The sequence below is a fragment of the Cannabis sativa genome, chromosome 2 (assembly GCF_029168945.1).
Source record: "Cannabis sativa cultivar Pink pepper isolate KNU-18-1 chromosome 2, ASM2916894v1, whole genome shotgun sequence".
NCBI classification, from domain to species: Eukaryota; Viridiplantae; Streptophyta; class Magnoliopsida; order Rosales; family Cannabaceae; genus Cannabis; species Cannabis sativa.
This window is the reverse complement of record NC_083602.1, coordinates 59,584,227-59,654,906: the sequence shown is the minus strand read 5'-3', so window position 1 is coordinate 59,654,906 and position 70,680 is coordinate 59,584,227. Positions and strand designations below refer to the sequence as shown.

The 70,680-nt window shown below is 34.2% G+C and overlaps 7 protein-coding genes and 1 long non-coding RNA gene across 12 annotated transcripts; 2 read left to right on the top strand and 6 right to left on the bottom strand.

Moving 5' to 3' along the window:
* Nucleotides 1–12,611: 12,611 nt before the first annotated feature.
* Nucleotides 12,612–13,295, top strand: LOC133034408 (secreted RxLR effector protein 161-like). The gene is made up of 2 exons (XM_061109490.1): nt 12,612–12,774; nt 12,853–13,295. Exons 1-2 carry the CDS (start codon nt 12,612–12,614, stop codon nt 13,293–13,295), a joined length of 606 nt encoding a protein of 201 aa, XP_060965473.1.
* A 1,250-nt stretch (nt 13,296–14,545) lies between these two features.
* On the bottom strand, nt 14,546–20,899 carry LOC115718920 (alpha-glucan phosphorylase, H isozyme). 2 transcript variants are annotated; one of them, XM_030647739.2, is made up of 16 exons: nt 20,433–20,899; nt 20,112–20,345; nt 19,852–20,031; nt 19,484–19,660; nt 19,313–19,398; nt 18,919–19,108; nt 18,629–18,721; nt 18,300–18,484; nt 18,039–18,156; nt 17,829–17,957; nt 16,934–17,152; nt 16,649–16,852; nt 16,169–16,327; nt 15,559–15,822; nt 15,256–15,446; nt 14,546–15,054 (listed from the first exon to the last, which is right to left on the bottom strand). In XM_030647739.2, exons 2-16 carry the CDS (start codon nt 20,331–20,333, stop codon nt 14,928–14,930), a joined length of 2,544 nt encoding a protein of 847 aa, XP_030503599.2. In that variant the 5' UTR covers nt 20,334–20,345; nt 20,433–20,899; the 3' UTR covers nt 14,546–14,927. The 2 variants fall into 2 exon arrangements, with proteins under 2 accessions (XP_030503599.2, XP_030503600.2); XM_030647740.2 differs by having other exon boundaries at nt 20,462–20,845.
* A 3,999-nt stretch (nt 20,900–24,898) lies between these two features.
* Nucleotides 24,899–28,133, bottom strand: LOC115720635 (calmodulin-binding receptor-like cytoplasmic kinase 2). Its single transcript, XM_030649801.2, has 6 exons — nt 27,707–28,133; nt 27,249–27,499; nt 26,930–27,098; nt 26,575–26,664; nt 26,150–26,451; nt 24,899–25,384 (listed from the first exon to the last, which is right to left on the bottom strand). Exons 1-6 carry the CDS (start codon nt 27,945–27,947, stop codon nt 25,061–25,063), a joined length of 1,377 nt encoding a protein of 458 aa, XP_030505661.2. The 5' UTR covers nt 27,948–28,133; the 3' UTR covers nt 24,899–25,060.
* Nucleotides 28,134–32,202: 4,069 nt separating this feature from the next.
* Nucleotides 32,203–33,701, bottom strand: LOC115721437 (uncharacterized). Its single transcript, XM_030650732.2, has 3 exons — nt 33,320–33,701; nt 33,006–33,146; nt 32,203–32,588 (listed from the first exon to the last, which is right to left on the bottom strand). Exons 1-3 carry the CDS (start codon nt 33,608–33,610, stop codon nt 32,445–32,447), a joined length of 576 nt encoding a protein of 191 aa, XP_030506592.1. The 5' UTR covers nt 33,611–33,701; the 3' UTR covers nt 32,203–32,444.
* Nucleotides 33,702–58,009: 24,308 nt separating this feature from the next.
* On the bottom strand, nt 58,010–59,640 carry LOC115721374 (uncharacterized). Its single transcript, XM_030650658.2, has 3 exons — nt 59,127–59,640; nt 58,813–58,953; nt 58,010–58,395 (listed from the first exon to the last, which is right to left on the bottom strand). Exons 1-3 carry the CDS (start codon nt 59,415–59,417, stop codon nt 58,252–58,254), a joined length of 576 nt encoding a protein of 191 aa, XP_030506518.2. The 5' UTR covers nt 59,418–59,640; the 3' UTR covers nt 58,010–58,251.
* Nucleotides 59,641–62,843: 3,203 nt separating this feature from the next.
* LOC115719424 (uncharacterized) lies at nt 62,844–64,731 on the bottom strand. 2 transcript variants are annotated; one of them, XM_030648472.2, is made up of 3 exons: nt 64,589–64,731; nt 63,819–63,931; nt 62,844–63,614 (listed from the first exon to the last, which is right to left on the bottom strand). In XM_030648472.2, exons 2-3 carry the CDS (start codon nt 63,850–63,852, stop codon nt 63,160–63,162), a joined length of 489 nt encoding a protein of 162 aa, XP_030504332.1. In that variant the 5' UTR covers nt 63,853–63,931; nt 64,589–64,731; the 3' UTR covers nt 62,844–63,159. The 2 variants fall into 2 exon arrangements, with proteins under 2 accessions (XP_030504332.1, XP_060966662.1); XM_061110679.1 differs by lacking the exon at nt 64,589–64,731 and adding an exon at nt 64,224–64,421 and having other exon boundaries at nt 63,819–63,979.
* Nucleotides 63,457–65,133, top strand: LOC115719425 (uncharacterized). The gene is made up of 2 exons (XR_004012162.2): nt 63,457–63,543; nt 64,390–65,133. It is a non-coding gene; the product is annotated as an uncharacterized LOC115719425 (long non-coding RNA).
* Nucleotides 65,134–65,335: 202 nt separating this feature from the next.
* Nucleotides 65,336–68,577, bottom strand: LOC115719423 (protein NRT1/ PTR FAMILY 8.1). 3 transcript variants are annotated; one of them, XM_030648468.2, is made up of 5 exons: nt 68,391–68,577; nt 67,960–68,156; nt 67,259–67,476; nt 66,459–67,012; nt 65,336–66,270 (listed from the first exon to the last, which is right to left on the bottom strand). In XM_030648468.2, the coding sequence occupies exons 2-5, from the start codon at nt 68,066–68,068 to the stop codon at nt 65,436–65,438; spliced, it is 1,716 nt and encodes a 571-aa protein (XP_030504328.2). In that variant the 5' UTR covers nt 68,069–68,156; nt 68,391–68,577; the 3' UTR covers nt 65,336–65,435. The 3 variants fall into 3 exon arrangements, with proteins under 3 accessions (XP_030504328.2, XP_030504329.2, XP_030504330.2); XM_030648469.2 differs by having other exon boundaries at nt 67,960–68,086; XM_030648470.2 differs by having other exon boundaries at nt 67,960–68,091; nt 68,391–68,567.
* Nucleotides 68,578–70,680: the final 2,103 nt, after the last annotated feature.

The following is a 70,680-nucleotide window of genomic DNA, read 5'->3' as shown; positions in this document are numbered from 1 at the left end:
AACTCCCAGCTCAAAGGCCTCGGCTGATGGATCAGCCCATAACATTCACGGAAGAAGACGCCAAGACGGTGCGCTTCCCTCACCATGATCCGTTGGTCATCGAGACCCCCATTGAAAATAAAGTGGTGGCCAGAGTCTTGATTGACAACGGAAGTTCCGTGAACTTACTCTTCAAGGAGGCCTTCACTGCAATAGGCCTAAAGGACCGAGACCTCTCACCCAGTGGTTCCCAACTCACAGGGTTTAACGGGACGACGCTCATCCCAACGGGAAAAGTAAGACTTCCTGTCACCTTGTGCCCGGACACCCCCAAAGCACGTTCAAATACTGCACTTTTGTGGTGGTGGACTGCCCAACCGCTTACAACGCGATCCTCGGCCGACCGGCCCTGGTAGATTTTGGCGCAGTCACATCCATTTGGCACCTGTGCTTAAAGTTCCCTACCCAGGAAGCTGGAATAGGGACGGTGAGAGGAAATCAGGGGGAGGCAAGGCAATGTTACAATGTTGCAACCCACCTGCCCGTACTGATGGTCCGGGAAACCACTAAGCCAGAAATGGCTGAAGAAGATGAGTTGGATCCCCGAGTGGGGTCCGAAAAAATTGTAGAACCAATGGAGGATGTCGAGGAAATATTAGTGTGCGATCTCGACTCCACCAAAGTACTCCGGCTGGGAAAGAGCCTAGATCTGGAGGAAAAAGAAAAAATAATAAAAATACTGAAGGGCGCCATCGACATTTTTGCGTGGCGCCAAGAGGACATGACCGGCATAAGTCCCCACATCATCACCCACGTCCTCAACGTCTACCTGGACATGCCGCCAGTCCAACAAAAGCGACGCCCCCTCGATTCAGTAAAGGCCGAGGCCCTAGAGAAAGAGGTGGACAAGCTTCTGACAAACGACATGATCCGCGACGTATACTATCCGGAATGGCTAGCCAATCCGGTCCTGGTGCCCAAGCCAAACAGGACTTGGCGAGTTTGTATAGATTTCACCGATCTAAACAAAGCTTGTCCGAAGGACTGTTTCCCGCTGCCCAGGATCGACCAGATGGTAGATGCCACTTCCAGATTCAAACTACTGTCCTTCATGGACGCCTACGCCGGGTATAACCAAATAAAGATGCACACGACGGATCAAGAGTGCACTAGCTTCAGAACCGATAAGGGGGTATACTGTTACCTGCTCATGCCTTTCGGATTGAAGAACGGCGGAGCAACTTACCAAAGAATGGTCAACTGGATGTTCAAAGGCCTCTTGGGGCAAAACATGGAGGTATATGTGGACGATGTGCTCGTCAAGTCCAAAGCATGAAATAGCCATGCAGACGACTTAGAAGAGTGTTTTAAGGTAGTACGTAGATACGGCATGAAGCTCAACCCAAAGAAATGCACCTTTGGGGTCAAATCTGGAAAGTTCCTGGGCTTCATCGTCAGCCAGAGGGGGATTGAGGCAAACCTAGAAAAAATCCAAGCTCTCCTGAGCATGCCATCCCCCAAGAAGCATAAAGACGTGCAGAGCCTAACCGAAAAGGTTGCTGCCGTGAGCCGTTTTATCTCCCAGTCTACAGACAAGTGCATCCCCTTCTTCAACATATTGAAGAAGTGCCAAAAGTTTGAATGGTCGGACGAGTGCGAGGAGGCATTCAAAAAGTTGAAAGAACATATGGCCAAGCCTCTGATCCTATCAAAACCCGTTCTCGGAGAGGATCTATTCCTATATTTAGCCGTCTCCGAGCACGCGGTCAGCGCTGCCCTAGTCCGGGAAGAAGAGAAAACTCAGCATCCCGTGTACTATGTCAGCAAGCGCATGATAGGAGTGGAGACGCGGTACCCCATCATCGAAAAACTGGTCTTCTGCCTCCTGATGGCCTCAAGAAAATTAAGGCCATATTTCCAAGCACACTCGATCAAAGTACTGACCAACCACCCACTCCAGCAAGTCCTACAAAAACCAGAAGCATCCGGAAGGCTCCTCAAATGGGCAATGGAGTTAAGTCAGTTCGACTTACACTACGTTCCCCACATCTCCATAAAAGGCCAAGCCTTGGCAGACTTCATCACCGAATGCAACGAAGTCGAGGCAACAACAAATGCGCCAACACCATCGATCCCCACATGGAGAGTATTTGTGGACGGAGCCTCCAATGAAAATGGATCCGGAGCGGGGGTGGCAATGATATCCCCGATCGGACTTCGACTCCAAGCAGCCCTACGGTTCGACTTCTCAGCTTCAAACAATGAGGCTGAATATGAGGCCTTGATAGCCGGGCTGAGACTAGCGAAGGCCGTAGGGGCCAAAAGAGTAGAAGTCTACAGCGACTCCCAACTGGTCGTAAATCAGATATCGGGAGAGTACCAAACACGCGGCGAGCGAATGGCCGCGTATGTAACAATAGTCCGGGAGCTGTTCCATGAGTTCACAGACTACAAAGTAGAAAGAATCCCCTGGGAAAAGAACGCTCACGCGGACTGTCTGGCTAAGTTAGCTTTAGATAGTGAAATCGAATGGCTGGGGGTAGTACCAGTGGAACGCTTGGCAGAGCCAATCATCAAAGTAAAAGAGGCCACAATAACGGTTGGGCAAGAACCGAGCTGGGTGGTCCCCATCATAGACTACATAACGAAAGGTGAGTTGCCCCAAGAAAGGGCACTGTCTCGAAAGATTCAGTATCAGGCTCATCGTTATGTAATGATGGATCAAATTCTTTACCGAAGAGGACTCAGCATGCCTTATTTAAGGTGTGTATCGGACCCTCAAGCTAGACAAATTATGGTAGAGGTCCACGAAAGGTTCTGTGGAGATCATACAGGAGGACCCAGTCTCTCAAAGAAAATATTGAGATAGGGATACTTCTGGCCAACAATGAAAAACGATTGTATAGACTACGTCCAAAAGTGTGATTCGTGCCAAAGGTTTGCGAACATACCGAGAGCTCCTCCCAATGAAATTACCCTGATGACTAGTCCCTGGTCCTTGGCGGTTTGGGGAATAGATCTTATTGGGTCCCTGCCAACAGGAAAGGGAGGATTAAAGTATGCAATAGTAGCAGTAGACTACTTGACCAAATGGACGGAGCTGAGCCCATGAAGACTATAACTGCTAAAAAAGCACTAGACTTTGTTATAAAAAACATAGTGTGTCGATATGGCTTGCCCCAAAAAATAGTCTCTGACAATGGAAAGCAATTTGATTGCGAAGAGTTTACTGACTTCTGCAACCAACACGGAGTAGTGAAAATCTTCTCCGCGGTGGCAAGGCCGCAAACAAACGGACAAGCAGAATCAGTCAACAAAATCCTAAAGGTTACCCTAAAGAAAAAGCTGCTGGCCTGCAAAAACAATTGGCCCAAAGAGTTGCCAAGAGTGTTATGGGCCTACCGGACGACCCCCAGAACCACGACCAGCCACTCGCCTTTTTCAATGGCGTACGGTTGTGAAGCGATGGTCCCGGTAGAAACGTTATTCCCGTCCCATAGGAGAACGACTTACGATCTAGTTACAAATCAGGCTTTACTTCAAGAAGCCCTGGATCAAGTTGAAGAGCTCCGGGACGAGTCTCAAATACAGATGGCAGCTTATCAAAAGAACGTGACCAAATATTTTAACTCCAAAGTTAAAAACAAAAAATTTGCTATTGGGGATATGGTCTTAAGAAGAGTCTTCCCAGCCACCCAAGAACCCGGAGTGGGGGTACTTGGGCCAAATTGGGAAGGACCATATGAAATCGAGGACGAAATCGGTTCAGGCACTTATAAGCTAAAAAGGATGGACGGAACCATTGTGCCAAGGGCTTGGAACGCCGATCACCTCAGAAAATATTACCAATAGTCCAAAATGTAACTTAGGCTTTGTTTAAAGAGTTTGTACCATCTAAAGTGTATGTAGCCTCCGTATGATAAATAAAACTGAGTGCCTTAAAAACAAAGTTTCTATGCCACTCAGGGGGGTACTAAGGCACACCACACGGACAGACAAAAAACAGGCCAAGTAAAACATCCTGACCCAAAGGGCAGGTCCAAAAGAAAGATATGTGCATCAAATAAGATCATATATACATAAAAAATCCTAGCCCTAAGGGCAGGTCAAAAAAAATTATAAATATATACAAAGGGCCCGGGGACAGGCCTTAACCAATGTTTCCCCTTAGAAAATAAAACAGCTATATAAATAAAAATTGTCTTAAATGTAAGAGAATTGGATGTAAATAATAAAAAAAAAAGAGATAACGAAAATCTTGGTTGAACTCATAACGACCTAGTCAATTCGAGGAGGAAGGCGAGGACCAATGCGCGCCTCCAGCATGGCGTCAAGCTTCTTCTTCTTCTCCCGAAACTTAGCAATCATCTCCGCGGGTTTGGGGTAGAAGTCGACCTTGATATTCTGGCCATTTGTTGACCAGCCCATGTAAACACCATCGTCGAAGCGCTTGATGCACCGGCTGCAAGAGACGGGAGAAAGGAGCTCATCTTTTTTAGCCTTTTTCAAGGCTTGGTCTTTGAAGTCCTTGAGCTCCTTCAGCTCCACGGCCAAGTTGGCCCTAGACTCCAAGTCCGCCTGGTGCACTTCCTCTAGGGACTTCACCTTGGCAACCATTTCATCTAAGGCTTCCCTAGCCTCTCGGAGCTCGCGTCTAGCCTTGGCAACAGCCTCACCCTCCCCCCTCAGCTCCTCCTGGTGCTTGGCCTCCAGCCTGTCCCTCCGAAGGGCCTCCTCCCAAATTATCGCCTCTGCTTGGGCTTCCCTCCGCCTGGCCTCTTCCTCGAACTTGGCCTTGGCAAGGGCCTCCCGTCGCTCAGCATCCTCCTGGTACATCCGCCTTTCAGCAGTCAGATCCTCCAGGGTCTTCATGACTTCGTCCATGCCCCCAAATTCGGACAAGACGAAGCCATGATTGATTAGATTCTTGGAAAGGCGGCCGGCCTTTGCAGCAAGCTGGAAAAGGATGCAAGAGTGAGTAAAGTCCTTAAGAAAAATAATGAGGAAAAAAGTAAACTTCGAAACACTTACCACAGTCAAGGAGTGGCTGAGATCCTGAACTTGAAAGATGGAGTTTAAGGATGCACAAGCAGCGAACCGCTTGGGCGCACACCGGGTTAGCTGAGACACAAATTCGCCGGTCAGCTCCGCGACAAAGGAAGCCAAGGAGGGCCCGAGGAAACGATTGAACCAATCCGACAGGGGATCCAAGTTTAGATCCCACAGGATTCGGTAGTTCTGATCGTTAAGGGTATTTTGCATCTCATCTCACAAAACCCTCCTCAAAGCCTCCACATCGGTATGCCTTCGGGAGTACTCGTCCATGGCGTAGTTATGCTTGGCTACCCGGAGCTCCTGCCTCGCCTCATCTCCAAGAAGCAGAGTCAGCACTACGTTGGGAGGCACTGTATATTCCTCCGCCTCGGAAGGGATCCCGGAATCAGGGGCAGGGGCCGGAGTGTCCGCTCTCCGCTGCTGTTTGGGCATCTCCTCGGCTATCATCTTGCCCTTGCGCTTGCGAATTAGAGCAACTTCTTGCTCTTCTTCACCTTCTTCAACTTCCTCAGGAAGAGCCCATTGCTCTTCTTGACCTTCTTTAGCTCCCTCAGGAAGCACCTCCTCCTCATCCACTAAGTCAATAGTGTCTGGAGGGGCACTGGAAGAAGCTTTCATAAAAGTGGCCACTTGGGAAGAAGTTAAAGGAAGGGGACCGTCGGGAGTGTGAGCTCCGGCAAGGGTGGCCAAAATGGCATCCATGGAATTAGCTGCTACAACAAAAGAAAAGAGTCAAGAGTTTGAATATCTGTAAAAGCAGTGAAATGCTCAAAAAAGCAATCAAGCTAGTCCTACCCTGACTCTCTAATTTGGCCCTAGCAAAGTTCCGAATCTTAATGCTGGCTGCATCATCCCCGAGATAGCTGTCCGAGGGCCGGAACCAGCTAGAAGAAAGATAGGCCGAAGGGTCCAAGGGAACGGGCTCCGGAGGTCCAGAACCCATCCGGGATCGACCTAGGAAATCTCCTAAGTTGGAAAAATAGTAATCCTTGGCATGATCTCCCCACCGGGTCGAGGGCATCCTAAACCTAAGGAGACGTTCATCGAACCCTACGGGCCTAAGGCTGGCATACTCGCTAACAGAAGGAACGTAATGTACTGCTAAAGGAGACTTACCGGAATTGGAAGTACTGGCGTCAGGAGCCCCTGTATTCGGCACCTGAACAGAAGGCTTTGGCCTGGGAGCCCTCCTCTCAGCCGGGTTCCCAATGCGAAGGGACTTCCCGGCGATCGTTTGGCTTCTCCTCTCGACCGGGCTCCCCACGCGAAGGGGCCTCCCGGAAGTCGCCTGGGCCTTGGTATATGCCTTCTCCTGGGCCTTCCGGTAAAGATACTCCTAGTACTTCTTCTCCGCGGTGGCAATAAGCTCATCTCGAAAGGTCTTCTCCGCGGCAGGAACCCTCACGTTCGGACAAATAACCTTAGAAAGGTTAGAGTCCTCCGCTGACTGGTGCGGCAGGATCAGCTTAGCCTTCCGGAAGTTCTCCGTCGTGACCAAGCCCCGACGTCGAGATCAGCACGGTCGTAAGTCGCAAAGACCTGAGCCCGCTGAAGAAAGATCTGAGTAAGCGCGGTCCGCTCGTACGGAGGAATCCTGACCCACTCCGTGAGAAGCTACGGGTGTTCCACAGCTCGAAACCCGGAGGAGAAGAAAAAGCGATGGCGATATTCCTTGACGTGGGTTTGCCGATTGTAAAGGACCATGCCATCATTTGAAGGGTGGGCCCGGAAACCATAAAAACCGTCTTTAAGTTTGTCCCCCTTTTTGGGGACGGAAACAAGTTCATAAAAGTACAAAATCTCCGCCGGACTGGGAGAACCCCATCCCCGGGCGGAGTAAAAAATAAATAAGCCTGAAAGCAGGCGGTAAGCTTGGGGAATTAGTTGGTATGGCGCAAGGCCGACAAATACAAGAAAGTTGACAAAATAATCTTGAAGGGGAAGCATGGCCCCGCACATCAGATGCGTCTGGTTCCAAGCCCCGAAGCCTTCGTAGTTGTGGTTAGGCGTCTCCGCATCTCGGGGCAGCCGATGGTACGTCCCGGACGTCGCGGGCTTGATTCCAGCCACCTCCACAATGTTCTCCAACTGGTGAGGGCAAGTTAGAGTGGAGTGAAGCTCGGCCGCTTCCCATCCCGTAGCACGAGGTTTGTACCCCTCCTGGGCAACGGGACCCAGCATGACGTCTTCTAGGGTAGCCAAACGCTTACCCCCCTTCTTGGAAGATTTTGAGCTGGATGCAGACATTTTTTCTGAAAAAGAGTTAAAATTCCAGCAATTAGGCCCCATACCAAACCCTAAATCAAAAAAGGGAATGGGGGTCCCCTAACCGCTGGAAAGAGGCCCCCTCCGGACATCTGTCGACAAGAAAGCCTTAGAAGGATTTCCTGGACAAAAGTCGGGTGCAAAAATCTCACAGATGGTGACATTGCGCATGAAAGAAAAAGAAAGAAGGGCAGAAAATCGAGAAAAACGAAGTCTTCTCTATGCCCTTGAAGACCACCACACGAAGAGTGTATGGTCCTTTACAAAATATAACAACAATGCGTAACAAGAGTAACCCTAACACCAGAGAAGGTAAATCTAGACCTATTACGTGAAAAACCCAAGGGAACACATTCCCAGAAACTTCAAACACAAACCCAGAAAAACAAACAGATAGTAAAGCATGCCATAAACACGAACAGTAAAGTGAGGGATGCGAGAAACTTACAATGAAGTGTTATAACTGGGGGTCTGTTGTTGATCAAACAAAGAAATGAAGACTGACAGTGACGAGCGAAGAATATCAAAGAAATTGGTAAAGTGTTTGAAGGGTTTTTGGTCTGAGGATGTCTTTCTATCTGGAAAACTCGAAGAAAGTTGGCGAAAAATGGAAAGTAACCAAATGAAGGAAAGGTGGTGGCTTTTATAGGCCAAAGTGCATGAGGAACAGGCACGATCACCTACCAATCGAACGGCTGGGGAGGTGCACGATTCGAATTCCCAAGAATCAACGGTTGGATTGGTTCGTAATAAAGGCGGTGGAAACGTTTGAGTATCTGTCTGACACCATTAATGCGTCGTATCAATCAATGGGCATGAAACGAATCAACGTCTACAAAAAGTGAATCATTGCATTAATGGCGATCATTAAATGCATCTTCACGCGCCCAAAGCACGTGCCAGGAAACCGAAGAGTCAACCGGAGGCACTTAAACAAGCCTTGTTTTATTTTTTAAATAAACAAGGCTTGGGGGGTAAATGTTGTCCCTGATTTTGCCCAATATACGTGGATCAACCGAACAGGGACACGTGGATCAAACATCCTAAATACTTGAATTATTTGCTAAGTCTTTATGTAATAAGGCAGCATCCGGGACATGCCTCCCGGAGAGAGCATACGGAGCCCCCTATGCTCCCGGAAGCCTAAATAACATTAAAGCGTCTCCGCGAGGTGTCAGGCTTCCCCTGAGCAGTCATTTCGCATTTAATGCCGCATGGGAGGAAATGTGTTGGGACTACTACACGCAATAAAGTCTGACGGCACAATCCCCAATCCGCACCTGCAAAGTAATGATCATTTAAGTCTATTGACGACTACACTGTGAAAAGTCACGTCAGTCAAAAGACAATAAGGACATTCCACATAAAAGTCCTACAACACCTAGGGATTTGACCATGCATTACTCATGGTATATTCATTGGGAATACCCATCTTTATGGACATTGACAGAGACACATGTACAATAATCCTGGGGATCACCCCACCAAAAACACTATAAATACCCCCTCAAAGCTCATTAAATGGGGTCGAGAATTTCGGGTTGCATAAGTGCAAGAAGAGTAAATACTCACCAAGAACATTCTCTGTATTCAATACATCCATAAATACATAGACTCGTGGACTGAGGCTCATTAACGCCCCAACCACGTAAAAATCCTTCTCTAATTTTCTTACAGTTCTCTAATCTTATATTATTTTATTGGTTGCCGAAAACCTCGGTCAATAATAGTAAATTAATGTATTTGATTATAATATTTAATAGAATATTCTTACCTGTGTATGAGTTTTACTTTATTAATTTTTCAAAGAACTCTAGCATACATGATGATCGTTTGTTATTTTGCGATCATTTATTTATGAGAAAAAGAGCACAAATGACATGATTTTGTTATAACATGCATTTAATAGTTATTGCTCTTGTTTCTCATTCAGCATTAAGCATTCCAAGAACCTCTGCCATGTTGACACTGAATGGAACCAACCATAAACAGTGGGTAGAATCTCTCATGTTGAATTTGACTCTTATGAGAGTGGATTTGGCCTTGAGAATGGATGCACCGCTTAAACCTGCTGATGATGCCACTGAAAAGGATAAGAAATCCTATGAGGATTGGGAGCATTCCAATCACTATTATTTGATGCTTATGAGGTATAACATGGATGAATCCATTCGTGATAGCATTCATCAGATTGAAAATGCAAAGGATTTTCTTGTTGCCATTAAGGAAAAGTACAAGAAGTTCTCAAAGAATGAGAAAATGAGTGCTTAACTTTGTTCCATCACACTAATTATGCTGATACGAGTGATATTAGAGCCCACATTGACAAGCTCATGGGTTGTTACCAAAAGCTCAAGGGCATGGGATTGGATCTTGGTGAGGATTACATGGTGTGGTTTGTGATGGAAACCATTCCTTCTCAATTTGATTCGATCAGATCAAGCTATAATGCTCAAAAGGAGCAGTGGACCATTGAGGAGATGACTGTTATTCTTGCCAAAGAAGAAGAGGACATGAAAAAGGGGAGAGCAAGAAGTATCTCCATGGTGACCAATCCAAATAATTTTCAAAAGAGAAAGTTCACTCCTAACAACTCTAGTGACTAAAGGTTTCATAAGAAGAAAGCCACCAATCCTAAGGGAGTTGGACAAGCAATCTCTTCTTCAACTGTTCATAAGAATGAGTTTTTCAAAGGAAAGTACAACTTTTGTCAATGTTTCGGGCATAAGAAAGCTGATTATCGAAAGCTCAAAGCTCACTTAGAGAAGAAAGATAATTGTCTTGTGATGGTTTGTTTAGAATCTAATATTATTTATGTGCCCTCAAACACTTGGTGGTTAGATACTGGTGCTACAATTCATGTTACGAATTCTTTGCAAGCAGTGACAAGTCGAAGAAGGCCGAGTAGGTTGGAGGAGGATGTGTACATGGGAGACGATACTAAAGTCAGAATTGAATTTTTTGGGAGTGTTAAACTGCAGCTGAATACTGGCATTTTTTGGAGTTGCATGATGTTGCTTATTTATCCTCTATTAGGAGGAATTTGATCTCTGTATCTATTTTTGATAGACTAGCAGGTTATAGTCTTCTTTTTGGAACTGGAAAATTGACTTTGTATCGTGACTCTATGTTGATTGGAAATGGATTGTGGAAACTTATATAAGCTTGATTTACATGATGTTGTTCCTGTTACTCCCCCTTCTTGTTCTTTTTCTTCTTCTCTTAATGTTGTTGTTGGTTCTAAACATGCAAGATCAAATTTGAAATCTTCCATGCTTTGGCACAAACATTTGGGCCATATTTCAAGAGATAGAATGGAGAGATTGGTGAAAGATGGTGTGCTTCAGGATCTTGATTTCTCTGATTTTACTGCCTGTGTTGATTGTATAAAAGGAAAGTTGACTGCCAAGGTTAGAAAGAGTAAGTCAAACAGATGCGCAGATGTGTTAGAGCTTATTCATAATGATATTTGTGGGCCTTTTGTTCCACCTTCTATGGGTGGTTATAAATACTTCATCACCTTCATTGATGATTTTTCCCGATATGGCTATGTTGAGCTCATTCGTGAAAAATATGAATCTTTAGATGCCTTTAAGATTTTCAAGACCAATGTTAAGCTTCAAAAGGGAAAGAAGATTAAAGCTGTCAATTCTGATAAAGATGGAGAGTATTTTGGGCGTTACGATGAAACTAGAAGGAGCCCCGGGCCTTTTGCCATATACTTGCTGGAATGTGGTATTGATGCAAGATATACAATGCCAGGGACACCCCGACAAAATGGAATTGCTGAAAAGAGGAATCGTACACTTCTTGACATGGATGTTGTATGCTGATTCATTCTAGCTTGCCAAAATTTTTATGGGGTGAGGAATTAAGGATTGTTGCGTATATCTTGAATCAAGTGCCTAGCAAGTCTGCCCTAAAGATACCATACGAGTTGTGGTCGGGCAAGAAACTGAGTTTGCGTCATTTTCATGTTTGGGGATGAAAAGCTGAAGTAAGGCCCTATAACCCACAATCTAAGAAGCTTGATCTGAAGACTATTAGTGGCTATTTTGTAGGCTACACTATTGGTTCGAGGGGTTATAGATTCTATTATCCTTCTCACACCACCAGGGTGATAGAATCAGATAGAGTTGTCTATTTTGAAGATGAATTTGGTTCAAGTTAAGGGTCAATAGAAATTGTATTTAGGGAATAACGTATTTATGTCCCTGTACTTGTTGCTTCCGCTTCCGCTCCTACTAATGATCCTGTGATTGAACAAATTCCAGCAGAAGCTCATGATGAACCTCAAAATTATATGCAAGATGAACATTCTGATATTGAGGGTGGTGAAGTTGTGTTGAGAATATTAGAGAGAGCTCGCAAACCTGCTATTCATGATGACTACCTTGTCTATTTGCAAGAATATGATTATGATGTGGGAGACGCTTCTGAGCCAGTTTCTTATCAAGAAGCCACGACGAGTCCTCAATCTAAGCTATGGTTGAATGCAATGACAGATGAGTCAAGTTCCATGTCACGAAACAAAGTTTAAAATTTAGTTGACCTACTGAAAGGTTGCAAACTCATTGTGTGCAAATGGGTTTACAAGATCAAACGTGACTCAAGTGGGCAAATAGTAAGGTATAAGGCTAGACTTGTTGCTAAAAGGGTACAACTAGAGAGAAGGTATTGATTTCAAAGAAACATTCTCACCTGTCTCTACCAAAGATTCTTTGTGAATCATCATGGCTATGATTGCTCATTTTGATTTGGAACTTGAACAAATGGATGTGAAAACTGCTTTTTCTAAATGGAGATTTGTATGAAGATGTCTACATGACTTAACCTGTTGGTTTTGAGGAGCTTGGAAAGGAGCATATGGGTTGCAAGCTCAATAAGTCTATTTATGGACTTAAACAAGCATTAAGACAGTGGTATTTCAAGTTTGATGCAGTTGTCATTGCAAATGGTTTCATAGAGAATAAAGTTGATCAATGTATATATATGAAGGTTAGTGGGAACAACTTCATTTTCTTAGTACTGTATGTTGATGATATTTTGCTTGCTTCTAATGATAAAAATCTGTTATATGAGACAAATAAATTATTATCTGACCATTTTGATATGAAAGACCTTAGTGAGGCTTCATATGTACTTGGGATACAGATCCTCTGGGATAGAACTAAAGGTATCCTTTGGTTGTCTCAGAGAACTTACATTGATCGGATATTGAAAAGATTCAATATGCATGCTTGTTCACCTGGAAAGGCACCAATAGTAAAAGGTGACAAATTCTCAAAGGGCCCATGTCCACAAGAGATGAAATGAAAGTGGTTCCTTATGCATCACTTGTGGGTAGCCTGATGTATGCTCAAGTATGCACACGCCCTGATATTACTTTTGTTGTTGGCGTGTTAGGTAGATACTTGAGTGATCCTATACTTAGCCATTGGAAAGGATCTAAGAAAGTCATGCGGTATCTTCAAGGTACCAAGGATCATATGTTGACTTATCGGTGAGCTGACACTCTTGATATAGTTGAGTTTAGTGATGCCGATTATGTAGGATGCGTGGTTGATAAGAAATCCACATCATGCTACATTTTTATGATGGCTAGAGGAGTTGTTTCGTGGAAAAGTGTCAAACAGACACTCACAACATCCTCAACAATGGAGGCAGAGTACATGACATGTTGTGAGGCTACATGTCAAGTAATATGGCTGCGGGACTTCATTTCAGCATTGGGTCTTATGAACTCTATCTCGAGCCCGCTGAAATTGTATTGCAATAATTCCGTAGCAGTAGCTTTCTCTAAAAATGTTAGAAGTACTTCCCGCTCTAAACACATTGACATAAAATACTATTTTGTTAAAGAGAAAGTTACAAAGTCTCTTATTTCTATTGAATACACGCCTAGCACTGGCATGTTAGCTGACCCACTAACGAAAGGCTTACCCATATGTATATTTTTGGAGCATGTTGCTCGAATGGGATTGTTAGGAGCCTAACTTGTTGAGTTCAGTGAGCGTTTTATTATTATGTATCGAACATGCTAGTATCTTATATGGAATGCTTATGACATGTATTTTGAACATTCATAATGATATTATAGTCACTTCTAGTTATTGTTGACATATGCATGCATGTATGTGTTGTTTATAAAAGTGACAGGTACAGAAGGAGATGAATACGCATAGTCTCAATTTTGTTGTACCTCATGCATGTTTGGTTTGATTGTTAATGATTGTTATTAGATTAAATGTCTTCAAAGTCAATTCATACATAATATATGTATCCAGTCGATATGATATTATGTACGTTTTAATTGATTATGTGGTAGATAATGTTATGGTAGTTGATTATATTTTCCAAGTGGGAGAATGTTAGAATTATTATTGTGGACTAATATAATCATAAGTTTAATACCATAAACACAATCATTAACTATGTGCCCAATATTTGTCAACAACCATAATGGGATGGTTAATAATTATTTATTATGTTAGAGGAACATGAGAGCACCTTCATAACTATAATTGGTCCATTAAATTATAGTATACCATTATTGAACCACTTAAGCCCAATTAGTAAATAACCCATTAGGATTAGAGGGGTGTGACACATATTTATATATATATATATATATATATATATTTATATATTTATGTCTTAAATGAAAAGGATTAATGGTAATAGGAAGAGAAGAGGGGATAGCTCCATATTGCGTTCTTTTCCAATTTTGAGTTTGTGTTGTTTTAGTGGTGATTTTTGTATTCAAATGACTCACATGAATGGCTCAATGGGAGGAATGTGTACATTATTTGGGATGTTCTAAATAAAGTATTGATCTTGAATTTAATGATTATGAATAATGATGATTAATGTTTAATGTGTATATGGATAGCTCATAATTTATGTGATAGTTTAATACTTGCACCTCGTGTGCCACGTCACGCATAGACCACCAATATGGTAGTAACACTAGTCCAGCCAATTTAGTAGAAAACATTTTCTATTTTAGGTCTTACTTTTAAATTCATTATTTTTTGATGTCGTGATGGTATAATTGTAAATAGAATGTTATGAACAATGCTATTAGTATTAGTGGTGTCCAACACTATGGAGTGACACTATAAATAATTAGCAATTTTTAATAATAATTACTAAATTTAAATATGTGAGATTTAATTTGAATTACACAATAGATGCAAAGCATGGCACATATTTAATAGACACAATATTAAGATTTGATATTGAATTAGACAAAAACTTCATAGCACGACACCTTTATTTAATTGGTTTTAAACACCAATAGTGCCATTACAAGTAAATTTTATAATTAAAATGAAAATACCTACATAAAATATAAATTTCTCAATATGAAAATAAGAAGATACGATAGCATAGACTAACACTGTAAATTTTATGAGAAAAATAATACAAGCAAATACAGAGACTTAAACAATACATATCATTGGCCAAAAAATAATAAAAACAAAGAACAAAGCATATGAAAAGCCAATTATTTATTCCGTCTAGGAAGACACCCTTCACAGCAAATTATTTTAAATCTTCATTCTTTTTTCAATCCTTTTTCTTTTTATTTCTTGCTCTTTCATTGGAATTGTACGGATGGATTTTTATGGTACACGACATTCCTGGATATTCCAGATTTCCTTCGCGTATTGTGCTATTGTTCGGTCACTGCTGAACTTTCCACTCCCTGCAGTGCTTAGTATGGACATCTTCAGCCATCTTTTCCTGTCCCTGTAGTCAAAAGAATAATTCTATTAGTCAATTATAACCAAGATTTTGTTTCTTGATTTTATGGGGTTGAATCTAGATTGCATTGTCAAAGTTAGCTCGAAAATAAAACAAACTGAGAAGTTAAATCCATTTGAGGTTTGATTGAATAAGTTGGTGAGTTATCATGCTCTTGTAAATTCTGATTGAGTGCTATTATCTTACTTGTATGCTTCATCAACTTTTTCTTGAGCATCCATGTAGCTTGGGAAATCATAGCCAACAAGGAAATAATCTCCACGACCGAAACCGGAGTTTCCCTCAAGGGAGTCAAGAAGTGGGTTGTAGTCATAGCTGCCAAATACTCCACTCCTTATAAAATCCTTGGCCTCTTCAAATCGGGGATCAGGCTTAAACTGAGTTTTTAAAAAAGTAACCACACACACAAAAGGAAATCCTATAAGAACAAGCAGTAGTTTACAAGATTATTACTAATAATAAAAATAATATTTCCCTGAAAAATCATACCAGTCCATTTTCTCTTTCCTTCCGCAGTTTGGGAACTTCGTCAGCCGTAGCACCGAACAAGAAGAAGTTGTCCTCTCCAACTTCCTCCCTGATTTCTACGTTTGCCCCATCAAGTGTTCCAATTATGAGACAACCATTGAGTGCAAATTTCATGTTACTTGTTCCACTTGCCTCCATGCCTGCAGTGCTAATATGCTGTGATAGCTCACTTCCTGGAATGAGCATTTCCGCAACAGACACGTTGTAATTTGGAACAAAAATAACCTGAATGATTTTGACAGTTAAAACAGGTAAGTCTAAAGAAACTGTACACAATGTAGCATTTATAAGAAGAGGGAGGAAAGTAGTAAGTTAGTAACTAATAGTCTGTAAATTTAAAGTATCATAATTCATTATCATTTGAAATTAGTAAGTCTTGAACCTTGTAGGGCTCCTAATTGGCCACCAACCTAAACTACATTATATAATTAACAAGCATTCTAAAAGGTCTTTTCTGACTGAGAATCAACCTAAGGAGTGAGGACCCATATCTGTAGTTTCATTTTCTGCTAATTCATTTTCTGCTAATGAATTTTTCAAGTGAGCTCAGAATGGACCGAAAACAACTAACCTTTAAAAGGCTGTTGACTTCAGGATCATTGTTGACCACTGCACCTACATCAGTCACCAACTTAACAATTCTTTTAGCATTCGTGTAGGTAGCAAATGCCTTTCCTCCAATCATGATGGTGCGTGGAGTTGTTTTCTTTCGTTCTTCGGGGCTAAGCTCCTGTCAAATTTAAATTTTGAGCTGGTTACAAAGATGTACATAACATTCTTTGACTTTCCATTGGTAAGCAACTGAAAAATCTTTATCAGTTTTCACTGAGAAGAAAAATTAATATAATTTAAAGAATATTGAAGTATAGACCAAGACCAAGACCATACAATATGGACATGAAAAAGGTCATCATTATGATAACAATGACAAACAAGAGAAAGGTAATGGGAAAATTCTGAAGTGCGGTCTTCTACATAGTACATTAGAAGTAAGTCGCAGCAATGCCTTTTTACAATAGAAAGGAAAGCAACAATAAGAAGTATGATGTACCTTCAACTTCTTATATCTATATATTGCACCCAGAATGTTCAGCAGCTGCCTCTTGTATTCATGGATACGCTTCACTTGTATGTCAAACATAGTATTTGGGTCGATACTCACACCAGTCACACGTTCTATGTACTGAGCGAGACGCTGTTTATTAGCCATCTTGGCTGATGCCCATTCAGCTTGTAATTTCTCATCATCTGCAAACTGTTAGAGATTATTGGTGTAAGTAATAAGATTAAATAAATAAGACAGCCTTACTAAGAAAATTTTATCAGTTATACGAACTTTTCGAAGACCGACTAGCAGGTCAAGGTTAGTGACCCATTCATCAGTTTTTAACCATTTAGTGATTATGTTACTGAGTTCAGGACTGCAAAACCGAAGCCATCGGCGGGGAGTAATGCCATTGGTTTTGTTTTGGAACTTTGTTGGCCAAATAGAGACATAATCTTCAAATAACTCAGCCTTTAATATATCACTGTGCAATTGGGCAACACCATTGACCTACAAAAAGTTGGAGTATCAACGAGTCCATATTAATTTGAAATGTAATTAAATAAACAGCTAATAAATGAAGAGTTAAATGACTGAACATGGCTGGTAAAAATGAACAGAGAAGCCAGACAAAAAACATAATTATTTTACAGAAATTGTATTCAGTTGGTTATGTTTGGTTTGGCGCAAGGGTAATCGGATTGGAATCACCGTTACAATTGTATTATTTGGTATTGAAAGTTTTGTAATATCGTTACAAATGTAATCACCATTACACCATTTTTATATGAATGAACATTACAGATCTATACCTATGCAATGACTTTGTTATACAATTTATTTAGAAACAAAATGACCATTATACCCTTCCTTTACCAAAAGAATTTAAAGTAGTATATGTTTTTCAATAAACAAAACATCTTAACACCATTACTATTACCATTACCATTACCATTACCATTACCATTACCATTACCATTACCATTACCATTACCATTATGTTACACTAAACTAAATGTCATCTAATAGCAAAAGATATTTTCATGATTTTGAAAATATTCAATCAACCAAATGTTGCAGAAAGATGATTTTGTTTAATACATAGATGCAATCAGCTCTGCTGTGACAAACATCATGCCAGTTAAAGAAGATAATCCAAATTTTCAAACACATTTTAATGTCTTACCGTATGAGCAGAGACCACACACAAATTTGCCATCCGCACGACAGGCTTTTGGGGATTATTGTCTAAGATTCGAATGCTGGGAATCTTACTCTCAAGATCAATTCGTGTAGCATTTATCATTGCAATGAACTGCAATGAACTCACAATTCATTAATTCAATAGTAAAAGTTATCTATCTTGTACAGATATGTGAAAGGAAATGTCAAATACCCTCTTGTCAATTTCTTCTATGATTTCCATATGACGAGGAAGAAGCTTCCACATAACAGCTTGTGACCATTTTTCCAGTGCTTCGGGAAGGACCGTGTGATTAGTGTAAGCAACCGTCCTGGTTTAAAATAAAATCAGGTACTATTTAGCTCCAGTAGGAACTCTAGACATGAGAAGAAAAAGAAACACAATATTGTGCTCCCGCAGCCATAACAAAAACAACGTCACATAATACATATGAAAAGCATGAAATATACGGACCTTGATGTCACATCCCACGCTTCATCCCACCCAAGTCCTTCCTCGTCCATTAACAATCGCATTAGCTCTGGAATAGCAAGAGTGGGATGAGTATCATTTAATTGTACAGCAACCTTGCTGGGGAAATCAGACCATTTCCACGATCCCTTTCCATCTTTCCTCTCTTTGAACCTAAAGATAATATCCTGTAATTGTTTTCAAATTACAGGAATATTGGTCAAAGCTGTAATGCCAAGACAAACAAACTGAACATGGAAATGATATTCTTAAATGTAAAAAAGTGATAGCTACCAAACTGATGCACATTTTACCAACTAAATCAAACCAACCTGAAGTGATGCACTGCAGAGAAAAAATTGTTGCTTCAGCCTTAGAAGTTTTCCATCTTCTGTAGCATCTCCAGGATATAGAACAGCACAAATCTGCAAATTCAAAAATGGTATGAAAATGAATTTGATGGAAAAAAGTTCGAATGTGAATGCACACATTCATTTCTCTCCGAGATATACATATCATTAGAAGTCAAAAGGTAATGCATAAATTTTGTGCCATAAATTAAATGGTTTATGTGAAAACAATAATTCTCATACAACTTTTCTATGTAAAATTAATAGCTTACCTGTTGAGCTCGGGAATGAAGCTGTGCAGCAGATTCATATTTCCCATCATTAAACTGAAATAGGTTGAAATCCTCAGCAGAAGCTTTTGCTTCCCAAAGACGAAGGCTAATAGTGTTCTTGGTTTTGTATCCTGGAATTGGCACATCATTAGCCAGAGCTTGGAAAAGTTCTCCCTCAACCCATTTTCGGCTGTAAAACATTCAAAATATAGGTATAACTTACCATAAGCAGCTTCAGAAATCAAATTCCCTTTTCTTTTCAGAGGACAAACTAAAAAACAATCAAAGAATTTGACAAATTCCCATATATCTTTACGCAGCAGCATTATCAAAGAGCAATTATTTAGTGGTTAGTAGACATCATCTATTTCTATTTTCTAACTCTATTACTTACGATCCATCAGGATTGACCTCAACACGACCAAAGAATCTGACCGGGTACAGGACATCATGCCTGACAATTTCCCAAGGACTAAATTTCTGCATAATTTCCAATAAAAGGACATATCAGCAACAGCAAAGTTCTATGGAAGAAACAAAATAACTTAGTCGGGGAAAACAGAACCTCTAGCCAATCCTCAGCACTTTCTTCCTGACCTTCCTTAGCGATTCGTTGCTTAAACAACCCATATCTGTACCTCAAACCATAACCCCATGCAGGAAGATTCAATGTTGCCATTGAATCCAAAAAGCAAGATGCAAGCCTTCCCAAACCACCATTTCCAAGGGCAGCATCTTTCTCCTACAAAATTGACAATTTTTGTTAAAAAAAATTAAACAAAATGACAGTCTTACGGGACTATATATTGCAATGATCAAGCAATCTAAGCACAAAGTTCCTCAAATAGTAACACCAAACTGTGGTGAACCCAAATATATAGTACAATCCAACTTAATATTGTTAAAAGCTTCAGATTTCAAAACTAAGGCTACCTGTTCAACTATTTCCTCAAGTTCATGACCCAACTTGTTCAAAGCATCGGCATACGCGTTCTGGATATTGAGGTTTCCAATTGCGTTCGTCAAAGCTCGCCCTTGAAGAAACTCCATTGACAAGTAATACGTCTGTTTCGGATCCACTTTGTGAAAGTGAAGATACGTCTCATTCCATTGCTGCAAAAATAAAAAACCAACAACGAAGATTGAAAATCAGTATATACTCATAAACCAAATAATAAAATTTGAATCGTTACCTGTACGAGACGGTCGCGGACGCTCTCAGCAGTGGCATAGTAGGCTTGCTCGGGCTCGAACTTGAACGGCGAGAAGTGAGGACTGTACTGAGCATGGTAATTGATGTTCGACGCAATTGCTGCCGGCTCTTCAGCCAACGGCTGCGCATTCGCCGGAACCGTGGAAGATTTTCCAGCAGCTGTTGTAGCATTACTACCATTCGATTTCACCGAAGCCTCCATGTAAAGCTAGCTCTAATCGATTTTCAATAATAATAAAAAATAAATAAATAAATAAATTCAGGAATTGATCAAACTAAATCAAGACTAAAAATAACTTACATTTTTGAGAAATTGCAATATCTCAATACCGTAAAGTGCTGATTCTAATTGTACGGCAGAGTAGAACTCCCCACAGATTGAGGAGAAAGAGAAAGAGTTCAATAAAGCGCTGAAAAGAAAGAAAGAAAAAATCTAATAAATAGAAGGGTGGAGGAAGAGAAGATATTTTGTACATGTAATGTATCAGTCCAAACGGAGGAGAATATGCTAGGAAAGCAGACAAAATGAATTGAGTGTGAGAGTATTTTTGGTTAGTTTCCTAAAGAAAAAAGAGTAAAATATCGGAGGAGAAAGGAGGAGTTGGAGGTGGAAAATCTTTCTCTTTTTAGTTTTTTTCTATTTTGTTTTCTCGAGAAAGTGATGGAATGGAGTGAGTGAACGTGAAGGGGTCACATGGAGAGAGAGTACTTGCGGTTGATATGAGAGTGTGGCAGTGATCGAGTGAAATAAGTTTTTGGCGTTTTTCGGGATCAGATATTAAAGGAGCTATTACACGTGGTTCTGTTTATTTATAGTGTTCATTTTGACTTGGAAGAATTCACGGCGGTTGTATTGTATGTGCTTTCGTTTAGTTTAATTTAATTAGGAATGAGTCCTAGCAATTCCTTCCTACTAATCTCTGTTATTACCATTGGATTAGCTCCAGTCCAGTTTTTTTATGGCACTGTTTATTTATTCGTTTCGTTGGTATTTTATTCTAAATTTTTGTTTTCATTAGACAATAAATAATTATTGAACATCTATAATGGGAGTAAATTAATAAGAAATTTTTACACCAAAAATACAAATTATACACTTTATTACATATAAACCTACACACGGTTAAAGCAACTTTTTTACCTTTTCTTTATATTTTATTACACATATACCACATACACATCACATCTATGCACCAGTCACGTCAACTCACCTATCAACCATCATGCATCCCTCAATCACTTCCCTCTCTCTTTTTTTTTTTTGTTTTCCTTTGATTTTTTTATTTTATTTCAGTTTTTTTTTTTTTGAAATAACAAATAACCTCCATTGTTGAACCTTAACTCCCCACGATTCCTCAACCATTTTCCCTCTCATTTTTGTTCTTCAAAATTTTTTCAACTCCCACTAAACCATCCCATAACCTTTTTCTCTCTTTCTTTTTGTTTCCCAATCTTTATATAAAATGGATGTGACCCGTTCTTCTTCATCTCCTTCCCCTGTTCAAAAAAAAAAATTCAATATGAGTTTGAAATCACTAGCTAATAAAGCTAAGTAAAAACGTCCTTTTATTGAGGAGGAAGACTCTGATTTTGCTCCTCCATTAACGAAGCGTGGGAGAGCTCCTCCTAAGAAGAAAACAAAGGTCCGTGTGCAAGAAAAAATGGCTGAAGATGTTTATGGGAAAAACAATAATGTTGGTGCTGCTGTTCGAACTGAGGTTTGTTTTCGGTTTCATTTTCGTTTCCCCCCATTTTAAACATTTTCTTGTATTTCCATTTCATCGTTTTGGTTTTTTCTGGTTTGTGATATTTTAGGTTTTTCATTTTAAAATTTCGTTTGGTTTTCTTTGGATTTTTAGGACTTTATTTTTGTTTAATCAATTTTATTTTGTTCTTGGGTTTGGCATTTTAGTTTATTTCTTATTACTTTCGTTTCATTTTTGTTGTGTTTTATGTTCTGTTTGTGTTTCTAGTTTTTTTTAGATATTTTGAAACATTTGTTTTTGTTTTAGTGTCTCTAATCAGTGGGTTTTAGTTTTTTTTTTTTTCTAGTTTTTTAATAGTTTAATATGTTTATGTATGATGTGTTTTGGGAATATTATTAGGTATAGTTGTTTGCTGTTCTTTTTTAGGTAACAATTCGATTTAGATGTTTGTAGTTTATATTCGTAGAGTTGTTTCTGCTTGTCAGTTTGTTTTTAGTTTTTTTATAGTTTTATTATAGTTTGTATACTTGTTTATTTACAATTTATATTTATTGCTGTTAATAAATTATAATAAAACTAAAATGAAACTATTAAGAAACGTTTAAATTTATTTCAGAAACTAACTATTTCTCAAAGTGTTTTCTCCTTTTCTTATTTCCAAAATAAATTCTTGCAAACAATTGAATTAAACTAATATAAAATAATGATGCAACTGTAAATCAACTTGAAAAACCACAACACTTAATTCAATTTAATATAGTTGTGGTCATTGTGCTTTTTCATCAGTTTTATTTGAATCAGATCAATTGAATTAATAGTTGTATTTTTCTCGCTTTGGTTTCATTTTGGTTGTTTTGCAGTTTTGAAACGAGCGCGTATTTTCATCTTCATGGTTCGCTCTGTACAGCTGAAGGCTTAGTGCATGTGGTATTTTTGTAAATATTTGTATGTGGACTGTATAAATGTTTAATGGGCCGGCCTAAAGTATTTTTGTAATTTTTTTTCCTTTTTTGTATTTTTTTGTTTTTTTCCCAATTAATAATACTTTCATACCATGGACATTGCCAAAAAAAGAAAAAAGAAAAAAGAAAAAAAAAAGAGACAGATACTTCTCATCTCACTTAAATATTATGAAGAAATGGTAAAATATGAAATATTTTTTTTGGTAAGTTTATTTGACAAAATACTTTTGTTTATTGGTTTTATTGTTTTAAAATTTATTTGGTTAATAAATTATTTATTTTGGTATCCATTTTATATTTAGTATAGTTTTCATAATAAATGTATAATTTTTTTTTGAACCAAGAAAATAGATCATTCATTCTCAAAAAAAAAAAAAAAATAGATCATTCATTAACTTTCGGCAAGTACAATAGAATTAAGAGCAGCCGAAGTATTAAGCTCAGTAAAAATACAATCTGACATAAAACAAGACTCTCTAGCAACACAATAAGCAGCTTTATTTGCCGCTTAACGAAATTCAAAGAAACATTATTAAATGCATAAAATTAAAGAAAAACTTCATTCTAGTACTACTTTTGTAACTTAATTACAATAAAATCGTATCTTTTTTATTCTTTTTTTTTAACGATTAATTTTGAAATCTTCAACTTTTAATACCGAATATCAAGATTTATATTTATTATTAACTTAAATTAAAAGGTATTAATCTCTTAATAAATGTGTATATATCACTATTTTATAAAGTTATTAAATTATTATTAAAGCCTTCATTATTATCACATAAAAAGTTAATAATATTTCAGTAATTTTATATGATATAGCAAATTGATTTCAAAATTTCACAAAGATAAAGTTATATAGATACTAAATGGTATAATAAGATTGCTTAAAAAAAACTGTAAATTATTATTCCTTTAGATACTATTTAGCATAATGTTGAATTATTAGAGAATGCAAGTTTAATTTGATTTGATATGCTTTAGTTAAATTGATAAGTAATTATTTGGATACTACTTAGTAGTAGTATATAATTTTTTATTTTTTTTTATTCATTTTGATGTAATATTTTCTTTTTAGTATATATTAATCCTATTTTATTGTATGTGTTTTGTACTTTGTAGTATATAATTGAGTTTGTGACTGTGTTTGATACTTTGTAGTACATAATCTCATTTAAATTTTTTTTTTAAAAAAAAAATGTACTATTAAGTAGTTAAATGCAAATAAAAAAATAAAAGATACTATTAAGTAGTCAAATACAAAAGTAAAGAAAAAACTCATGTAAGATACTAATTAGTTTTTTGATAGATAATAATTAGTTAGATTATATAGCAATAGTAAGCTATGATGTATGCTTAACAAAATAAAATAAAAATTGTAATTAGTAATTATGAGAATTTAATTATTTTTAAGAAATTAAATATTCAAATACCATATTAAAGTTGTTATCATAAAAGAGTAAATCATGGAATGGGATGTAATTTTAAATTAAATCATTTAGGTATAGATATAAATAGTATATATAAGTACGGTATATTAAGTTTGATATGAGATTTTGATAATTATTTCAGATATAGTGTGTAGTTATGTTAAATCCCCTAACATTAAATACCAAAAAATGCATAAATTATTAAATTAATTATTATCATAAATATTTAATTGTATTTCCTTTTATCATCATAAATACTTAATTGTTTTTTCTTTAATTACATTAATTAGACAAACCACCATGAGTTTTCACTTCAACATACCAAAATTCAATTACTTGATGACCTCCCAAAAATACCCTAACTTTATTACTAACTTTGCAATTGATTAGAAGTAATAAAATAGAATGAAATTAAAAAAAATGAAGTTTCATTTTATTCTTTTATTTAGTTACATTTTAAAATATTAGAATGTAATTCTATTAAAATAATTTTTTCGGAAGAATGATAATTTTGAAATAAAAAGAAACATTATTTCAATGCAATATGAAAACTTATTAATATTTTTTTGTTATGCATTTTAAATTTTATTCCATTTCTATTCCCTTTCTCTTTCCGATTCCACTTGTATGATTTCTTACCAAGCACTAGTCATTCATACACAAGTAGCAGAATCACAAAAACAAATTACACCCTTTTCATTACTTGACATTGCGATTGAAAGAATTTACAGTAAATGTTGTATGTATGTATGATTATGAACAAATCCCCACTCCCAAAAATATAGATTTATGTAAATAATATCACTCTTTGTGTTTTGCTAATATAATACATTACGCTGAGATAAATTTATAACTATCATCTTCAATCCCAAAAGTTATATGTCTAGTGAACCTTGGATCTCCTTGAGGAAAATTGGATGAATGGTGAGAAGTAGGAGGAGGATGAGGTGGGAAGGCTTTTTCTCTGAACTCTTTTCTTATTTCCCATAAAACCTCACCACATTTTTTCATGGAAGGTCTTGAATTTCTCAAAGGAGCTACGCATTCTTGAGCTAATTTGAGTACTCTCTCTAATGCCATGTTTGAAGCTGGATTTCTCCTTAGTCTTGGATCCATGGCAAGTACTGGTTCTCCATGTTTCAACTTCTGCATTGCCTGCATAATTGAATATGAATGTGTTATAATCACTTGTCTATACTTCTATAATAAAATATAGGTTTTTTCCTATATACCAACTAAGTTTGCAGTTCTATGCTCATTGTTTAGAAGATTAGTCTGCATAAATTTCTTTAGGGATACAGTATTTCACTGGCCCTTTCTATGCTATCAAAACTTGTTCTTCCATTTTTGATAATATATAGTCAGTTATCTATGTTTAGGTCCACAGACCACATGAAGAAAATAGCAAGTGATCATCTAATTAACCACTTGGCTTCTTCATGTGTTGAATGTCTACAACATTATGGTATGAAAACTGCATGAAGATATCCTAAGCTTCATGTATAGTATAGGTTATAGCAAGTCATAGAGAAAAGGGTATATTTGTTATTTTCAAAAAAAGCCATTTGTGATAATATTCACCACTTCCATACAGCTAATAAGTTTAAAAATCAGATAAAAAAGAGGTGTTATCTACTACCTACTAAACGGATTGCCATAATAACAGTTTTTATTATTAGCATAGGTTAAATTTGCTTCTGTTGCATCTTAATGTTCTAGATGGATATTTATTCTTTCCTCTATTAACATCTCTACCAGACAAAGCGTACTAAAGTTGAGTTAATAACATGTCTTCATATGATCTGACAAGTAGATTATTAAAATCAAAACAAAGATTGATTTGAAGGTTTCTATAGTATAATGCAAGTTTTAACTTCTGACAATGTTTGATTTGATTGGGAACTTAGAATGAGTACTTACCCATCTTAATGTTAATCTCTCACTATCTGGTTTTTTTGTTTCAATGGGCTGTCTTCCTGTCATGAGCTCCACAAGTAGTACTCCAAAGGAGTAAACATCACTCTTATCTGTCAGTTGATAAGTTCTAAGGTACTCAGGATCCAAATAGCCTGCTGTGCCTTTAACTTGGGTTGAAATGTGAGTTGCATCAGTTTCTTGTTCTGCAGTTCTCCGTGCAAACCCGAAATCTGCCACTTTTGCTCTTAGCTTCTCTGTGATGAGGATGTTTGATGCTTTTATGTCTCTGTGGATTATTGGAGGATCTACCAAAATAGCATGTGAAGACTTCAGATATTTAAAATTTTATATATACAATAATGTTTAGTTTTACATTTCTATTTGATTTCAATGGTGCATCAAGTTTAAATTGGAACTGGTTTGCATACCTGTGTACATGTGGAGATAGGTAACTGCATGAGCTACATCAGTTGCAATATCTAGACGCTCGGCCATTTCTAGTCCATCCCCACGTTTACCTTCATTTTGAACAAGATTTGCTCTTATCAAAAAAAGTGCAATGGTTAAAAATACTACAAAGTTTTCCTCTGATGACCCTTTGGACTATTTGACCATACAAACCTGAGATTAATGAAAACAAATACAGCAGGAAGATTGGTTCTCCATCTAAACCATCCTAAAAGCTCCCAAATACAGTTACCTGTGTGGATTGGTTTCTGAAGTTTGTATTTAAAGTCTTACTACATATATAATATGGATATATTTATATATATGCAGACTTACCATCTAAATGTTCCCTTAGTGTCCCATTGCCAACATATTCAACCACAATGATCCTCTCATCTTCATGCTCCAAATATCCATATAGCCTCACCAAATTCATATGCTCAATAGTAGAAAGGGTTAAAATTTCATTACTGAATTCAGCTGATATAGCCCTGTCATATGTTTTCTGCAACAGTCAAAGATTGATGCAAATCATCAATACTTACTGATGAGCAAATGATCTTTATCCCTATAAGCTTCTAACCATGATTTAAGAAGTGTACAAATTATGAGGAAAAATTAAAAAAAATATAAAGTGTTTGCTAACAAAATCTACCTTCTTAGCACGTTTTACAGCTATCAATGTACCATTTTGAAGTAACCCCTTGTACACTGCTCCAAATCCACCCTCACCTAGTTTATTTGCCAGAGAAAATTTCTGGGTTGCCTTATTAATCTCTGCAAAAGTGAAATTGGGTGTCCCAATCTTTCCACTCGCGGCGCCACCATTAGAGCCATATGACTCAGATAATCTGTATTTTGATGATGAATTTCTGCTATAGCTTCCTGTTGAAATATCACTAGGAGCTGCAAAACACAATAATAGGAGAATTTAATTATTGGCCTGCAGATCCTTACAACTGCACCATTAGACCAATTCAATCAATCTAAAACGTTGAAACAAATGTAACAGTTTTGTTACATGAATTGATTAATAAGATCCAACCCCTTTTACTATAGAAAAAAAAAAATGAAGAACCCTTTAAAATTGGGAACAAATGAAGGGTAACTTACTGGAAACTCCTCTGAATTGGCCATTATTAGTGGCTTTTAAGCTGGCCTTGCTTTGTTTGAAGAGAAAAGCCAATGTGATAATTCCAGCAAATTTCTTAGCTGCAGCCCTGATATAACTAAGGGCAGATTGAGAACTTTGGCCTTTTTTCTTAGATTCATTCCTGTCATCCCCATGTTTGGATTTGGAGAATTGATAATTTTGGTTTAACTGAGGGCTATAGGGAATTGGACTTTTCTTCATTTGCAGGCAGAGGTTTTTGACTCAAAAGAGGTTTTTGAATCTTTAGATTGTTATCTTAAGAAGAAAATACTATGTATTAGTTGCAGAATTCAATCATTATAACATTTTTAATAAAGTGTTGTAGGACCAGTTCAAGCAAGTAGAGTCGTGCTCGCTTTCATTTGCATTGATTTCCATATCCATTTGGCATCAACTGTATTTTTTTTTTAAAGCTTAAATTAAGTTGGTCAAACAGAAAAGTATCCATTTGGTGCGGCTGCAGTACTGGGCCTCTGTTCAACTGCACGTTACTCCTCACATTGACAGCCCAAGCCCAGTTTCTAAGATAATAATGATAGGGACTTTTCACTTCTCAGGAGAATTTGACCAGTTTTTTTGTGTTTTTTTTTGGTCAACTGACATGTATTTTGATGTTTTTAGTCTACGTTTGACTATCCCATTGTTAAAATTTAGCAGTTTGGATGGTGTTGTTAATTCACTCCCTTCAAATTAATTAATAGTACTAATATTTAAAAGAATTCTTTAAAATCATAAGTTAAAATCCAAGGCACTCCAGCCAAAGGAGTGTGATTTAATAATCAACAACCTTATGAGGTGGAATTAATGGGCCTGATTTGTTGTCGTGGTGATGGAAGATATGGAAAATGGGTGTGCTGTTTTGACTAGGAACATATAATAATGTTTTCCCTGAGCAAAGAGTCATCGAAAAAATTGAATAAACAATAACAATTACAACAGCAACAACAATAATAATACAAACTTAATCATTGTAGAATTTAATAATCAATAGGGAGTTCGTGTTAAATTAGTGAGGTACTCTACCCAATACCCATTATTAGATTCTGCCCAAAAAGTCAAAGCATTGTCGAAAACTTTAGATCACTTTACAATTCAAAATTGATACGAGTTTAAGGCTCTTCTTCTTTTTATTTCTTTGCCCATTTTCCATAATGGAAGGTTGTATCCGAACATGGTGATTGCAGGAGGTACATGGGGGACCCTCTCTGACACTTCTAGAGAACCAAAAACAACAAACGCTTGTTTTTCTCTAATCTCTGTTTCGCAGAAGACAAATATTTGATTTTGTAGAAAAGAGCATCAAACAAAACTAATGAGGGAACGATACATTTTAAGGCAGCTCCATTATCATATTTCTCACCGGCCAAGACTATTAATACCTCACTTTTCTTTTCTTTCTTTTTCTGCATCGCATATAGACACAAAGCAAGCAAACAAAACGATTGAACAGAGTCATTCATATACATACCACTTTAGCCTTTACAACGCATTATTTATCATATTCTCATATTAACAAATTTTTCTAGGCAAAATTTCCAACTACAATTGACATGCATAATAAGGCTTGAGAGGCAGTAGAAAGATTCTATGTACATTTGAGTTCATAGAAAATGAGGAGAAAGATGCATTGAATGAAATGATATGGACGAAAGTTCCTTCTTCCAGCATTATGTAGTTGTACCTCAGCTCTGGTCCACTAAGACATCATAAAAGTATGGTCATCTTCAGATGGTAGGTGAGCAATTGTTGTCTATATAGTTCTGCTATAACACTGTCAAGCAAAATATTTGAATGTTGTCCACTAGGGAAACCGAAGGGTGAATACTAAAATTATTTAAAATTCTGAGCATGAACACTCTCATTTCTAAACAACACAGGTCCAACACAGGTTCATAAAACTAAAACTAGGTGGCGTTTGGTTGGAGGTAAAAAAAATAGAATAGAAAGAAAACTATTTTTATTTCATTTCTTTGTTTGATTACATTTTAAAGTATCGGTGGAATGACTATTCCATTTTGAAATGGAAAGAATGACCAATCCAGTGCAACATAAAAAAAATTAATAATTTTTTTTATTCTATTCTATTCTTATTTCCATTCTCATTCCTATTCCTATATTTTCATTCCTTCCAACCTCATGGATTTAGTGTTGGTAGCAATACTACTTCATGCTTTATGAGTCATGATGATAGTTCCAAACAACTAAGTAGCAAGTTCATAATCCACAGAAAAAGAATCAGCAGTTAGAAGATAAACATAAGAAGAAATTATACTTACCGGGTTCATCATAATTTACCCTCTCCATTAGAAAAGATTTTGTGGAAAATGGCTGTGGGAAAATACAAGAGTGATGTGAGCAACAAAAATCCTTGGAAAGAACCCACTAATTCTACAAAGAAACCAGATCCAACTGCTTGCACGATTATGAAAAATGTTCCAGCAGTATTTGACAGTCCTACGGGGAAAAGAAAAGGTTGTTGCAAGTTAAAAACTTCAGTTTTGTGATCAAGTTTTGTAATAAAATCAAAAGAAAAAGGTTTATTGCTATTATATATACTTGCTTTTATTGCTATCCAACATAGTAATTGCATAGAAACAATAATGCAAAATTATGCTGTTCAAATGTTATCACGAGGTTATAAAAAAATAAAATTTACAGCATCTCATTAATATGTTGTCATGAATACTACCATGCAAAACACCAAAATATTGTGGAGTACGTGATCTCCTGGAAACAGAAACAAATATCAAAAATGGTCTGACAAAGAAGAGTTAATTCAAAGAAGTCAAGTTAAGGTGATCTGGTCAAACCTGGAGATTCACAAGAAATCCTGAATGACCAGAAGATTTCAATCCAACAGCTAATGCGAACCATGCAGATGCATTCTTCTGCATTCACTGGACTTTTTGCTGTAGTTAATCCCACAAGAGCAACTTCCGTACCAAAAAAACCAATTTACTGCAGAGAAAGCAATTGGATCTTTTGATTATTCTATGCATGATTAAAATATTTAAAGATTAATGTTTTTATGGCTAAGAAAGATATGGTAGTGTGCTAGTGCTAAGGTTTTACCTTAATTGCTTACTGATGCACATGCACCAAAGGAATAGGAAGAAAAATATCCCCTGATGGGGTTTTTCTACTTTTGGTTTTTTAGATAAAAGAACCACAATTAATTCTATATGGTCCAGAAAATTTAATATAATTTTCTTTCTTTGGTATTTTTTAAGGGTGTAGTGTACTATAGTGAAAACTAATTGTTTAGTCAAAAACCAAGGAAACAAAACAGCTCATGAATAGAACGTTCTTGCACAAAACATGGCTGTTAATGAACAAGAACTCCATACCTGCATGATCTTTCGCGTTAAAGTGATAGATGTACCACTACAGACTAACAGGTCTGACCACAAACCAACAAGATATCCGATGACTGCCATCCCACTCCATGGAACAGCACTAAACCAAGCTGCATGCCTGAGGTCAACTTGAAACACCTGTAGTATGAAGTACTTCGCTTGAGTTTCAAAATACTTCTAGATACGGCTAACAAATGACACAAAATAAGGATAAGTATTAGTTCTGACAAAGTTAAAGCAAACAGGCATTCAAGAGAGAACAACGAAGAAACCCTGCAAAAGAAGAACAGTGAGTTTTCGTAAATAGAAAGTATCAAGAATCTATATAAAGGTCTAACACGACCATGAAAGCAAACAAAAACACTTCTCTCAAAATGTGTTTTGCCAAGCCCAAAACTAAAACTCTAATCTCCCCAAAATCTCACTTATGAAAACTCACCTAAAGTCTTCTTACATAGCCTGTAAAACAAATAACTAACTACCTAGAGAACAAGCTAATGTTGTAATAGACAAAACAGACTAGCCAACCAAAAACCGATTGTTAGTTAAGTTAGCTAATGTTGTAATACCACAATTTGTTTGTTGAAGATAGTATTATTTATAAATATTTACTAAATAAACTCTCATTTTAATGTTTTTGTTTTTCTCAAAAGTTGAATTTCCTTCCGTTAATAGTTTGTGCATTTAACTACATCTAGCTAACATTTTATAAACATAATGTTTAATAAAAGGCTAATTAGGATGTTTACCTCCTAAATTTTAAAATGTACTAAAGCATGCCTCAATTTTTTGACCGTTAAAAATTCCCCTTAAATTATTGAGATTGTTTGATTTAAGGACTTTTATCTAATTTCATTCACTTTTACTATTTTAGTAATTGTTTATGTACTAAATTATACTCCCCAAGCTTTGATATCTATCAAATCATGCCCCTCGAACTTTGACATGTACTAAATCATGCCCCCTGAACTTTCATCCATGTTAGAATTATTTTTATTAAAATTGGACAAAAGTCCTTAAAATTAACAATCTCAATAGTTCCTGGGAGTATTTTTAACGACCTTTAAAGTTCAGGAGACATAATTTAGTACATATCAAAATTCGAGAGAAAAAATCTTAATTAGCCTTAATAAAATTTAGAATTTGTACAACAAATGAAAATGAAAAGAAAAGAAAAACCAACATATTTGTTTACTCCAAGTATAGTACTACAAGATCGGACCACCTATCTAATCAAAATACATCACCAGCCCTGAATAATATAAACTATATGTCTCTCTCTTTGGCTTTCATGTATTTGTTGCATATTTATTTACAAATTTGAGACTGGAAATGGATGAAATCAGAGTTTGCTAGCATGTTTTCCAAACAATGAATGTCGACCTTCAGCAATTAGCTCACCAGACACTTTGTTCTTCAATAGCACTAAAGTTCCAGAATAACCTCCTTTTCTACCTAAAAGCCTTGATGTAATCTCCAATTCATCCTGCAAATTCCAATCCAGCTATCACATATTAGTACCCAGAAAACACCTATATGGAAATCTCAACCCAAAATCTACTAATTCATGACAATTAACAAATAAATGTAAAAAAGATTGAAAATACAATCATTATTGCCCCCAGGTCTAAGCTCTTATCACTTATGACTTGAACCAACCATTCAAACACATAACCACTTGAGCTAGTATAAATCTATAATCATAACTGGTCTAATCTCATTCCTGAAAATTTCATTTTCCTAAGTGATTAATGTTCCCTGAAATTAGGGGGAAAAGTTTTTCTGTGAAGTTCCCTATCCTAGGCACAAAGTTCATAATGATACAGAGATAATCAATGGGAAAGTATGTATCTTGATAAACCCAACAACATAAAAAAGGGGTTTTGGGTGTTTTGACACTTACACCAACCATGGCCGAAGATAAAAATGAAATGGACATGTCCACTGATACATTCATGGGTAGACCCTCAGTATGAGCTACTGCACCGCCGACTTCATCGACCAGATTTGCAATTGCGGCCGTAGCTAATTTTCCATTCCTATCCTGCAACAAAGAATCCAAATCAAAAGTCTTTCAAGTCAAACAAGACTCGCCAGTAGGCAGTAGCATGATCGAGTTCACTGCAAATTGTATCAACAATAATAATAATTTGCTTTCATTGATATACGATCTTTGGAATATCAAATTTAGGGTCGGTTGGGGTTTGAATGACTTACGGTGAGACGAGGAGGGACCTTGAAGGTACAAACAACTAGACCTTGTTCGACTCGGTCCACTCGGATGCCTTTGAGGGCGAAATCTTCGTAGAAACTGGTATCAGCACCGGGTCGGTGGGTTGGAATGACGAGGCGAGAGATTATGTCTAAATCTGCTTGGGTCGGTTGCAGAAATTGCTTTGCCTTTTCCATTTTCGATTTCCCTTCACTTTCAGATAGGTTCGGTTCGGCCAGCTTTCCTCTTCTTCTGTGATCGTGCTGGGAATTCTGACTAAACTGACCATATGACATGTTTTCTTGGACAAAAAAAGAACAAAGAAAAGGCTTATGATCGTGGCAATATCGGTAAGTATCTTGTTTAGATAGTTTAATTAAAAGTAATTTGCGCTAAAATCTCCTAACTATCAATTTTCTTGGAAAATTCGTTTATATTTTTAAGGTGTCGTCTGTCCAGTCTCGTTAAGTTTTAATTTTGTCCACATGGTATTGACAGGTCACTAAAAAATTATCCAATGTGGCTATATTTTACGAAATAAAATAAAAACTTTAAGAGTAATTTGCGGCAAAACCCTCCAACTATCAATTTACTTGCAAAAAATCATCCAAAAAACTTTAAGGTTGGATGGTATTTTGCAAGTAAATTAATAGTTGGGGGAGTTTTGCCGCAAATTACTGTTAAATTTTTTTTTTATTTTTATTTTGTAAAATATTGTCACTTAGGATAATTTTTTAGTGACTTGTCATTGCCACGTGGGCAAAATTAAGACTTAACGAGGCTGGACAAACGACACCTTGTAAACGGAACAGTACTTTGGAGGGTTTTCCCATCAAAATATGAGGTTGGATGATTTTTTGCAAGTAAATTAATAGTTGAGCGTCTTTTGCCACAAATTACTCTTTAATTAATAAATAATTTACGCTTAGCCGTAGATGGTCTTGGATTCAGAAAATTTTGAAAATGAATCAGGGCCTTCTGTCTAAATGGGGTTGGGCTCTTCTTACTGAAGAGAAATCGTTGTGTTGTGCTGTAATCGTTGTGTTGTAATCTTGAAAATCTTGATTTTGCTCTCTAATAAAATAGTTACCTAATTATGCTTCTTTTGTTAACTTCTATTTTTTTTACCGTTAAAAATTAAGATTTTTATTTCTGAATTTTGACCAATACAAAATTTTGCTCATTTTTATTAAAAAAAGTTATAATATTTTATTAATTCAAAAAAAAAATTATTAAAAAATTAAATAAAAATATTAAATTAATAAAAAAATAATTTTACTTTAAAAAATAATTTCAAACTTTATTTTATTTATCAACACGTATCTTAAAAAATCAAACCAAATAATTTAAATGAACTATTTTTTTTTTTAAAATCAAACTTATTTATATTTATAAACTCGTACCAAGTAAAAAAAACAATTAAAAATTTAAGAAAAATATATTTTTTTGGGAAAAAAAAATTATAAATTAAACTAAACAAATATTATGTTTACTTAAACAAATTTATATTTTTTATAAAAACAAAAGGTTAATTAGGATTTTTACTCCTGAACTTTGACATGTACCAAATCATACTCCAAACTTTTTTGGCAGTTAAAAATTTTTCCTGAACTATTGAGACTTTTGGATTTAAGGACCTGTGTCTAATTTTATTCAATCTAACTAATTGGGCGATTGCCCATGAACTAAATCATGCTCCTGGGACTTTGATATCTACCAAATTATGCCCCTCAAACTTTGACATGTGTCAAATTATGTCCCTCAAACTTTAACATGTGTCAAATCATGCCCCCTGAACTTTCATCCATGTTAGACTTTTGTTACTAAAATTAGACAAAAATCCTTAAATCCAACAATCTCAATAGTTTAGGGGAAATTTTAAACGGTCTTGAAAGTTCAAGGAGCATGATTTAGTACAAGTTCGGGAGAAAAAATCCTAATTAGCCAAAACAAAATATATTCAAGTTTGTTCCTTTAAAATTTAGTTTTTATAAATTAAATTTTTAATATCTAAATTAATTTTTTAATAAAAAAATAAATAACTTTTTATGTCGCGTAATTAGTTTTAAAATTTTAATTTCTTTTTAAATTTTCTTAATCATTCAAAATAATTTTTCAGATTTAAATTAAATTTTTAAGATTTACTAAAACAATGTTAAATCTTTTCTATCTTTATATTAAGGGGGTACACTTTGATAGTTGACAAAGTTTAGAGAACAAAGTTGTTAATTGACAAAGACATGTCATCGGGTAAACAGAATAATTAGACAGAACCTAACAGAAGGATTAAATTTCTATAAATGTAATAGTTGAGGGAATTTTTAACAAGCCGTATATTAACCATTCCAAACGCACTCGCTAAGAAGCCTGAGACCGACTTTAGCATGATCATGAGCTAACATGTTATGGCTCCTATGAACATGCTTAACAACGAGTCCAGGGCTTTGAGCTAGCAAGGCTTTAGTACAATTAATTACATCACTTAAAACATAATTATTACAAAAGACATTATTAATTTTGTCCACTACTAATTTACAGTCCGAAAGAAGGATAGAAACCGGCAGCTTAGTAGCTTGTAACCATTGAACCGCAGCCAAAATGGCTTTTGCCTCAGCAACATCCGGAGGAAGCACTCCTTGTAATGGGAGCATAAACCCTGCTTTAATGATCCCACGCTCATCCGTGACAATTGAAGCTAAACTAGTCTTTTGAGAGGCCACATCAATAGCTGCATCAATGTTAACTTGCCAGGTACCTACAACCGGGGCAGGGATTAGATCTTGACACTCTGAAGTTGCAGTATCCTGTTTGAAGTTCTTGGCACGAGCTAACTGAAATTCATCCAAAAAATTACAAGCAGATTGAAAAATATCTTGTGGCCAAGGCCTTTTATGATTATGAAACACTTTATTCCTATAGTTCCAAATTTCCCAAACAAAACAAAAAAGTATAGCAATCTGTTGAAATAAAAAGTTTCAAAGGTAGCAACAAAAAAGTTATCCATGGAGCTAGTTAAATTACTATTATAAAAGCTAATAAAATTTGAACTTTTCCAGGCTTTTCTAGCATACTTACAGTCCAAGATGGCATGTTTCACTGTCTCCGTGGTTTGATGACAGATCGGGCAGGCAGGGGATGGAATTATGTGACGAAAAAATAAAGAGGAAGCAACAGGAATTGAGTGGGACAAAACTCGCCAAATCAAGTGTTTAACTTTAGGGAGAACATTTGAAGACCAAACTGTAGTCCAAAACCGCTTACTATTTTGAAAAGAGGAACCCGAAGCTATACTATGGTCTGTCAAAGCAAGGTGATAAGCACTCTTAACACTCAAAATTCCTGAAGATTCTTGACCCCAAATGAGATTATCCGAGCCACATGCACCAGAAATTGGAACATTAAGGATATGGGTTACCGTGGAGGAGTCAAAATGCTGATTAAGCCTATCTAACTTCCAACCACCCGATGGGGAGAGAAAATAAGAAAGAGTTAAGTCAGGAGGAGGAGGGGAGGCATAAAATTTCTAACGAAGCCCAGGGATCCAGTGATCCTGAATCGCATGAATATTTGAGCCATCACCAACTTTCCAAATTAACCCTTTTTTCATTAGATCACGCCCCCAAAGGAGACTGCGCCAGGAGTAAGAAGGATTAAAACCAGGGCCTGCCTCAAGGACTGAAGAATGAGGAAAATACCTAGCTTTCAGGGTTTTACTAAGCAAAGATTGAGGACACATAAGAACCCGCCAGGCCTGTTTAGCAAGCATTGCCTGATTAAAGTGAACAAAAGATCTGAATCCCAACCCCCCAACAAACTTAGATTGACAAACAGCTCCCCAATTTTTCCAATGAAGTTTCGAATTATCCCTCGAGGAACCCCACCAGAATTTTGAAATTAGGGACTCAATTTCCTTACAAAGTTTAGTTGGTAATCTAAAACAGGACATGGCATAGGTAGGAATGGCTTGGAGAACAGCTTTAATGAGAGTTTCCTTACCCGCCCTCGAAAACCATTTATGATGCCAGGAATGAACAATGGTGGAGATTCGATCTTTAAGAAAGGAAAAAGCAGGATATTTAGACCTAGACAGACACTGAGGCAAACCCAGGTATTTGGTGATAAACGGCCTATCCTCCAAATGAAATGTACGAAAAAAGAGATCTTTAATCTCAGAATGAGTATTGGGGGAAAATAAAATAGAAGACTTGCCAAAATTTATCATTTGTCCAGAAGCTTTAGAATAAAGAGTAAGAGCTTGGTTAAGGGCAGCACAAGAAGTGGGATCAGCAGAACAAAAAAGGATGCTATCATCTGCAAACAAAAGATGAGAAATAGAAGGGGCATTCCTAGCAATTGCAAGGCCCCTAAGAAGGCCTCGACGCTGATAATTGCTAAGAATAGCAGAAAGACCCTCAGAACAGAGAATGAACAAATAAGGTGACAAGGGATCCCCTTGACGTAAACCCCTAGTAGGCTTGATAGGCTCACTAACAACACCATTGACAGAAAAAGAAATAGCAGCAGAAGATAGGCACTTAAAGATAAGAGAAACTAGGGGTGAAATTCGGTCGGTTACGGTCGGTTTTTACCTGTTGCCAAACCGACCAGGCGGTTACGGTGTGATTGTTCACAAAACCGTAACCGACCGTTAACATCAAAAAACTGATCGCGGTTATAAACGGTTTTTAAACGGTTTGAAACGGTTTGGGTTTTACAAGGCCCATAAAATTGGATTTAATGTTTTTTTCTTTACCGTTTTTGACAGTTTGACCACTTATTATATGTTCCATTTACAATACTTTGATATCTATAATCAAATATAAAACTTATAATCATTCTAAAGTCCATAATAAATTACATAATTCGTCAAAGTCTTAAATTAAGTCCATAATAAATTACATAATTCATCAAAGTCCTTAATTAAGTCCATACTCCATAATAAGTTCCATAGTTGATCAAAATCCATAATAAAGTCCATATTACAACAGAAAATTCAAACTAAAATAGTCCAGCTTATGCCCAATCTAAGGAATAACATGCATATTCTAGCTTATGCCCAATCTAACTTGCTTCAACTAGAGACTCCAAGGTAATAGTAGAAGCATCCTCTACAAAATTCATAAAAAAATGTAATGAACAAATGAATTAATTAAAATTAAAATAAGAGTATTATATTGTGACTATAATTCCACATTACCTGACACAACGTCAGTTCAATCATGAAAAGTTTGCACTTCATCCATCTAGCTTGCTGCACCTTCTTGACTTGCTTCAGCTAGAGACTCTGATGTAATAGTAGAAGAATCCTCTACAAAATTCATAAGAAAATATAATGAACAAATAAATTAATTAAAACTAAAATAAGAACATTATATTGTGAATTTATAATTCCACATTACCTGGCACAACTTCAATTGAATCTTGAAAGGTTTGCACTTCATCCATGTATGGCCTTACAACCACAGGTTCACGTGAAGAGCTAAACCAATTTTCAGAGCAAATGCATGCTTCAACCATTTTAGGAGTTAATGAGCTCCTAAAATTATCAATAATTCTACCACTTGTAGAAAAAGCCGACTCCGAAGCAACATTCGACACTGGAGAAGCAAGCACATCTCTAGCAATTTCAGATAGTATGAGATATTTCTTAGTTTTTCCTTTCCACCATCCTAATATGTCAAAGTCATCAGATGTTGGATCCTCTGTTTGTTCCACAAAATAAGTATCCACCTCTGTTCCTCCACATTGTTTGGCTTGTTGTTGTGGGATCCATAACTGTTTGACACCAATATCCTCATCATTCAATGAGCTCAACTCTGAGACATTGCTAGAAGTTTGAGATGGGGTTTGTGACCCACTACCATTGGTGCTAGGAGTAAACCTCTCACCATATTCAGCAAACATGCCCCGCAGAGTCTCTTCAACAGATTTAATCAAAGCATCAACATCGTTCTCATCAAAAATGAAACTCAAACAATGTCTTGAATATGCCAACTTGTATCTTGGATCTAACACCATACCAAGTATCAACACATGATTCATTCTCTCACTTTTCCCCTAATACTTGTTAAACTTTTTATGCATATTGCCAGCCATCTTACTCAGTATGGGATCTTGACAATTAACTAGACGTTTCAATTGTCTATGAACATCAGATATTCGATCCAAATACAAGTTTGAAGTAGAATACAAAGACCCACTAAACTTTAGTGTCAATGTGTAAAATGTATTCAAGAACCTCACAAAGACCTTGGCATTTGCCCAATCTGTTGGGTTTTATGCCCTAAATAAAACTCATTTCAATATAATCAGATTTACTTATTAATATAGATCAGAAATAACATTTAATGTTGCATGGTTCACATGATTTATTTCATGATTATACGTACATAATGTATGAATTCATCTGAAACCCTTTTCACATACTTGATCATGTTTATCGTGTTGTCAACACATTGGAAAGTAAACATGACTATGTGAATAAAGTTTCCTAGATTTATCAGACACAGGGTTTTACTGATATGATAATCTACAACAAGAGTTTACTTGCATTTGGAGAAATGCTATGTTCTTTCCAGAGCATTAGTTAAAGTAAAGCTCAGGTTGGATGCATGGAGTATGCATCGGAAGGGACCGATATTGAACTTTGACTTAGATTTATTAAACTTACCGTAATATCTATTCAAGTCAATATCGCCTAGTTGATCCTAGATCAAATGTTCTTAATCCTGTTATGATTAGGCTCACCCTAATCCCGGTTACTTAAACATTTATGCATATCATTCTCAACATAAGCGCCACTGTGCATACTCTACGTTCTAATCACTGTCTTACGTGATGTCCCGCAATAGTAGAGATTCCAAATCCCCGGGTGCTCCTGACCAGGTGCCGGTAATCCTAGTCACACACAATCCGGGATTTCACAAATAGGGTTAACACCTGATTTCACATTCATAAAATAAATTCATGGCATTTCAAATACAGATAATCACATAGAGCTCGAAAAGAGCTTTCCAACGGTATAAAGAACGTCCCAAACGGAGTCCCGAGTCAAAAGTTATGGCCAAAACAAAATTCAGCATTTCCCGATGAACTCTAACCGGAATTCCGGATGAACCAACCGGAATTCCGGTTGTTTGGGCAGAGAACACGAAATTTCTCAATCTCTAAACCCCCCAAACTCACTCAAATCATCCCCAAACATTCCCAAACTTTCTAGAGCATCAATATATGTCATAATAAACATATTCCACAACTTAAACACAACAATTGCACTAAAAATCAAAAAGTGCCATTAAAGCACCAAGCTTGAGTTCCATGAACTCAAGCTTGCTTTTCACAACCAAATTCATAATTAATCCACTTACAGCAGCTAGACAATATTATAGGATTAAAAACATATATTTATGCATCCAAAATCCCACAATTTAGTTCATAATTTCAGATTGTAAAAACACATAAAATCCATGCCTTAACTCCATAAAATTGAAGCTCAAACACAAGAAGCTCAACTTAACCAAGTTCATAATTCCAGTTGCAAACACAATCAATTCACAAAGATTTGACCTAGAAAAATACTCAATAATCACAACCAACAACTCAAAACCACATCTTGCAATTTCTCACTCAAAATCCACAAAGTTCAACACCAAAATTCAACCTACATCAAGAACATGCAACTCTAAATTCCAAACATGCTTTTTCAACAATTAAAATCAACAAGAATCACAACAATAATTCTAAATCACTTCAGCTAGAAGATACCTCAATTCCAAGCTTAAAATCCTTCCAATTTCAAGCTTCAAAGCCAAGTAATTCACTCAATATCTCAACAATTTCACTTGAAGTTCAAGAAAGGGTTAGAGAGGGAGAGAGGGTTCGATTGAGAGGGTGAAGCCACCAGAAAATTATCAATCTATTTCCCTCAAAAATCACATTTTCCAAACATAGTATAAAATTATCAATCTTGAAAGGCTATACGTGTTCTTTGATTTGTTAGTTAAGCCTACTTTTAGGTCAGGGTGATACGTACATTTTGGGAACACGGTAGTGCAATTGAGTGGGAGCGCTATCATAAACATGGAATCTGTAGCTTCTATCTGGCGAATAGTAAGCAAAGGATGATCTTCTTCGAGCTTGACCAAACGAACATAAATGGTGGAGTACTCATTTTACATAAGCTGAAATATCATTTATACGGGGTCAAGTGTTTTAAGGAATAAATACATTGTAGGGTGTAACGGTAATTTAATCCCTTTACAGTGTAGATCATTCATATAGAGGATCAGTGATCAAATTAGGATTATAACAATGGATAACTGATGATGCGTCTATATGGTGGAACATATAGAGCATTCTATTATACTGAGAGTGCAATTCTAAGTTCTATTCGTGGATTCAACGAAGAATTAATAAGTTAGTGAATTTTAGTAATAAATTCTTGATCTACTTATTGGAAGCTCGGTTATATAGACCCATGGTCCCCACACTAGTTGAGATAATATTGCTTGTAAGACTCATGTAATTGGTTTTGATTAATCAATTATAATTCTCAAATTAGACTATGTCTATTTGTGAATTTTTCACTAAGTAAGGGCGAAATTGTAAAGAAAGAGTTTTAGGGGCATATTTGTTAATTATGATACTTTGTATGGTTCAATTAATAAATATGATAAATGACAATATTATTTAATAATTATTTATAGTTATTAAATAGTTAGAATTGGCATTTAAATGGTTGAATTAGAAAATTGGCGTTTTTGAGAAAATCAGATGCAGAAAAGATAAAACTGCAAAATTGCAAAAAGTGAGGCCCAAATCCATTATGTAGGGCCGGCCACTTTTATAGGGTTTTTCCCTCTAATATTTTCATTATTTTAATGCCAAATAATTCAAACCTAACCCTAGTGGAATGCTATAAATAGATAGTGAAGGCTTCAGAAAAATTACACTTAAATTTTATACTTTTTCATTCAGAAAAAACTGAGCCTTCTCTCTCCCTATCTTTGGCCGAACCCACTCTCTCTCTCTTCCTCATTGAGATTTCGAAATTCTTAGTGTATGAGTAGTGCCCACACACAGCAAGTGATACCTCAATCATAGTGAGGAAGATCGTGAAGAAAGACTTTCAGCAAGAAGGAGGTTTCAACATCAAAGATTTAGAGAAAGAGATCCAGGTTCAGATATTGATAATGCTCTGCTACAGAAAGGAATCAAGGGCTAGATATCTGAACGGAAGGAGTCATTTAATTCCGCTGCACTCAATGTAAGGTTTTCTAAACTTTATATGTGTTTATTTCATCGTTTTAGAAAGTTCATATTTAAGGTGTTAATCAACATACTTGTGAGTAGATCTAAGATCCTGGTAAAATAAATTCTAACAACTGGCCTCAGAGCCATGGTAATTGATTTACTTGCAGGAAATTTGGACTTTAAAACGATTGTTTGTTTGTTTTTGGATGGTATCATGTTGTATTGAGTGTTATTTGATGATTGATTGGTGTTTGTGAATTTTCATTAAAAATAATTGAATATCTGTTTCTGAAATTATTTTTATTGGATAGTATGGAAAAAATTAAGCAAGTTACTTTTTTACAGAACTCAATTTCGATTTAATTTGAATTAGTTATGATTTTTTGAAGATTCGAAAAAAATCGGAGTTGTGTTAAAATTTTCTTGCGATGGCGAAAACTGTCCGTACAGCTCACAATTTTTTCGTTTTTCTTCGATTTTTCATGCTTTTTCATGGAATTAACTTCCGATTTTTTGTGTAGTTCTATATTTATACTATTACTATTCCTAATTCAATTCTAATTATCATTATGAATTAATTTAATATTTTTTAAATTTAATTCAAGATATTAGTGTAATTTGAATTTAAAATAGTTAGTATCTATCTTATTTGCTTAATAATCTATCTTATTTTTAAATTTGATTATATCTTATCTAATTTTTAAATTTAAGGTCAGATTTTAAATATTTTAAATTTAAATTTTTTTTTAAATAATTTGACCTTATTTAAATTTAAAATAAGATAACTATAATCATGTAATTTTAAAAAGATGTAAGATATTTTGTTAACTTTTAAATTTTGTTATTTTATTTATTTAAATTACATTTAAAATCTGAAAAAGATATTCATTTATCTTTTTTTAATTTTTTATTTAATTTTTATTTATAAAATAACATTTAAATTTTAAAAGTAGTTAGCAAATTTTGAAATGATATTTAGGTTGGTTGAAACCTAATTTTTCAAAATTGTAGGTTTAATTTTAAATTTAATTTTTTTTAAAAATTTTCGAAATTTTTTTATTTTAATTTTTCGAAAATAAATATTTTATTTATTTAATTAATTATTTTGAAATTATTTTATTTAAAATTAAATAAATCCTACATCCAACTATCCAGCTAACCTTGTTGCAGCAGTATGTGTTTTAGCTTGTGTGTAAGTTTTGAAAACCTTTTATTACTTGATTGCAAATAGCCATGGTTACCTTTTGCCAGATCTATTGATCTGATGGCTCCCTTGGTCAAGATAATAATTTGTAACAGGTATATTTACAAACTTATTTCATCTGTGTATGACCCAGCAACATGATAGGACCCATCCAAAGTGTGCCTGTGTGAGCCTATGTGTTTAATTTTATTATAGATGCATATAGGTTGTTGTTGCTAAAATAAATTATCATAGTTCTTGATAGAATTTATTTAGGCCCATTTAGTTTTTGGGCCTATTCAATTAATAACAGTTGTTCTTATTAAGGTTAAATTCCTCTCTTCTGGACCTTGTGTGAGAGTTGGGAGCCATAGTAGTGGGTACGACATACTGAACCCAGCACCCCCTCACATGAACCACCCCAATTGTGAAGGCCCATTTGCCTGATTTGAATAACTGTACTAGGTTAATTAAACTAGTTTAACCTTATAAAATTGATTAGCAACATAATTAATTTCATTTATTTTGAAATTAATTTAAGAAAATTATAGTTTAAAGAATTTTTTACTCTAAGCTAAACTATATGTATTTTCTTGTATTTAATTAAATATAGAATTATAACCATCTAGATTCTTTCTGAAGCTTAATTTAAATTTTTCATTAAATATTCCTATTTAAGTTGATATTTAGTTATCTACAACTAACCAACTTAAATCTTAATATCTTTTGGATTTAAAATTTCAAAATTAAGTTGAGGAATTTTAGGCATTGGTTATTAAGATTCTTTAGATATTTTTTAAGTTAATATCTTTTTGAATATTAACTTAAAATGGAATATTTTAGATATTTTTTAGGTTAATATCTTTTCGAATATTAACTTAAAATGGAATATTTTTGAATTAAGTGGTTACAACTTAATTTTTGATATTTAATTAAATTTAAATTTGAAAATATTTAAGTTCTAGATTTTTTCTAATACAACTTAAATTAGATATTTTTTCAAATTTTGTGGAAAAGATACTTAGTCAAATAAGATATTTTCTAGATAGTTATTTCTAGACTACTTATTATTTCTAATATTAAATAGGAAAATATTATACATTGTGAAATTAATTATTTTAAATAATTAATTTTGGTACAATTTATTTTTTTCTAGTATTAAACTAGAGATTAATAATTAAGCCTTCTCTACACTTAATTATTTATTTCTTGAATTTAATACATTTAATTAATTTGAAAATTAAATATCTAAGTTGATTTTCATCATGATACTTAAATATTTCTTTTTCATGACACTTAATTAAATAGAAAATTATTTTTAGTTGAAATTTATTTTTTCAACTAAATTTAAATAATTTTCAAAGTATATTTTTCTTTATTTTATTAATCAAATTTCGAAATTGCATTTCTTAAATGCTGGAATTTCGAATTTGATTTGAAAAATAGATTAAAGTTGTAAATTATTTATTTTAATTTTGGACCAACTTAAATCAATGATTTTTTCATTTATTGATTAATTTAAAATAAATTGAATTAAAGTATATTTTTAGAAATTGAATTAATTAGTCAAAGGAAAATCTAGATAGATGATATTTTTGCTTGAAGTATTTTTCTAGTGTATTTAATTAAATAGAAAATTAATACTTAAGTTGATTTTCATCATCATACTTAAATATTTGAAATTTTTCTTATACATTTAATTAAATAGGGAAATTATATTTTTTGTTGTAAATTAATTTTATTAATTAATTTTGGGCCAACATTAAATTAGAATAATTTTTCCAGGATTAATTTTTTATTTTAACATGCATTTTCGAAAATTGTATCCTTCAATACTTTAATTTTTCGAAATGCAATATATATTTATAGAAAATTAAATTTGAGTTGTAAATTAATTTAAATTAATTTTATAACAACTGAAATTGAATATTTTTCTAAATATTTATTTGAAATTATTACTAAGATGGAAATAATTCATATTATTTTTATATCCATCTAAGTAAAATTTATAAATATTAAATTAAAATTTACATTTAGAATTTTTTATTCTAAATTGGAAATTTTAATTAAATAAATATATATATAAAATAAATAGATTAAATAAAGAGAATCAAAGAAAATACAACTCACTTTAAATAATGAGCTTTATTATTATTAAGATATTCGATCTCCATTGCTGGTCTTACAATAGTTAAACGTTTTCAATATAACCTCGAGACGCTAGACTTCGTCCCCCTATGGATGGTTATTCGTTGAACGCATTTAACACCGTAAGATCTCCTTTGATATGTGTTTTGTAAGTTTTCGTCTCTATTAGACTCTCCCCTACGGTGACTACTTAGAGATAAACTTATAAAACATGAAACAATGGTGGAAGCTCATAAAATGAGAATAACCTTGACTCTCGCCTACCGGGACAACGTTGGATTCTTATTTTGATCGAATAAAAGGTTGCTAAAATGGTTTCTATTTTAGATGAGCTGACAACTCTATTCAATAAATGATACTTTGACTCTCGCCTACCGGGACACTGTATCAGTTTGTTGGAAACCTTGGAAATTATTTAGGATTGTATGTTTTAGTATTTTCACTAGTCATTCCTACTTGCTATATGTTTATAATTTCTGAATTGTGTATGAATTTATATTGAACCATGTTATTTTCTGTTATTAAGTTGTAGTTTAATTTCGAATCTTCATTGTTGGTCTAACATGTTTGTTTATCTAATGAGATAAATCCCTAATGGATTTTCACCATTAGACATACATAATAGTGTAAGATCTCGAAAGATAAATATTGTATATGCAACATCTAGCTGTTCATCAATTGATGACACCTTAGACTAGTATTTTTACAATATGAAACAAGAAGATTACATAAATAAGATTACTTTGTCTTTCGCTAATCGAAGCATCGTTGGATTCTTATTTATAAACGAAATTATCCTAATTCCTCTTAGCTTATTCATTTCGAATTAGCTTCAAAACATATCATTGGATGAATGGTCTATAAATCATTTCATGTCATTCTATATTTTCTCTTAAGAAATTAAATGACGCATATGATTATAATCCCGAAATTCTATTCCCAATTGATATAAATCCTCAATCCTAGAAATCTCCTACTTGTATTGGCAATCAGACTTAGAGTTAAATTAGTAGTGGTGGTCCAAGAAAGAATTACTCATTATATTTGGTTGAATTTAAGTCTTTGACTTTAATTTTAGAATCCAAACAGAAATTTTCTTATTTCCAGAATACAATACAGTTACACTTTCAAGTGTTTAATATCCATCTTTTATTAATGGATTCAAACTGTATGGAATATGAGTTAGGTATTCTGTGACCAGGATCCACTTGCACTATTCTAAGAATTCTTTTATAAACCTAAGTCATCAAAAGACACTACCACATTTTATTAATCCATGGCATTTGTATCTTGTTCATAGTAGATTTGACAAGATCAATCTCTGCAAAGAGTTAAACATGCCTATATCCATTGAAAGTAGTTCATCTCATTCGCAGACGGATGTACATTCAGGGGTGGATATGAGTTTTTCGTTGTATTCTTAAAACGTAACTCTAGATTATACCTTTTAGCAAAGAAATTTGAAATGTTTGAAAATTTTCATTAATTTCTAGCAATGGTTAAAACCATTAAGGTAAGTGGTTAAAGATCTTGCGAACTGATAGGGGTGGAGAAATAGTTAGTAGATATGCAGTTCAAAGATCATTAAATTGATTTTTGAATTATATCCAAACTTACCTCCCCAAAAATTTTGATTTGCATATTGATGATTAGTTACTAGTCGTTGCCTAATTCCTTCTATGGTAATACAATTTCAGAATGATGTAATGGTTGTATACTTAATGTAAATCATTACTAGATTCATGGATGACCTAATCAAAATCTTAAGAAAAGCTAGAACTGTTAACCATGGTTTGTTAGCTGTTCTAAGTGATTAGGGGTGGACCATTCCATTGTCAATAGATAAGAAAGTGTTTGTTCAAACAAATACTACTTTTCTAAAAAAATGACTAAGTCTGAAAATCAAGTAGCAAATAAAGGAGATATTTTTTCTTGATTCCAAAAGTGTTCTATCATCTTATATGACATATGATGATCCCACTGCCTCTGTTGTCTTGTCACAACCAAAGAGGTTAATACCATTTAGTTTTCTTCGACATAATTCGCGGTACCTTGTCGTAGTGGGAGAGTTTCTAGGAACTCACCTTCTTATGACTTGGAAGACACTAGTGATTAAAATCCATTGTGAGTTTAAACAAGTAATGGATTGTCAAGATAAGAAACTAAGAAGAAAGCCAAAGAAAACTATAGTTTGATCCATTCACATGGAGTAACCTAAAGTTTTCTATTACAAGGACATTTAAGGAAATTTTAGTTAATAAGTCTATTCTATGGACTTAACAAACTTCCTGTTCCTAGTATTATAGGTTTGAGTTTATCTAAACCTATGGCTTGTGGTATACCTGGTAATTACTTACTCTAATGCAAGCAACTTACTTTAGTAAGATGCTGAAGCATTTTCTTTCTAATGGCAATCTATAGAAGCTTCAAAACTTCTTAGGCATAGATTTTATTTATCTAAGGAAAAGTCTCAACTATTCCAGAAAACCTAAAGCCATGAAAGAATTTCTTATATCAACAGTGAGAGGTCTCAGATATGCTTTAGTATGCCTTAGACCAGACACCTGCTGTTGAGTGGGAGTAATGAGTAGGTATCAGATTAATCCAGGAGAAGAACATTGGAAGACAATCAAGTAAATCTTATGATTAAGAAGAGGAACTATATGTTAGTCTTTAAGGGTGTGTTTAAAACTCTTAGACTACACCACATCAGATTTTGAAATTTGCCTTTGTGCTAGAAAATCTTTCTGATAAGATGGTGATTGCTCTGGGGGTGGAATAGTGATTTTGGAGAAGTGTAAAAACCTATCTGAAGTCTCTAGGTCTACCAGAAAGGGACTGAATGTTAAAGCTGCAGGAAAGGTACTTATTCAGTCTAAGGAAAGTTCTATACATTTTTGGCATCATTCCAAATTGCCTTAAACTACTAGTGTTAATTTCTTGATTAACCAAAAGTAGTTTCCAAAGGTATAGAATCCAGTATCCCAAGAGAGTAGACATATAGAGAGGAATTTCACATTATCAATGATTTTTTGATTAAAGGAAGAGTAATAGTGGAGAAAAGGTTGTGTTTAATTCAACCTTTCAGATCCTATTACGAGGAGTTTACTACTACTACACTTGATTTGTATATCAAGGTGTTGAGATTATTTGAAACACACTTTTTGTTTTGTATTAGTGCAAGTGGGAGTTTGTTGGGTTTTATGCCCTAAATAAAACTCATTTCAATATAATCAGATTTACTTATTAATATAGATCAGAAATAACATTTAATGTTGCATGGTTCACATGATTTATTTCATGATTATACGTACATAATGTATGAATTCATCTGAAACCCTTTTCACATACTTGATCCTGTTTATCGTGTTGTCAACACATTGGAAAGTAAACATGACTATGTGAATAAAGTTTCCTAGATTTATCAGACACAGGGTTTTACTGATATGATAATCTAGAACAAGAGTTTACTTGCATTTGGAGAAATGCTATGTTCTTTCCAGAGCATTGGTTAAAGTAAAGCTCAGGTTGGATGCATGGAGTATGCATCAAAAGGGACCGATATTGAACTTTGACTTAGATTTATTAAACTTACCGTAATATCTATTCAAGTCAATATCGCCTAGTTGATCCTAGATCAAATGTTCTTAATCCTGTTATGATTAGGCTCAACCTTGAAAGGCTATACGTGTTCTTTGATTTGTTAGTTAAGCCTACTTTTAGGTCAGGGTGATACGTATATTTTGGGAACACGGTAGTGCAATTGAGTGGGAGCGCTATCATAAATATGGAATCTATAGCTTCTATCTGGCGAATAGTAAGCAAAGGATGATCTCCTTCGAGCTTGACCAAACGAACATAAATGGTGGAGTACTCATTTTACATCAGCTGAAATATCATTTATACGGGGTCAAGTGTTTTAAGGAATAAATACATTGTAGGGTGTAACGGTAATTTAATCCCTTTACAGTGTAGATCATTCATATAGAGGATCAGTGATCAAATTAGGATTATAACAATGGATAACTGATGATGCGTCTATATGGTGGAACATATAGAGCATTCTATTATACTGAGAGTGCAATTCTAAGTTCTATGCGTGGATTCAACGAAGAATTAATAAGTTAGTGAATTTTAGTAATAAATTCTTGATCTACTTATTGGAAGCTCGGTTATATAGACCCATGGTCCCCGCACTAGTTGAGATAATATTGCTTGTAAGACTCGTGTAATTGGTTTTGATTAATCAATTATAATTCTCAAATTAGACTATGTCTATTTGTGAATTTTTCACTAAGTAAGGGCGAAATTGTAAAGAAAGAATTTTAGGAGCATATTTGTTAATTATGATACTTTGTATGGTTCAATTAATAAATATGATAAATGACAATATTATTTAATAATTATTTATAGTTATTAAATAGTTAGAATTGGCATTTAAATGGTTGAATTAGAAAATTGGCGTTTTTGAGAAAATCAGATGCAGAAAAGATAAAACTGCAAAATTACAAAAAGTGAGGCCCAAATCCACTATGTAGGGCCGGCCACTTTTGTAGGGTTTTTCCCTCTGATATTTTCATTATTTTAATGCCAAATAATTCAAACCTAACCTAGTGGAATGCTATAAATAGATAGTGAAGGCTTCAGAAAAATTACACTTAAATTTTATACTTTTTCATTCAGAAAAAACTGAGCCTTCTCTCTCCCTATCTTTGGTCGAACCCACTCTCTCTCTCTTCCTCATTGAGATTTCGAAATTCTTAGTGTATGAGTAGTGCCCACACACAGCAAGTGATACCTCAATCATAGTGAGGAAGATCGTGAAGAAAGACTTTCAGCAAGAAGGAGGTTTCAACATCAAAGATTCAGAGAAAGAGATCCAAGTTCAGATATTGATAATGCTCTGCTACAGAAAGGAATCAAGGGCTAGATATCTGAACGGAAGGAGTCATTTAATTCCGCTGCACCCAATGTAAGGTTTTCTAAACTTTATATGTGTTTATTTCATCGTTTTAGAAAGTTCATATTTAGGGTGTTAATCAACATACTTGTGAGTAGATCTAAGATCCTGATAAAATAAATTCCAACACAATCATCATCACTTGGTGGACCATCTATTCTTTTTTCATTAAATCCATCACTAAAGTAATTGGAGTAGCTCTCATCATCTTCCAATCTCTCAAAGGCTTTTTGAAACTTCAATGCAGCTTCCAGCATCAAATAAGTGGAGTTCCACCTCGTTTGCACATCTAAGCATTGAAGAGATTTAGACTAAATATTTTCCTCGGCAACATACTCTTTAAACTTCTGTAACCTTGCAGGTGAGGACCTAACATACCTAACAACATTTCTAATACTTGAAATTGATGTATGCACGTCCTTCAACCCATCCCCCACTATCAAATTTATAATATGACAAACACACCTCATGTGTAGCATCTTCCCATTTAAAACCATGACGTCTTTCTTCTTCTCATATTTCTTTCTCAACTTATCTATGGCCACATCATTTGAAGAAGCGTTATCAACAGTTACACTGAAAAGTTTTAACCCTCCCCAATCTTTGAAGCAATTAACCAACTCTACTGCAATAGTGTCACCTTTATGGTTAGGAACTTGAACAAAGCTTATTATTCTCTTTTGTAAGACCCAATTTCGATCAATCCAATGTGCTGTTACACACATATAACAAATGTTTTGGATTGATGCCCATGTATCAGTGGTAACACATATCCGTTGGCCTTTCAAAACCTTCCTCAACTTCTCTTTTTCAGATAAGAACATTTGATAAATGTCCCTTGCAACTGTTATCCTAGAAGGAGGGTCGAACTTTGGTTGCATATAGCTCACAAATTGTCGAAACCCTTCCCCTTCAACATGTATAAAGGGCAACTCATCTAGAATAATATACTTAGCTAAGGATTGTCTAGCTCCTTCTTTGCTCCATGAAACTGCAACTAAGCTACTAGCACACTCCTCAGTATCTTCCCCACCAGATTTTTTAGTGAGTGATAAGAGTTTTTGTTTCTTATCTTCCACTCTTACACTTAGTGGGTACTTCTTACACTGATTTTCTATGTGATTACGCAATGTGCTAGTCCCATTTAATTTTGTGTCTGGTGCATAATCTATCCCACAATAATTACAAGCAGCTCTTGGTTTGTCATTGGGATGTTCCTTTGGTATCATCTTAAAATGATCCCACACATCTGATGTCAATCGTTTTTTTCTTGACTCAACTCTCTCATTTTTTTCTATCTTCCCCTTCTCCCTCATTAATATGTTGTCATGAATACTACAATGCAAAACACCAAAATATTGTGGAGTGATCTCCTGGAAACAGAAACAAATATCAAAAATGGTCTGACAAAGAAGAGTTAATTCAAAGAAGTCAAGTTAAGGTGATCTGGTCAAACCTGGAGATTCACAAGAAATCTTGAATGACCAGAAGATTTCAATCCAACAGCTAATGTGAGCCATGCAGATGCATTCACTGGACTTTTTGCTGTAGTTAATCCCACAAGAGCAACTTCCGTACCAAAAAAACCAATTAACTGCACAGAAAGCAATTGGATCCTTTGATTATTCTATGCATGATTAAAATATTTTAAGATTAATGTTTATATGACTAAGAAAGATATGGTAGTGTGCTAGTGCTAAGGTTTTACCTTAATTGCTTACTGATGCACATGCACCAAAGGAAAAGGAAGAAAAATATCCCCTGATGGGGTTTTTCTACTTTTGGTTTTTTAGATAAAAGAACCACAATTAATTCTATATGGTCCAGACAATTTAATATAATTTTCTTTCCTTGGTATTTTTTAAGGGTGTAGTGTACTATAGTGAAAATTAATTGTTTAGTCAAAAACCAAGGAAACAAAACAGCTCATGAATGAAACAATAAGAGGTGGTTCTTGCACAAAACATGGCTGTTAATGAACAAGAACTCCATACCTGCATGATCTTCCGTGTTAAAGTGATAGATGTACCACTACGGATTAACAGGTCTGACCATAAACCAGCAAGATATCCTATGACTGCCATCCCGCTCCATGGAACAGCACTAAACCAAGCTGCATGTCTGAGGTTAACTTGAAACACCTGTATTATAAAGTACCTTGCTTGAGTTTCAAAATACTTTTAGATACCGCTAACAAATGACACAAAATAAGGATAAGTATTAGTTCTGACAAAGTTAAAGCAAACAGGCATTCAGGAGAGAACAACGAAGAAACCCTGCAAAAGAAGAACAGTGAGTTTTCGTAAATAGAAAGTATCAAGAATCTATATAAAGGTCTAACACGACCATGAAAGCAAACAAAAACACTTCTCTCAAAATGTGTTTTGCCAAGCCCAAAACTAAAACTCTAATCTCACCAAAATCTAAGGGAAATTTACACTCTTTACTAACTTTTCCCCATGTATTACAAAAATACTGTGCCACGCCCAAATTTACGTTTATACTGTTTTTTTTTTTTTTTTAATTTCGGCAATATACTGCCAAATTGTATATGTTATTGTTTTTTTTTGATTGATTGGGACATGCGCTCAAGTTATTTATTTAATTTTTTATTTTAATGGATGTAAAAATTATTATTTATTATCTTTAATATTTAATAATTATTATTTTTTGAGATAATTTAATAATTATTATTTTGATGAAAAGGTTGATGGGATGTGTCATAAAAGTGACATGTTTTACTTTTTCTTTTATTTAAATAAATTTAAAAATCACACCCCATGTCTCACTCTTTTTCTTTTATTTAAATAGATTTAAAAATTCCACTCTCATTTCTCACGATTCATCTTCTTTTTCATCTTTATCTTCTAGCTTTTCACATAAATCTCACCCCCATGTTCTAATATTCATCTTCTTCTTCAAGTTTTTTTTTCTTCATCTTTACCGTTGTTTTAGTATTGTTCTACTGTTGTTTTTCATGATTTTTATTTTTTTTCATGTTCAGTTCTTCTTCTTCATCTTCTTTTCTTTTCTTCTTCTTTTTTTTTTTTAATTTTTTTTTTTGAAGTTCTTAGTTATGTTTTTTTTTTTGAAAATATAAGAGTTAGTGTGGTTTTTTTTTTGTTCTAATTTTCTAGAACTTTCTTGCAAATATAGTGCATTTAGGATTGAGGATGTGCACAACATAGTTAATTTTTTATCATTTTTTTTCTTTTATTGTTTTATTTGTTTTAGTATTGTTTTAGTATTGTTTTACTGTTATTTTTCATGATTTATTTATTTGATGCCGATTTCACTGCCCTTGCTCCATCTCGCTGGAATTAATAGGTATTTTCTGGGTGTTCTCGTGTTGTTATGATGGTTCTGTCTGTGAGTGTGGAAGATGGAGGCTATAAATACATTTCTTCTTCGTTCTCTTTGGCTATTTTTGTGGTTTTTTTCTTTTGGTTCTCCTATAAATATATTTGACGAGCTCACTCACAAGAGAGTTTTGAGGTGTGTGTTTCTTTTATATTTTTCTAAGTAGTTATATTTGCTTCATTTGTTTTTGTATTGTTTCAGTGTTGTTTTAGTAGTTTTTTTTATTATAATTTTCTAGGAATAGACTTGCAAATGTAGTTGATTTTGCATCTGGTGTTGAGGTTGTGCCGCAGATTGTTTGTTTTTTTTAATCATTTTTTTCTTTTGTTTTGTTTGATTGTTTTAGTGTTGTTTTACCGTTGTTTTGCTATGATTATTTATTGACGTCGATTTTACTGCTTTTGTTCAATCTTGTCGGAATTAATGGTTATTTTCCGGTTGTCTTGGTGTTGTTGTGGTGGTTATGTCTGTGATTGTCAAAGATGGAGGCCTCATACTTTTGTTTTGGTATTGACAGTATAAAAGAAAAAAAAAGGGGGAGGACAATATAAATGTTAATTCTGCCGTGTGGCAGTAAAATTGAAAAGTGTTGAACGATAAAAAAAAAAGAAGAGGAATAAATAAATTTATTATTATTTCATTATTGGTTTTTAAAATAATAATAATAAAAAAATAAATATCAGTCAAATAGAGAGAAAATAGGATTTCAACTCCCCACTCCCCTATTTTTACTCATCCTTTACGTTACAGGATAAAAAAAATAATAATTTTATTGGAAAAAATAGGGTCTATAAATAGGAGAAGTTGAGAACAGAAAAAAGATCGATAAAAAAATCTGAGAAGGAGAGAAAAGAAACACAGGAAAAAAAAAAACTAAGATACTTTTCTACCAACAATCAAAAAGCTTGGGTAAGTGTTCAGGGAATGATCTCATTCCTATTTCTTTTTTTCTTTTGATGTTTATTTTGCTCCTCTCTCGTTCTGATTTTTTTGTTGTTTCTCTATTCATTTATGGAATGCCCTCATTCCATAAATGACAATGGATGCCCTCATCCATGGGATGCCCTCATTCCACTAAAAATTTGGATGCTTTCATCCCTGGAATACTCTTATTCCACTAAAATTAAATTTATGGAATGCCCTCATTCCATTAAATTTATGGATGCCCTCATTCCACCAAAATAATTTTGGATGCTCTCATCCATGGAATGCCCTCATTCCACTAAAAAAAAATTGGATATTTTTATAAAAAATACTCCCATTCAAAGAAAAAAAAAGACACCATCGAAAGTATATATAAAATTTGATATGGCTTGTATCTGAAATGTATAAAATATAAAATATACTACTCGAATGGTATAAAAAATTGCAGTCAAAATATCATCTTTCTGTTGGATCATCTGAAATTATATATACATATAAATTAGTACGATGATATGTGGGCCGAGTGGTGTGTTAAAGTGATATACGACTACTCGAGAGTGATTGTGAAAACAAACCTGCTACAATAATAGTATACCAAAAGACATGATTTTTCATCAAAAAAATCTGATTTGATGGTTCGCTATTATATATGTATGAATCAGTAAAAGTAATATGTGTATATATATATATGTATATATGTCAGTTCAGTTATATATATATGTATATTATATATATGTATAAATACTAAAAGTTTTCTGTTAAGTATATATATACATATATATTACACTTCATGGCTCTCACGTGGCCAAAGAAAACAAAGGATTTTCTTAAAATTAAAAATATGCCATATCATCCTAATAGTTACAAAAAAGGAAGAGACGAAAGATATGTATATATTGCTGAGTAAAAATAATACATACAAGGCACATACATATATAAAAAAATCTGATTCAAAATGTATATACAATTAGTATGAACAAATGGGAAGATTATAATCACTCACCTAAATTGCGGTATATTACCACAACAACCGAGAAGTCTTCGGAAAAGGAAAGAGAACACAGAATGCTGCTAAAAGTCCAACGCTTGAGTATACTCAAAGAAAATTGATCAACATGAAGTAAAAAAAATAATATAATATTATTGAGGAATCTAATTTTTTAAGGATGCTTCAGTGGGCAGCAGTAAAGTTTATATAGAGATATATATCTAAGCAATAGATCATATCTCAAATTTAAAAATTACGATTTTTAAATTTAAATGGCAGGTGTAAAAAAAGATAATTAATTTAATTATTTCTTTTTCTAATTTTGGAAATTATATTAAATTAATTAAAATATCAGCCAAATAATCTTTTTATTTATAAAATATAATAAAAAGATTTCAAGACTCAAATTTTATCACCAAAAGGTGGTAAAATTCTAAAGCCATATAAAATGGCACAAAATTCCAAATGAGCTCACCAAAATTAATATTGGAATATTAAAGAGGTCACTTACCTCACCAAATTTCAAAGAGGTCATTAACCTCACAAAAATCTCAAAAATGGTAATTTTACCTAAAAAATTAAAAAAGTGCACTAAAATTCAAAGCCATACAAATTAAATGGCATTCCAAAAGAGAGGTCATTCACCTCATAAAAAATTAAGGTTCGGAACTACGTTTGACTTGATTCCTACAAAAGGATACGTAGGCAACTTAGTTGCTAAGACTAAGTGCAGTCGCCAATACCGCAAAATGGTATGAAAAAAAATACAAATCTTAAAATTCCATAAAAGGTCATACACCTAAGAATTTTTCCAAATTTTCAAAAATAGCAAAGGATTCCTGAAAATGGTCATCTACCGGAATCCTTATATCCAAATTCTAAAATACCGCATTCTGAACTACAAGTGGCTTGATCCTTCACAAAGAAGGTATGTAGGCAGCTCGGTTAATTAAATCGACTGAGTTCAGCCGCAATTCCAAATTTACCCCAAATTTCCCAAATTTATTTTAATTATTTAATGTCATTGTAATTGGAATCAAAGGGTATTTCCTTTAAATAAAAGGATTGTAATTAAGAGATTATTCTTATAATCTTGGATGGGTCGAACTTAAGTTAATTTTATGCTATAATTTTGGCATAGGTGAAATTGTGTTTTGCATTTATTTTTAATATTCTAAATGTGAAATTTTTGCTTAACAAAAAGTATTACCCCAAATCTAGTATTTTTGTAAAATGCCAAAATCTAACTTATGAAAACTCACCTAAAGTCTTCTTACATAGCGTGTAAAACAAATAACTAACTACCTAGAGAACAAGCTAATGTTGTAATAGACACAACAGACTAGCCAACCAAAAACCGATTGTTAGTTAAGTTAGTTATATGAAAATTACAATACTCTCATTTTAATGTTTTTGTTTTTCACAAAAGGTGAATTTCCTTCCGTTAATAGTTTGTGCATTTAACCACATCTAGCTAACATTTTATAAACATAATGTTTAATAAAAGACTAATTAGTATTTTTACCTCCTAAATTTTAACATGTACTAAATCATGCCTTCTGAATTTTTTTGGCAGTTAAAAATTCTCCCTAAATTATTGAAATTGTTTGATTTAAGAACTTTTATCTAATTTCATTCAATTTTACTATTTTAGTGATTGTTTATGTACTAAATTATACTTCGCAGACTTTGATATCTACCAAATTATGCCTCTCGAACTTTGACATGTACTAAATCACGTCCCCTGAACTTTCATCCATGTTAGAATTTTTTTACTGAAATTTGATAAAAATCCTTAAATTCAACAATCTCAATAGTTCATGAGATATTTTTAACGACCTTAAAAGTTCAGGGGGCATGATTTGGTACATGTCAAAGTTGGAAGAAAAAAAAAACTTTATTAGCCTTAATAAAATTAAGAATTTGTACAACAAATGAAAATGAAAAGAAAAGAAAAACCAACATATTTGTTTACTCCAAGTACAGTACTACAAGATCGGACCACCTATCTAATCAAAATACATCACCAGCCCTGAATAATATAAACTATATGTCTCTCTCTTTGGCTTTCATGTATTTGTTGCATATTTATTTACAAATTTGAGACTGGAAATGGATGAAATCAGAGTTTGCTAGCATGTTTTCCAAACAATGAATGTCGACCTTCAGCAATTAGCTCACCAGACACTTTGTTCTTCAATAGCACTAAAGTTCCAGAATAACCTCCTTTTCTACCTAAAAGCCTTGATGTAATCTCCAATTCATCCTGCAAATTCCAATCCAGCTATCACATATTAGTACCCAGAAAACACCTATATGGAAATCTCAACCCAAAATCTACTAATTCATGACAATTAACAAATAAATGTAAAAAAGATTGAAAATACAATCATTATTGCCCCCAGGTCTAAGCTCTTATCACTTATGACTTGAACCAACCATTCAAACACATAACCACTTGAGCTAGTATAAATCTATAATCATAACTGGTCTAATCTCATTCCTGAAAATTTCATTTTCCTAAGTGATTAATGTTCCCTGAAATTAGGGGGAAAAGTTTTTCTGTGAAGTTCCCTATCCTAGGCACAAAGTTCATAATGATACAGAGATAATCAATGGGAAAGTATGTATCTTGATAAACCCAACAACATAAAAAAGGGGTTTTGGGTGTTTTGACACTTACACCAACCATGGCCGAAGATAAAAATGAAATGGACATGTCCACTGATACATTCATGGGTAGACCCTCAGTATGAGCTACTGCACCGCCGACTTCATCGACCAGATTTGCAATTGCGGCCGTAGCTAATTTTCCATTCCTATCCTGCAACAAAGAATCCAAATCAAAAGTCTTTCAAGTCAAACAAGACTCGCCAGTAGGCAGTAGCATGATCGAGTTCACTGCAAATTGTATCAACAATAATAATAATTTTGTTTTATTGATAAACGATCTTTGGAAAATCAAATTTAGGGTCGGTTGGGGTTTGAATGACTTACGGCGAGGCGAGGAGGGACCTTGAAGGTACAAACAACTAGACCTTGTTCGACTCGGTCCACTCGGATGCCTTTGAGGGCGAAATCTTCGTAGAAACTGGTATCAGCACCGGGTCGGTGGGTTGGAATGATGAGGCGAGAGATTATGTCTGAATCTGCTTGGGTCGGTTGCAGAAATTGCTTTGCCTTTTCCATTTTCGATTTCCCTTCGCTTTCAGATAGGTTCGGCTGGGCCAGCTTTCCTCTTCTTCTGTGATCGTGCTGGGAATTCTGACGAAACTGACCATATGACATGTTTTCTTGGACAAAAAAAGAACAAAGAAAAAGCTAAAAGGCACTGCTTATGATCGTGGCATTATCGCTAAGTATCTGGTTCATATAGTTCAATTAATAAATAATTCACTATTGGCCGTAGATGTCTTGGATTCAGAAAATCTTGAAAATGAATCACGCGCTTCTGGCTAAATGGGGTCGGGCTTTTCTTATTGAAGAGAAATCGTTGTGTTGTGTTCGTTGTGTTGTAATCTTGAAAATCTTGATTTTGCTCTCTAATAAAATAGTTACGTAATTGCTTCTTTTGTTAATTTCTGTTTTCTTACTATAAAAATTAATATTTTACCTCTAAATTTTAACTAATACAAAATTTTGCTTCCTTTAATTAAAAAAAAAAAGTTATAATATTTTATTAATTCAAAAAAAAAAATATTAAAAAATTGAATAAAAATATTAAATTAATAAAAAGTACTAATTTTACTTTAAAAAATATTTTTAAACTTTATTTTATTTATCAATATTTTAAAAATCAAACCAAATTATTGAGAATCTAATAAATAATTTAAATGAACTATTTTTTTTTTTTTAAAAAAAAATCAAACTTATTTATATTTATAAACTCGTACTTTAACAACTAAAAAAAATATATTTTTTTAGAAAAAAATTATAAGGTAATTCTACTACAATAGACACCCTTAAATTGGATCTATCAATAGACACCCTAAATATTAAAGGGTAATTAGTTGTAATATGTATGTCTACTATATTTTGTGTGCCTCATCACATTGAATCTTTAATTCTATTTTACTTAAAAAAAATTAAATTTAAATAGGATTAACAAAGTGAGAGAAGAGATTGAGTGATTTGATTGGATCTCTTTCATCTGAAGGCTTTTGTTTGTTATCTCTTATCTGCAAGTTTCTTTTTTTATCTGGTTCATAAACATAATGTTGTTTTTATATTTTTTTTGCATTTATGTGGATTTGGATTTACAAAACTTTTATAATCAATCAATATATCTTATAAATAATTATACATGAGGAGAAACAAATTTCATTTTTTTTTTATTATTTTTGTATGAGTTCTTATTAAGGTCACTATGAAATAACAAAATAAAGAAGAATCTGAAGAAAAAGAAAAGAAAAAAAAATTGCTTCATACGAGATTAAATTGAAAAACAAAATGAAAAGATTTGTGATGGGGAAGATTTTAGTGAAAACGTTTAATCTGGTAAAAATCTAATGCCATCAATTCCAGTTTCTTTTTTCTTAGAAAAAAAAACTAAGAATAAAAAATGAAACAATTTTTTTTTTCTCATTTGTATTTATCTAGGTGGACCAATTGAATAGTAATTTAAGGTATGCATGAGTACATCCACTTCTACCATCACCAATTAAAATGGATTATAGGAAAAGTATTGATGTGTCTATTATAAGGGGGTCCATTAAAGAATTTTCCAAAATTATAAATTAAACTAAACAAATATTATGTTTACTTAAACAAATCTACATTTTTTATAAAAACAAAAGGCTAATTATGATTTTTACCCCTGAACTTTGACATGTACCAAATCATACCCCCTAAACTTTTTTGGCAGTTAAAAGTTATCCCTGAACTATTGAGATTGTTGGATTTAAGGACTTTTGTCTAATTTCATTCAATTTAACTAATTTGGTGATTGTCCATGAACTAAATCATGCCCCTCGAACTTTGATATCTACCAAATTATGCCCATCAAACTTTGACAAGTGTCAAATTATGTCCCTCAAACTTTGACATGTGTCAAATCATGCCCCTGAACTTTCATCCATGTTAGACTTTTCTTACTAAAATTAGACAAAAGTCCTTAAATCCAACAATCTCAATAGTTTAGGAGAAATTTTAAACGTTCTTGAAAGTTCGATGAGCATGATTTAATACATGTCAAAGTTCGGGGAAAAAAAATCTTAATTAACCAAAACAAAATATATTCAAGTTTGTTCTTTTAAAATTTCGTTTTTACAAATTAAATTTTTAATATATTTTTTTAATATCTAAAAGAATTTTTTAATAAAAAGATAAATAATTTTTTATATCGCGTAATTAGTTTTAAAATTATAATTTATTTTTTAATTTTCTTAATCATTCAAAATAATTTTTCTTAAGATTTAAATTAAATTTTTAAGATTTACTAAAAAAATATTAAATCTTTTCTATCTTTATTTTAAGGGGGCTACTATTTGATAGTTGACAAAATTTAGAGAACAAAGTTGCTAATTGACAAAGACATGTCATCATCTAAACGAAATAATTAGACGGAACCTAACAGAAAGATTAAATTTCTATAAATGTAATAGTTAAGGAATTTTTAACAAGTCCTATATTTTAGGGGCCAAAATCAATATTATCAAAAATTCAAGAGGCAAAATTATAATTATTTTTAAAAAAAAAATACTAAAAGGCACTACTTATAATCATAGAAATATTAGTATTAGTCTAAGTATCTAGTTTCATATAGTTTAATTTGTCATTAAAAAAAAATCATTCTTAATATTACATCTACTAAGTGGTGTTCATTTAGTGGGAAACTCTCGAAGGGAGTGAGAAAAGTTTTGGTTTAAATTTACAAATTTGAACAAAAAATAAATATGGAAGAAAGTACTTATAGAGAAGAGAATTAAAAAACTTAATATTACTTCTTTCTCTTCTTTTTATTTTCGAAATTCACTAAATTTTTCTTTCAAAAAATATTATTCCAGAGGTGATTTGAATATTTTTACTTTTTCATTTTGCAAAAACTGATCCACCATACAGTATTTTAAATTCAAGACTTCAGCTTGGGAAATTGAGCATGCAAATGTCTTCAACCTGAATATTGTAACCAAAATATGTAACTTAGAATCTGTGTTTCTTTACAAAATAAATAAATAAATAAATAAAAATTTGAGACTCATCTTGTAGCCGTGGACGGCAACAACACAATAGCATAAACACGCGCTCACAGTAACAATAAACAGTGGTATTTGGTGGCGACGATAAGTGGTGGTAGCTGTCTGTGAGGTGCCAAAATACGTGTTAATTGTTATATAGAATTTTAATCCGAGTGTTGCTCCATTTTCCAACTTAAAGTTACATTTCATAATATAATTGCAAAAATACTATTTTAGTTTTCTTGGTCTCAATCAAATATCAGACAATCTTTATTTAATAATAACATTTTTGTAAAATGAAGAGATTGTTGTAATTTAAAAAATATAAAATTATAATACATTTAATATGAAAATGGTACTTCCTAGAATCAGTTCTTTGGTAATCTTCAAGTATATAATTGAATCCACTTTGTCTGGTTCCTTTTAATAAACAGAGCTAAGTAGTTGGATATCCAAGAAAGGAACGTGATGATGGTGGCAATAAATTGAGAAAAGAACTTGTCTGATCAACTTCTATGTATTCAGCCAGTCGAAAATATGTAAGACAGCAGAGTAAGAATTTATACCGAAATATAAAACCTTATATAATGAAGATCATAAACTTCATCTAACTTTATTGAGCAAAACCTCATCTTTGAGAATAGCAATCAAGTTTCACAGGGTCTAGACCACCAAAAGCATTTACTTTCCAACTCTCGAGATCTTTATGATACACATAAAAAATTAGGCAAATAATGACCAAATTTCATTCAATCTCAAAGCTCGTTTTAGATAGGTAATGACAATAGTTTATTGACATTTGAGTTGAAAGCCTTATTAGTTAGATAGGTAAAACATCAAATAATGACCAAATTTCATTCAATCTCAAGGCCCTTTTGATGAAGCTCTGAAATTACCTCATTTCTCATTCTGAGCCATAGTTTCTGAGCTTCCTGATTCAGCTTCTTGTCCTGCAGCTCTTTGTGAAAATTAAAAGAATCTTTATCCAACTCTGGAATCCCTTTGGGACCAATTGCTGTGCCTATCATTCCACCCTTGGTAATGAACTCATCCATGGCTTCCTTGTCTCCCGGATAAGGGAACTCCCTCCTCTCATACAAGTGTGCTAACTCTTGCTCCTCCTTGGGCTGAACCTTCAGTGACCACCACCCCAATGGCGAAGTTTCGTTGTACCACCAACAAGCACCGGCTAAGGCATAGGTGTACATAAGGCCCTTCCCAAACTGTTTCCAGAACAAGTAATGTCTTTTTCCTGCTCCTATTTTATCAAAGTATTTGTCGTAATTTATGGACTTGAACCATTCCCACCCTGAACATTGATTTCCAAAAAAAAAAAAAACGCTTGGTTAACAAAATTTCATTCGAAACCATTGGAGACATTTTATCAAACACATGGAGGGCAATGACCAGAACTTACACAAAAGAAAATTACATTTGCTCCACATCCATATCTAATTATAGTTTGATTTCTCCAATAAGTTGTAAGAAAAATAATTGGTTTGGGAAAATTTACCTGTTTTGGGTGGTTCGTAACGCTTTCGGACCATTTTGATTTTGTTGGTGGAATCGGTCGAGTCTGGATCGTTTGGGTTCTCCTCACCGGCTACACCTTTTGGGCCTTTTATACTATAATAATAATAACAATAACAATCACATAATTAATCACATTTAGGGCTCGTTTGGAACGCCGTATTAGGTCGTATTGTATTGTATTGTATTATATTGAATTACATTTTATGCAATATTTTTATGTAAAACTATATGTGATATTAAATTTGATGGACACCTAAATATATAATATTTTAGTATAAATTAAAGTTTAACGTAGTATTATATAAAAATATGATATATAATCCAATTCAATATAATACAATACAATACAATGCGATCTAATACGGCGTTCCAAACGAGCCCTTACTGTGTTATTACAATTTACTTTTTTATTTTTTGCGAATTGTTTAATCTTTTTACAATTTGATGCTAATTTTACCATATTTACTTTTGCTTAATATTTTAATACTATATCAATACATGAATTAATAATATATCAATCTTTGCTCAAAAAAAAAATATATCAATCTAAGGTCTGATGGCCAGGGCTCCTTCGTCGCCTCTGGCCTTGATTTCTCTGTATTGGGCTTTGATGCCATTTATGCCTTTCAATGAAGATTCATAATATTTTAACAAAAAGAGAAAATTCACAAGGTATTAAACTCAAAATTTAATAATATATTATTAATTCATATACTATACATATTATTTATATAATATATAAAACATTACCTGTGTTGGAAAGGCGGCCAGAGCTGTGGAAGATCGGCGAGGCGGAGCTGTGTTGTGGGAAGATGGGACAGATCAGACCGATAGAGGGAAAAAGAGAGCTAGGCTGGATTTGAGAGAGATCGATGGACGGGGCTCGCTAGGGCCGGTGGCTGAGGAGTCGACTTTGCTGAGAGAAATTAGGCGTCTGTGTTTTATGTTTTAGGGTTAGACCCGCCCTTTACCCGGCAAACCCGTACCCGCCTTCCCATTAACTGAAGAGAGAGAAGAAGTAACAGAAAGTAAAATGAAGGAAATAGCTCTATAGAACCCGTTTGGTTGACGTTTTGCTTCTACAGTACTTTTCTTTTTTTAAGATCATCATTTATGAAGTTGTTTGATCTGAAAGCTTTCCTATATGTGTATATTATATATATATATATGTATGCAGATGTATCACAACAACTCCAAGGGATCATGAAGAACATGCTTAGGTCAAGTACAATGTGTTGTGTGTTCATAAAAATGTCTGTATTTTATTTGTCAGTGTTATTACTTTCATTCCTGTTTCCGCAAGCATTTAGGCCGTAGCTCTTTTACACAATTTGGTTGACTGCTAATTGTTGTGAAAGTGCTAATTATGAGTATGTCATATGATAATGGAGGGCATCTATTCTGTATTGAGAAAAAGATGAATATATGATGTTGAGTTGTAAGGTGGAATGAAAATGGAATACAAATTTAAAACACAATTCTCTGATAGAAAAATACTTTCAAAAAGAAGGATCCATTATGTGGAAAAACATTTAAGACCAGATACAAGCACTTAATTGCTTTCTTCACTTATCAATTAAATTGCCAATGTCATGCATCAACGGAGAGTTCCCACGGGCCTCTTATACGTATACCACTTTGATATCACAAGAAAAGCTCCCAAATTCACCACACTAAGTATTGCTAACGACAAGAAGAAGTAATGGAGGTGACCACGGTTCAAATTGTCTGGTATCCAACCCAATCTTCCATGCTTTGTACTCACTTTGGTCACAATAGTCACAAGCAGAGAGCTCGCGTAGTTACCAAGAGCCACTGTGGTGAGTGCCAGAGCTGAACACAAGCTCCTCATTGCATCTGGAGCTTCCATATAGAAGAACTCCATTTGTCCAACGAAGAAGAAAACTTCACCACAACCAATAAGGAAATACTGTGGTATTTGCCAGAATATGGACATGGGAATGTGGTCATAGTCATAAAAGTTATTTCTTTTCACAATGTCAAGCCTTATAAGCTCCAAGGTTCCTGCAGCTAACATGGCCAAGATGGAGATGACAAGGCCAACTCCCATTCTCTGAAGCTGAGTTAAGCCGTTCTTGTGGCCTGTGTATCTTCGGGTTGTTGGGACTATGATTCTGTCGTAGATTGGTATCCAAATAATGACACTGAGGGTGTCAAAGATTGAGAGAGAGGCCGATGGGATCTCGAAGTGAGGGCCCATGCTGGCATCCAATGTTTCTCCTTGCAAGACGAACAGGCTGCCCATCTGACTGTAGACTGCAGAAAACGTTATGCCAGTGGCCCATATAGGAAGCAAACGTATTATGCCCTTTAGCTCCTCCACTTGTGTGACTGTGCAAAGTCTCCATGGGTTCACTGCTGAGTCCTTTGCCTGCTGCGTTTGTGTCACTACTGCTGCTTTGTCAAAGAACCTGAGGAGAATAACATTAAGAAAATTGATAGAGATAGAGAGTAACATTAAGAAATATACATCTCTTAAATAAGTATTTGTGGAGATTTTATTGAGAATTAAGGTTCTTACTAGACATGGTACAATTAAGGCTCATACATAAGGGCAGCTGAAACATGTTTAACACAACTTTGCAGTTTAGAAACTTACTTTAAGTCTTCTGTGTGATCAAGCTTTCGGCTTCCTTTGATGTTGGACTCAGCATCTGCAGTCTCATACAACTGAGTCCTATCAAGAGGCACTGGAACATTATATTTTCGGAAGGCTGACACCATCACCTGAGCAAGGCGGGTAAGAGGGCTGCCTCCAGGTTTTTGGTTCCTATACAAACGAGTGCCCGAAAAGAAGCTTATCACAGCAATTCCCATGGCCACTGCTGGAATGCCAAAGCCTAATCCCCAACTCACATTCTCTTGCACCCAAACCAGAACAGAGCTGGCAATAAGAGCACCAATGTTGATCACAAAATAAAACCAATTGAAAAAAGAAGACTTTTGTTTCTTCTCAACTTCATCATCATCATCAAACTGATCTGCTCCAAAGGATGAAACGCAAGGCTTGATCCCACCGGTTCCTAGCGCCACTATGTAAAGAGCTAAAAAGAAAACTGCACTTTCTGCATCTGTGGCACGACAGTCGTCTTTTGAATAACAGGTTGGCCTTAGGCCTGGGATTGAGGCTGACATTGTCAACAATGACATCCCCTATGTGATAAATTGAAGAAACAAAAAGAATAAGTAAAACTATTCAAACATGCCCTTTTGGAGAATTTGCAGCACTGGAAACAATTATCAAGTACTGACAGAAAGTAACCAATTATTTTGATCAGTCAACATTATCCAATGCAACACAAATCGATAAGGAAACTATTTCCAATTTAGGTACTTCATTAAGGTATCAGAACTACATGAAAAAAGTGTTAATGAACTTTCTTAGTCACTTCAACTTACAATTACGTAGATGATTGAGAAAACGGCAATAGTTCTGTATCTTCCCAGATATGAATCGGCTATAAATGCTCCAATCAAGGGCGTTATGTAGCAAGTTCCACTCCAATTCAAGTTATTTCTAGAGGCAGTAGCACTGTGCTGATGCAGTCGATGCTTGAAATAAAGAACCAGATTGGAGCTCATCCCATAGTAGGCCAATCTTTCACAACACTCATTTCCTAATGACAAAAAGGTAACAGAAGTAACCATTTGATCTCCAAGAAGAGTATAAAGTATAGGAAAATGGTGTATTGATGTACCTTTTTCTATATCGGTATCTAAAAAATTACTTAGTTCAATTTTTTTTATGGTCATATATATTACAGTTATTTATGACATTTACAAATTTTTGATAAATTCAAAAAAATTTAACACGTCAAAAACAGTATTCAAAGAGTCTATTACACACGTGACTTTTTTATTTTATACGCGTGTGAAATAGACAGTTTAAACATTTATTTTTATACTGTAAATTATTTTAAATTTCTCAAAATTTTACATGATGTCTTAAATAATTATAACGTACACAATTATAAAAAAATTTAGACTAAAAAATTCTTATAGATACCGAAACAATTAAGGATTGCATCAGTACATCCATTTTAAAATATATTCCACTAGTAGTTAGTACTAGAATAGAAATGGATTGTTAATGTACTTGCCTAAAATAAAAGGGCAGGCCTTCCAAGTTCCAGTTATTTTCTTATTTGCCGGCTTTCCTTGGTAATTGACCGTCCCATCTTTTGTGTAGTCATCATCATTACTTTCCATGGCTTTCAAACTGTGCGTCTGTACTAGAATGTTTAAAAATATTAACAGAGAGGTGAACAGAGCAAGATTTGGGAAGGGCCTAAAACAACTGCAGAAAACAACAAAGTTTCCAATTCTAAAAAAAGAACATGCCAGTACAATTATTTTCACATAAAAGAATTTGTAAACATTTTTTTTGTGGGGTACGAAAATCTAACTTTTTACACACAAACTCAGTTTCGAAATCAGAGAAAATAATAAAACAGGAAAAGCGAAGAGTAAATTTACAGAAGGGCAGAGGCTAAAATCTGAGGAGGGGAGATTCATAGAGAAATAATCAAACCTGACACTTTTGAATAAACCGGCTCAGAGCTTCCACATTTGAAATGTTTCTGATATAATCTTAATTAAATAGAAGAACTGAAGAAGTGCATAGACTTGTGCAGAAAATATTTTTCTTCTTTTGTGTCATTGCATAGTAGAATTTGACTATTCTCTACAAAAAAACAAGATAGTTTTCTCGACTAATGAAGGCAATTATCATAGTGGGAAGAAAAAGCAGGCCATATCATATTTTTACGTGACATGTCACTTTGACTTCAAAAACTGACCTTAGTCGATGATGTAGATTCCCTAAAGTGTGGGTGAGATTCATTTGAATGGGTAGGTTGAGTGAGAAGTACTTAGTACTATTGATAAAGAGGATAGAGAACATGGGATAACAATGCCATGGACGTTGAATTTAAGGTAATAATCGTATTCTTTGTCGTTGCTGTTCTTTTCTTGCAAATAACGACCTAGCTAAAATATTATGGAAACTTTCCTCAAAGAAAATATGAAACAAGAAAAGATTATTATTTATTTGTTATATTATTTATAATTTAAATACAATGTTGTTAAATGATTAAAAGTGTGACAAATAAAATTGGGTGTGATAAAATAAATTTGGTCAATTGTAACCTATGAAAGGAAGTTACAAAAAACATCAGCATTTCATTGAAAAATAATATTAAAGTAATAAAGCATGGAGAAATTTTTAGGGTAAATATGTGTTTGTAAAATTTGTTAATTGGACTCTCTGTTTTGTTAAATGACAAAATAGACTATGTATTTTTTAAAATTGTACAAATAAGACCTTGAGCTCAATTTTCAATAATTTTATTTTTTTTAATATAACCAACTTTAAGACATTTTTTTAACACGAACAGTTATAGAAAATGTAACCAGTTTTGTCATAACATCTTTAGATCGGATTATTATTAAATTTTATTTTGACAAAAAATCAGTTCAGGGTCCTATTTGTATAATTTTAGAAAATACAGAGTCTATTTTGTCATTTAATAAAACAGAAAGTCCAATTAGTAACTTTTGCAAAACACAAGGTCTAAAATAGTATATACCCAAAAATAAATAATACTATAACATTATTTGTAATGATTATTAGGCCTATTTTATAGTCATTTATATAATTAAGTTTCTTTAAAAAGAAAAAAGGATGAAGAAATGATTAGTTTCACCATTCACTTTTAGTGCAAATTCATGATTATGAATATAAATTAGGGATGAACATGAATTAGTGACGCCTCAAGATAATTAGTAAGTAAACTAGTAATATTCTCTGTTATACCTATATTTTGAGCAACATCATGTATAGTATAGTTGGAATATGAACTAGCCTAAAATTATGCAACAATAAATGCATTTAGACAACTCGTCTTAGGAAATACAATTCGTAGAAATATTCGAAGTCACTCTTTTAAAGACAACGACGATGCATAAATAATAACTACCAATTGATGGGACTAGCGGGACGAACAAGGAAAGTCCATCTTGGGATACACAAAATACATCAACAGAATTGTTTGGAAAGGGTAGATAATGAGTTATCCAAAGAGCTTGTACCTCATTGACCTACATACACGTGAATATATTGAAAGACTAAATACAACACTTTCAACATGATTCATCTCGCAATTGTCTTGGTGTGACAATCGTCTCATGTATACCTCACTCAACATCAATAGAAGAATGCGAGAAATACAACAACATATACTTAGACGTTGGCTTACGATAAAGTGTCAAAAAAAATTGTCACATTGCGAGGAAGATGAAACATAGTCAGCATAACCGCTTGTGGATAAAGTTGAAAGTGTGATTATGGGATGAAATTCCATATTTTAATAATACCAGTTTATTAATTAATTAAACTCTTAATTAAATGCAGAATAATAAAATGTTGGGTTTTATGCCCTAAATAAAACTCATTTTAATATAATCAGATTTACTTATTAGTATAGATCAGAAATAACATTTAATGTTGCATGGTTCACATGATTTATTTGATGATTATATGTACATAATGTATAAATTCATCTGAAACCCTTTTCACATACTTGATCCTGTTTATTGTGCTGTCAACCATTGGAAAGTAAACATGACTATGTGAATAAAGTTTACTAGATTTATCAGACACAGGGTTTTACTGATATGATAATCTACAACAGAGTTTACTTGCATTTGGAGAAGTGCTATGTTCTTTCTAGAGCATTGGTTAAAGTAAAGCTCAGGTTGGATGCATGGAGTATGCATTGGAAGGGACCGATATTAAACTTTGACTTAGATTTATTAAACTT

Bases quoted from the DNA above. Each gene is read 5' to 3' on its own strand.
- LOC133034408 (XM_061109490.1), top strand. From the start codon at position 12,612: ATGAAAGTGGTTCCTTATGCATCACTTGTGGGTAGCCTGATGTATGCT. The intron at 12,775-12,852 runs GTACCAAGGATC...CCGATTATGTAG, and splicing joins AGTCATGCGGTATCTTCAAG to GATGCGTGGTTGATAAGAAA.
- LOC115718920 (XM_030647739.2), bottom strand. From the start codon at position 20,333: ATGGAGGCTTCGGTGAAATCGAATGGTAGTAATGCTACAACAGCTGCT. The intron at 16,328-16,648 runs GTACATCATACT...TAAATTTGACAG, and splicing joins ATAGATATAAGAAGTTGAAG to GAGCTTAGCCCCGAAGAACG. The intron at 15,055-15,255 runs GTAAGATAATAG...TTTTGACTACAG, and splicing joins AAAGTTGATGAAGCATACAA to GGACAGGAAAAGATGGCTGA.
- LOC115720635 (XM_030649801.2), bottom strand. From the start codon at position 27,947: ATGAAGAAAAGTCCAATTCCCTATAGCCCTCAGTTAAACCAAAATTAT. The intron at 27,500-27,706 runs GTAAGTTACCCT...TGTGTTTTGCAG, and splicing joins CCAATTCAGAGGAGTTTCCA to CTCCTAGTGATATTTCAACA. The intron at 26,665-26,929 runs GTAAGTCTGCAT...TTCAAAATGAAG, and splicing joins ACTAAGGGAACATTTAGATG to GTAAACGTGGGGATGGACTA.
- LOC115721437 (XM_030650732.2), bottom strand. From the start codon at position 33,610: ATGTCATATGGTCAGTTTAGTCAGAATTCCCAGCACGATCACAGAAGA. The intron at 33,147-33,319 runs GTAAGTCATTCA...TCTTTGTTGCAG, and splicing joins AGGTCCCTCCTCGTCTCACC to GATAGGAATGGAAAATTAGC. The intron at 32,589-33,005 runs GTAAGTGTCAAA...TGGAATTTGCAG, and splicing joins TATCTTCGGCCATGGTTGGT to GATGAATTGGAGATTACATC.
- LOC115721374 (XM_030650658.2), bottom strand. From the start codon at position 59,417: ATGTCATATGGTCAGTTTCGTCAGAATTCCCAGCACGATCACAGAAGA. The intron at 58,954-59,126 runs GTAAGTCATTCA...TCTTTGTTGCAG, and splicing joins AGGTCCCTCCTCGCCTCGCC to GATAGGAATGGAAAATTAGC. The intron at 58,396-58,812 runs GTAAGTGTCAAA...TGGAATTTGCAG, and splicing joins TATCTTCGGCCATGGTTGGT to GATGAATTGGAGATTACATC.
- LOC115719424 (XM_030648472.2), bottom strand. From the start codon at position 63,852: ATGGTCCGAAAGCGTTACGAACCACCCAAAACAG. The intron at 63,615-63,818 runs GTAAATTTTCCC...ATCAATGTTCAG, and splicing joins TTACGAACCACCCAAAACAG to GGTGGGAATGGTTCAAGTCC.
- LOC115719423 (XM_030648468.2), bottom strand. From the start codon at position 68,068: ATGGAAAGTAATGATGATGACTACACAAAAGATGGGACGGTCAATTAC. The intron at 67,477-67,959 runs GCAAGTACATTA...TTTTGTCATTAG, and splicing joins GGCCTGCCCTTTTATTTTAG to GAAATGAGTGTTGTGAAAGA. The intron at 67,013-67,258 runs GTAAGTTGAAGT...TTTATCACATAG, and splicing joins TCTCAATCATCTACGTAATT to GGGATGTCATTGTTGACAAT.